This window comes from Pongo pygmaeus, chromosome 1 (assembly GCF_028885625.2).
Source record: "Pongo pygmaeus isolate AG05252 chromosome 1, NHGRI_mPonPyg2-v2.0_pri, whole genome shotgun sequence".
NCBI classification, from domain to species: domain Eukaryota; kingdom Metazoa; phylum Chordata; class Mammalia; order Primates; family Hominidae; genus Pongo; species Pongo pygmaeus.
In genome coordinates, this window is record NC_072373.2 from 136,731,520 (window position 1) to 136,803,608 (window position 72,089).

General features: G+C 38.3%; 1 protein-coding gene and 2 long non-coding RNA genes across 5 annotated transcripts; 2 read left to right on the plus strand and 1 right to left on the minus strand.

Annotated features, from left to right (window-relative positions):
* Positions 1–8,149: 8,149 nt before the first annotated feature.
* Positions 8,150–23,083, minus strand: DR1 (down-regulator of transcription 1). Its single transcript, XM_054476094.2, has 3 exons — positions 22,096–23,083; positions 14,884–15,047; positions 8,150–10,251 (listed from the first exon to the last, which is right to left on the minus strand). Exons 1-3 carry the CDS (start codon positions 22,313–22,315, stop codon positions 10,105–10,107), a joined length of 531 nt encoding a protein of 176 aa, XP_054332069.1. The 5' UTR covers positions 22,316–23,083; the 3' UTR covers positions 8,150–10,104.
* Positions 23,038–38,989, plus strand: LOC129030605 (uncharacterized). 3 transcript variants are annotated; one of them, XR_008500710.2, is made up of 6 exons: positions 23,038–23,410; positions 28,458–28,510; positions 29,290–29,320; positions 29,433–29,612; positions 29,695–31,596; positions 35,616–38,989. It is a non-coding gene; the product is annotated as an uncharacterized LOC129030605 (long non-coding RNA). The 3 variants fall into 3 exon arrangements; XR_008500709.2 differs by lacking the exon at positions 35,616–38,989 and having other exon boundaries at positions 23,038–28,143; positions 29,695–34,973; XR_008500708.1 differs by lacking the exon at positions 35,616–38,989 and having other exon boundaries at positions 29,695–34,973.
* Positions 38,990–42,355: 3,366 nt separating this feature from the next.
* On the plus strand, positions 42,356–62,148 carry LOC129030611 (uncharacterized). Its single transcript, XR_008500711.2, has 3 exons — positions 42,356–44,529; positions 50,786–50,852; positions 57,400–62,148. It is a non-coding gene; the product is annotated as an uncharacterized LOC129030611 (long non-coding RNA).
* Positions 62,149–72,089: the final 9,941 nt, after the last annotated feature.

Sequence of the window (72,089 nt, forward strand, 5' to 3'; positions counted from 1 at the left end):
ATTATCACCATCAAATATTTACCAAGTTCCTATCATGTATTGTATAGTAGTTCTAGGAACAAATGGTATGGAGTATCAGGTGAACTGAGGGCTAACCACAAGTAGATTACTTGTCATTTCAAGTGCAAAAACCTTTACTGTGTCAGTTGCTAGGATACTGAGAGGATAATTACATGGTCCCTGTCCTCTAGAAGCTCCCACTATAACAGAAATAGATTTGTCAACAAATAAATTATAATATGCTAGGAAGAATTCAAAAATAGAAATATCTACCACACATAATCAAAGAAAGGGTGATTACACATAAAAGTATCAGAGAAAAATTCATATAGGAGCTAAAATTTAAGCTGGGTCATGAGGTATGGTTTGAAGTTTGCCAGGTAAAGATGGGAAAAGGTTACTCCAGAGTTGGGAGGAAGCATGCACAAAGGTAGTTAAAGTGATAGCATTATTTAGCCCAGATTTCATTACGATTAAGAGATTATAGAAAACAAAGTTGAGGTGTGCTGTGAAACATACTTTTTATGTAATACTTAAAGAGTTTGGACTTTATACTATTATCACCAAGGAGCAGAGAAGCCTCATATTTGCTTTCGTATTTCAGAAAAATAACACTGGTGGCAATGTGCAGGATAGACTGGGACAAGGAAGGACTGGCAGCAAGGCAAGTTAGGAGGCTACTGCAAGCTTCAGAAGAGAATCAATAAAGCTACCAAGTGAGGAATTGTAGTTGCCTTACCTCCAAGGCAGCATGATTAGAATTCTGTGTAAAATAATTCCTAAAATAGTTCTTTCTCCAAGGGTTATCCTTATATATTGATAGCTGCTGACTCATCAGTACCAATGAGATTATGATCCTTAATTTCAAATTAAGAACATGATCCTCAATTTCATTTATAGTAGTTATGGCTCATTTAAATCCTAAATAATGAGCCATAGCTACTAATTTATTTATTTTGCCACGTCCATTGCTAAAGTAGCTACTAGATGTTATTTCCTATCTGTACAACAGTAAGTTTGTTACTGGGATATGGAAAACAGGGACCTTGCAATTTAAAAAAAACGCAGTTTGGCCTTGTTTTTATTTTATTTTTACTCACCACTATACTAAAGGTGGGCTTGTTTTTAAGAGAAAGTGTACTCCAAAAGATTCAAAAATTCTGCAACATTTGGATAAGGATGAAACTAAAACCTGACACCAGGGCACTTTTTCTATAAGCTTTCTTTACTATTTTGACCAAAAGAAAAGACATATATAAAACCTACACCACAAATCAACTTTATAAAATAACTTCTCATATTCTGCATAACACCGAGTGAATCATTTAGACAACAGTGGACAGAAAAAGGGAGCTGAAAATAGTAGCAGACATTACCTCTGCTTCCTTAGAATGAGTTCTACAATTACCTTGCAAAAGCACACAATTTTGCTATCCTCAGGCAGGTTTTTAATTTTCTTAAAAGATCTTCAAATAAAGGTCATTTATTTTAGTATTTGTTCCAGTATTTCCAGAGTATTTTTGGGGAAAAAAGTTCTAGTGGAAGAAAAATAGTTTTCATAATTACTTATATTGGGGTTCAAATCCTTCACTTGTTAGATGTTATTATATTACAGTCATCCCTTGGTATCCGCCAGGGATTGGTTCCAGGATAACCCAAGGATACCAAAATCCAAAATCCAAGGATGCTAATCATCTCTAGATTATAATATCTAACATAATGTAAATGATATATAAATATTGTTATATTAATTTTAAAATTTATACTAAATTTCATTGTTGGGTTATTTTTTGTTTTTTCCCCAAATGTTTTCAATCCATCAGTCCATGGTTGGTCGAATCTATAGATGTGGAACCCCCAGACACACAGGGCCAACAGTACTTAATTTCTTGGAATCTTAGTTTCCTCACTTACAACATGTTTATAATAAAGACAGACCAAATTTTATAAGGGCTACTAGTATATGTGTAAGGCAACTGCACATGAAAACCTAACCCTATTTGGCTAAGAAAACATACTGTATCCTATGTAATATACCAAATAAGTGTTTCAGAAATAAATACCATTGTTCTTCATAGCTTAACCACACTACTACACCCTACTACATGGATTCTAGTTTATTAGTGACATAAATATGAAGTTAATGGCATCTTTTATAGGCACAACAAAAGAAACAAACGTTATTAGAAGGTATTTGCATAATCAGACCATTTTGAGCCTGGTATGTTTTCCCCAGTAATTGGAGCATCCTTAGATGCCTTAACAACAAGGACAGTTTCTCCATCCTTTGCTGCATACATACTTTCTAATACTATCTCTCTCCTTCCACTCCCAATTCCTAATAAAAATCTCTGATTCACATAAAAAACTTATTCTGGCAAGTCTCTCTCTTCCACCTCTACTGCTTTCTATGTTAGTGACAAGTGCTATTCATATAAAATATACAAAGGCAAAAAACATAAAGTTAAAAGGAAACAGTATGTACTATTCTTCATACTCAATACGTCATACATAAAATATGGAGTTTCATAAGTAAAACAAAATACCGCATACTATATGTCCATTATTTTTAATGGTGTGCCTGTGTTACCAGTCTATGACTGGACTATCAATACTTACCCTCACAGAGGAAATAAACAAATGAAATAACATACGTAAAAAAACTATTACAAAAAGAGTTGATCCTCATTGTTCATATCACATACAGCAGGTCCTCAACTAATGTAATTTCTTTTTTTGTTTTTTTTTTGAGACGAAGTCTTGCTCTGTTGTCAGGCTGGAGTGCAGTGGCGCGATCTCAGCTCACTGCAACCTCCGCCTTCCGGGTTCAAGAAATCCCCTGCCTCAGCCTCCCAAGTAGCTGTGACTACAGGTGCATGCTGCCAAGCCTGGCTAATTTTTTGTATTTTAGCATAGACCAGGTTTCACCATGTTGGCCAGGATGGTCTCGATCTCCTGACCTCATGATCCGCCCGCCTCGGCCTCCCAAAATGCTGGGATTACAGGCGTAAGCCACCACACCTGGCCTGTAATTTCATTATAACATTGATGAAAAACAATTATTTACAACCAGGGCCACTGTCTGTGTGAATTTTGCATGTCCTCCACATATCTGCATGAGTTTTCTCTGGGTACTCTGGTTTCTTCTCAATTCCCAAAGATGCACGTTAGGTGAATTGGTACAGCTAAATGGTCCCAGTATGTGTGTGTGTGCTGTGTGAGTGCACCCTGAGATGAAAAGGCATCCTGTCCAGGGTTGGCTCCCACTTTGCTCCCTGAGCTGCTGGGATAGGCTCCAGCTACCCAAGACACCGAACTGAAATAAGCAGGTTGAAAAACAAATGAATACAAATTACTGTAAAATGAAAATTTGTAAAGTATATGATTATCATACAAATGCACAATAAATAATGCAGTACGAAAGCACTCAGCAAGCCCACTTTCTTTCTTATTTTTTGTTTTTGAACTGCATGGTGGTAGGAGGTGCTCCTTAAAATTTTCACTTCCCAACAGTTATTCCTTGATTTAACCCACTACCACTACAACTGCTATCACTCACTGATTCGCCAAATATTGGGTAAATAATTTTTACTTTTTTTTTTTTTTTTTGAGACAGGGTCTCATTCTGTCACCCAGGCTGGAATGCAGTGGTACCATCACGGCTCACTGCAGCACCGACTGTGGGATTGTTTAATGCAGGGTCTATCAATAACAACCCCATAAACATTTGGGGCTGGATAATATATATGTTTTTTGAGATAGGATTTTGCTCTGTTGCCCAGACTGGAGTGCAGTAGCGTGATCATGGCTCACTGCAGCCTCGACCTCCCAGGCTCAAGGGATCCTCCCACATCAGGCTCCCGAGTAGCTGGGACTACAGGCACAAGCCACTACCTCTAGCTAATTTTTGTATTTTTTTGTAGAGATGGGTTTCACCATATTACCCAGGCTGGTTCCGAACTCCTGAGGTCAAGCCATCTGCCCAACTCGACCTCCCAGTTTTGAGATTACGGGCGTAAGCCACCATGTCCAGCCAATTCTTACTTGTTTTTATCCTTTTTAAATGTATATAAAGCTCACATTAATCTCAATGTTTAATTTTAGAAGTGTTTTGGGTCTTTATTAGAAATTTGGTAGTGTTTTTGTGACCAGAAATACATGCCATAGGGACTTAACTCTTATTTATATCAATTCATCTATGGTAAAATTGATTTCATTATATGTTGTTGTTCTTAAACTCGCAGTTTCCCAGAACCTATCAACAACATTGAGGACTTACTGTATTATAAATTATCTTTATATGTATATAAAGACTTTCCCTATTTCAATTGCGAATATACAGATCTGTGCACTCAAAAATAACAAGCCTATTAGGACTCAAACAGCTATTTGTATACCCATGTTCACAGAAGCATTATTCACAATAGCCAAAAAGCAGAAGCAACCCAGTGTCCATCAATGGATGAATGGATAAATAAAATACGATATTTACATACTACGGCATATTCGGCCTTTAAGAGGTAAGAAATTCTAATACATGCTACAACATGAATGAACTTTGAAGACATTATGGTAAATGAAATAAGAATGACTCCATTTAGATATCTAGAGTAGTCAATTCATAGAGACTGAATGCTGGTTACCAGAGGCTGAGGAGAGAGGAGGTAATGGGGGGTTATTGTTTGATGAATACATAATTTCAGTTTGGGAAGATGAAGAGTTCTGTAGACGGATGGTGGTGGAGGTCGCACAATAGTATGAATATACTTAACGCCACAGAATTGAACACTTAAAACTGGTTAAAGTGGTGAATTTTACGATATGCATATTTAATCACAATAAAAAATGCTTATTAAAAAGATGTACTAGTTATGAAATAGCATACCTCATCTGTTTCAAACTGGGTGTGGCTAACAATGAGGTAGAAAAGCAGCAAGCAGGTACAGAGATTTATAATAGCTGCTCTAGGTCCTATCGGGTAAAGGGATCGGCAGATGTGAAGTCAAGAGTCTCCTGTAAGATTTGACTTTCTTGGAAACATATTTTAATCCTGGGCCTCCTCTTCCCAAATCACCTATTTCTTTTAGTCTTTTTGCAGTGATACTGTGTGTTGCTTCTAACAAAGGTTCAGTTTCACAGCCTTTCCCTCAAGTGTCTTATCCTAAAAGTAAAACCTAGATGATCTAAGGTGGTGGTTTTCAACAGGGGGCAATTTTGCCTCCTATACTCGCAACACTCAGGGACATTTAGCAATGTCTGGAGACATTTTTGTGTTGTCACAACTGGAAGTAGGGTGGGGAGTGGTGCTAATGACATCAAGTGGGTATAAGCCAATTATGCTGCTAGAAATCCTACAATGCACAGGATAGGCTCCCACAAACAAAGACTTAACCAACCCCAAATACTAACAATGCTTGGTTTGAGAAACCCTGTTCTAAGGTTTTTCTAAGTTGTTTGATTTATGGTAGAAACTGATCATAAGTTAAAAGTTTCCTCCTTTTGGATTGCTTGAGCCCAGGAGTTTGAGGCTATGGTGCATTATGATTATGCCTGTGAATAGTCACTGTAATCTAGCCACTGCAATCTATATTAAGAAACATAGGCCAGGCGCAGTGGCTCACGCCTGTAATCCCAGCACTTTGGGAGGCCAAAGCGGGTGGATCACGAGGTCAGGAGATCGAGACCATCCTGGCTAACACAGTGAAACCCTGTCTCTACTAAAAAAATACAAAAAAATTAGCCGGGCGTGCTAGCGGGCACCTGTAGTCCCAGCTACTCGGGAGGCTGAGGCAGGAGAATGGCGTGAACCCGGGAGGTGGAGCTTGCAGTGAGCCGAGATCGCACCACTGCACTCCAGCCTGGGTGACAGAGTGAGACTGTCTCAAAAAAAAAAAAGAAAAGAAAAAAGAAAAAGGAAACATAGTGAGACACTGTTTCTTTAAAAAAAAAAAAAAAAGTTTCTTCCTCTTATTCCTTACTTTCTCTTCTCATTTATTTTGAGGAAATAGGATAAGAACCAGTGGTAATACTTTAGGTGAAAGGAGGCTACTTATGTTATCATTCTCTTCACCCTGGCCTATCCTAACCATGACACTTTATATCCTGGGGGATGGTGAAAAACAGAGGAGGTGGGGTAGGACTTGTGGTCAAATTGTTGGGGATAGAGGAAAAAAAGAAAACAGCAACAAAAAAATACAAATGAAGAAAGTGGAAGGCAGTGCCTATGCCATCTGAATTGGGATAATTCTTCCTAATGGCCATTTGGATACAGATGAGTTGGACAGACATAATTTAGAAACCTATATAAGGAAATATCATGCATTTTAATGAGGCTATAACCCAAAATTTAAAATTCAATTAAAAAATTAAATCACAGATTTTCCCACAACATACTAATTCAACATACTACTTAAGATTACTTAAAATTCACATTTTTTCTAAGGAGCAATAACCTGATGAGTATGTAATACTAATGTGTCAGTTAATAAGGGCAATTACTTTTGCTCTTATTTTCCTCTTATACGAAATTAAATAACAACATACCTGCTGCAATATAACTCATTTGGTACAATTTAGGTGTTTCGAGAAATTCAACCGACTAAGATCATTAGGGTAATTCATTATTATGCTACACATTAAAATGGTGCCTTCTTACAGTCATTTTGGAAAACTGACAGTAAATACTAAAACTGAAAATACACACACCCTACAACCTGGCAATTCCATTCTTAGGTTTATACTCAATGGAAATGTATACACTCACCAAAAGACATGTATAAGAATGTTCTACACAGTACTATTCATAATAGCTCAGAACTGAAAAATTCTCAAATGACTATCAATGGGAGAATGAATAACTTTTGGATGTAATGAAAAATGGATAAACAAACGGAAGACTATACAGCAATGAGAATGAATGAACTACAAATACATGCAACAATAAGAATGGATCTCACTTTGGCAGGTTGAATAATGGCCTCCAAAGATAGCCAGCGTATGAATCCCTGGAACCTGTGAATGTCACTTATATGGCAAAAGAGATTTTGCAGATATGATTAAATTAAGGATCTTGAGATAGGGGGATTATCCCTGCTTTATGCAGGTGAGCCCTAAACTTAGAGGCAGGGAAAGATCTGACTACAGAAGAGAAGATGATATAATGACAAAAGCAAGCTTTGATCATAGAGAGGAAGGGGTCACAAGCCCATAAATACCAGCTGTCACTGGAAGCCAAAAAAGGGAAGAAAACATTCTCCCTCACAACCTTAAGAAAGAGCCAACCCTGCTGATACTTTGATTTAGGCCTAATGAAACTGATTTTTGGACTTCTGATCTCCAGGACTATAAAAGAATAAATTTGTGTTGTTTTAAGTCACTAAGTTTGTGGTAATTTGTTACAGTGGCAACAAGAAACTAAAATATTCACAAAAATGATGAATGAAAAAAAGTGTATTATGTATGATTACATTTACATAAAATAAAAAACAGGCAAAACTAATCTATGCTTTTAGAAGTCAGGATAGTAACTTTCAGCAAGAAAGAAGATAGTGTTAAGATGGGGCAAGAGGAGGGCTTCTGGGGTACACATAATGCTCTGTGTTTTGATCTGAAGACTGGTATGTGAGTTTGCTTAATTTGTGAAAACCTTTATTTGTGTACGGTTTTGTGTGTGTGTGGTATACGCAGTTTTAAAAACTGATGCCTTTTAAACACTTATTAATCTGATAATCTGCCGAAAAAGATATATAACATATATTCAAGGGGATGGAAAAATACTTACTGAACAATAACTTTATTTCTCAAGAACGCTAAAGATTTTGTTTCTCTCTTCAAAAGATTTAAAAAATTTTAACTGGCAAAACATAATAGTGACTCTTAAATGCTAAAAAAAAAAAAAAAAGAAAGAAAGAAAGAAAGAGAAAACCTAAAAATAAAATATTGCATAAGTAGCTTTGTTATGCCTTGATCTTAGGAGTGTAAATTATAAAAACACAAGTAAAACCACATTTTTTGAAATAACAGTAAACAAAAACAAAAGTTAGGTACTACATACCAAATGACCAAAATGTCTTTTGGGCCTAAGATTCTTGAAACTAGTAAAAATGGTAGTAATAGAAATCTCTCTATAGAACATTAAATATAAAAACCATTTATAAAACACATCACAATTTTATTGCTTGAAGAATACAGCATATGAAATCACAAGAATGTCAAAATGAAAAGTCACTAGGCTTCAAACGTATAATACATTATCAGATGCAGTAAAATATTAATTAACCTGAACTCTGCATCAGAAAAAAAAAAAGGTGTGGAAAATATCTAAGTTGTTTACTTAAGAAACATATATACTTAAAATAGAAAGTATAAGGATGTTACAGTACAAATTAGAAAAGCCAACACGTATTAACTTATTGTTCTAGACTAGACTACCTTTGGTACTTAAACTTTTTAAAAAACAATTTCTTCTATCTCATCCAAATGCACTTCATGGGTATGACATCCATGAAGTAACTTCAACTTAAAACATTCAGCAAAATTAACCTTTTCACTTCATGGGGGAAGTATATTTAATAAATGTATAACAATATTTCCCTTTTACTAAAACTGCAAAATATGATCATTAAGAAACCTAATAGTTATAAAACTTTACTTACTTAGCTCTCCAATTAAAATTGGAATCCTGGGAGCCACAATCTATTTTTGGGCTTGGTGAATACATAAGTTTAAAAGATTTGGCAACTGACATAGGAATTTAATTACTTGATACTATCTTAAGTGACTTTTCCTTTGTTTCCAAAATATAGACACTATGCCATTTCTTCAACATCCTGGATTCCTATAATCACTACCATACTTTATTTATTAGAACCAAATTAAAGCTTCTCTAACAAGCAGGTAGAAACTATTTATGTTCCATATACGGCTGATCAGTTATAACACAACTTACGTTTCATATAGGGCTGATCAGTTAATTCATATAGGGCTGATCAGCTGCAACATAACTTCTTAAGCAAAACTAATCTTTTTTTTTAAAGCTATCACTCAATTATGATGGAGACAATAATGTCATCTCAAAAGGTAATGTTGGACTCTAGGCCATCTAGTTGGGAAAATGTAAAAGTAATTCTAAAAACAATAAGTAAACTATAACTACAAGTTAAATTAAAAATCCCTCTCTCATAGCAAGCATGCTCATTAACTTTCATTTCTTTCCCCCAGCAAAGGTTTGAATATTCATAAACCTCAGTTAAACCAAGGGAACCAATGCAATTGTTTCAAAAGTCCCACCTATATATTTGAATAATATGAGTATGGATGGACTAGGTAAGTAATACTATCAACAATTACTGAATTGGAGTGAAAGAGTAAAAATCATGACAGACTTCCAAACTGGGTAGTCTTTGAAATGTCATAGTGGAGCTCAAAATGAATTATGCTGTAATAAAACTACAGTTTTTACCTCTACACAAAACAGAAACAAAATAAAAAAAAAACCACCAAATTTATACAACTACTATTAAACATACTCCTTCCTAGTTTTTGAATGTCTTGAAGTTTTTCTAAACAAGTATATTGATCTGAGCATATGTATTTATTGCCTATATATGTACTCATTTTAAAAGACAAATTCAGATACTACAGAACTGAACTCTTTCACCAACCCAATCCAATGTCTACTGATTCACACAGCACCCCCCCCTTAATAATTTAAAATTCACAAGTTTTAGTTTAGTTAAAAGGGCAGAGGAAATGCAAATGCAGATTTAGAGCTTTGTAGAAAGTTCACTGTATTTTTATAAACTTGAAGTTATCTGTAACACTGTTTATTGATCAAATGAAGGACTCGCTGCTATCTAAAATTTCATAAACACCATTAAAAATTCAAAATTGATATTATACTGAACCTTAAATTTTCAATAGTTCAAAGAGACAGTTTTTACATGTATAGCACAAAATAGATGAAACTTAATAGCAGACATCCCTAGAATACCAATGACAAGTCCACCAAGATGCATACAAAATTACAGATAAGCATTTCTTTCACTGTTTTTGTTGTGCAGGGAAAAACATTTATAGAAGAAATAGAAACTCAGCTGGTGAATTTCAGATATCATCATCATCTTCTTCATCCTGAGAAGATCCCGCCTGATTAGATGCACTGGCTGAGGCAGCAGCAAGCTGGGCTTGTTGGGCAGCTTGCTGCATTTGAAGCCATTCCTGTTGGGCCAATTCTGCTTGTTGCTGTCTAGCCTAAACACCCAAAACATAAAAAAAAATAACAATTTTTTACAAACCCACAATATATACACTTTGGTTAAATGTAGATTAGGCCAATTTCAGACAGTTTATTATCATACTTGGATATTGTCCAAGTACTATGTAATTGTCACACATCTGGAGAACATAAACTCTATAGGTAAATGTAATTAGAGATTGCTTTTTTCTAACCACACAGGTCTAAGAAATTTCTCAAACTTGGATCTCTTATAAATGGCCCTGTTTTATTTCACGTAATTTATGACCTTTGGTTCAACTGACGAAGTTGAAAAAGTTGACAAAAACCCACAATATTCCCTCTGGCTCTTTCCCTCTACTTCTCCTTTCATTTCACTTGACTCTTCTGTACCCTCATATTATAACTTTGATACAAACATTTTTCAATCTAAAATGTATTTATATGGTTTAAAAGTTCTCTAGTATAGTACCTCTACCTCATAGGAAAGAAGTACTGTACATGTATGCAGTAGCTAACCCGTTATTTCTTTCTGAGTTTCTATTACAATTCCCTAACCTACTACATGCCTATCTCTCTGTGTCCCTCATTCCCTCTCTGTAAGTATGCACATTTGCATATACACACATACAAATATACATATCCTTCCCGTATACACACTAGTAAAAAGATACTACTTAAAATCCATTCATCTGATATATCCTCTATTAAAAACCACCACAGGATTTAAGAAACCAGGATGCATACATATTAATTACCTATGAAACAGCTAAGGCTCCTTCACAATTTAATTTCATCTGTTTGCAGAAAAACCACACCAAGAAGGGAAAAAACGAACCTGTTCTTAAAAAGGTCTTACAATTTCCCATTAGATTCTGCCAAAACAATCCTTTTCTCCTTCTCTGTCTGTTCTTGGAATTGTTCTTTAAGTCCAACTCATACCCTCCCCTTTATGCATAGCTAATTCCTAGTCATCATTTGAAATGCAAATCAGTTAAGTCTTTCTTGACCTTTCCAGGCCATATTTTATGCTCTATTTAATATACCATAATTCCCTATGCATTCCCATATCCATCCACTTTGTTCTAGAATTATCTAAGTTTATATCCTTTTTTCCACCACACTTGAGAATAGAGATTGTTTCCATATTCTTTGTTGCATTCCTAACACAAAGGCCCTCCGTATTTTCTGAATGAACATGCTACAGGAAAAGTGATGCCCAGCATAACCAGTAACATTTAAGATTTTACCATGTACAATCCTCACTCTTCTGAATAATCTGTCATGACTTTATTATCCAAACATTTCTAGATATAAATTCTAATCAGGTCATTATTTTATTTTAAAAAAAATCATTTGTTATCAATCAAATCCAAATTTCCTAGCCTAGAGTTCAAGGTCTTCCAAATTATTGTCTACCCCAACCTCTCTATAGTCTTTTTTTGTAACATGTACTTTGTGCTTCAAAAAAGCCTAGAAGACAAAATGTTTCCCAAATATACACCATACTTCCTCATCTTTGCTACCTTTACTCATGCTGACATTCATCCTGTGTGAAATTTCCTGCCACTTACTACAATTCTACCCTTCCTTCAAGTCAAACTGAAATACTATTTTCTCCTCCTGGTGTCAGTCAGTGTATAATCAAGAGACAGAAGTCACATGAGTTACTGGAATGGAAAAAATTTAATATAAAGAATTGTTAAACAAGTATAAAGTTGTTATTCGGGAGCTGTAAAGGCAGGAAGAGAACATGAAGATGTCATGAAAGTAGCAGCTACAGGAAACAGCCACCAACCCTAAAACTGAGGGAATAAAGGAAAATGCTGGAATTTTTAAAATTTAGAAGCTTAAGAAACCACTTTATGGAACTGAAACTCAGACCTCGGAAGAATGGGCATAGATAAGCTAGTACTAATATATCTGCGCTTGGAGGAGGGCCCCAAGGGTTGGGATCCACACCGCCAGAGTAGGGGGATGGGGTGTGGGTTCAGGCTGGTGGTGTATTAGAGAAAATGCAAACTGGGTTCAGTCTCTGCTACAGGAAAACTGATGCAACCAGGGTGAAGAAGTGTTGCTGGGTTGTTCAAAGGAACTGAAAGACAAGAGAAAGTAAGAGAGAGCCCTTTCTCTTCCTCCATCCATGCAATCTCCCACGAGAGCCCCATACTGGCAACAGAGTCTAATGGAGAGTCAGCTAGCAAAGAAACATATGGCTTGCAGAATACGAGGTCCAGTCACAAAGCAGAGCATAGAAAGGTGGGTCTGGAGCTAAGATAATTGCTTACTAATTGGCATACTCCTGTACCCCCAAAATCTGATGTAATGTTTCCATACTTGGGATTTCTTTCTCTTTCCTTCTTCTCTCTTTCTTTCTATTTTTGTAGAGATAGGGTCTCACTATACTGCCCAGGTTGGTCTCAAACTCCTGGGCTCAAGTGATTCTCCCACCTGTGCCTCCTAAAGTGCTAGGATTACAGGTGTGAGCCACTATGCCCAGCCAGAATCTCTGTCTCATAAGTGGTCAGCCTCATATATTATAGTTATCTTCCTCATCCAAGTAGTCAGTCTCATAATGATATATTCTTCATTTTTTTATATCTACAGTACCACATATGTCTTGCATACAGTAGGGACATGTTAATTGAATTCTGACTTGAAATTTGTTGACTGAAGGGCAGGAGTAGGGTGGTGATGGTGTAGGTGGCAGTAGTGAAGTGGAAGAAGAAAAGCTATTACCTTGGGGGAAAGCTATCCAAGTAACCATAGTATCAGAGACTAATAAAGGAAGAGGTCTACATTAAATGTTATTTTTAAAAAACCAGATGAGTAAGAATTGAAAGGAAAAAAAATTACTGAATTTGGTGATTAAATGTCTCTGTGGTAGGACAGAAGTTAAATTTGAGGAATAAGTGATTGTACATTTTCAAAAAATGGTAGTGCTGATCATTATTTATTTATTTATTTTAGAGATGGGGTCTTGCTATGTTGTCCAGACTAAAGTGCAGTGGCTACTTACAGGCATAGTTGTTACGCACTGCAACCTTCAACTCCTAGCCTCAAGGGATTGTCCTGCCTCCATCTCCCGAGTAACTGGGACTACAGGAAGGTGCCACCTTGCTTGGTGGGTAACACAGATCATTATAGCAAAAGATGAACGGGTTTGGGGGATACAAGGAGATGCAGAAGACCCGTATATGGTTAAAGGCAAAGAGGAAGAAATAAGTAAGGAAAAGACTATAGATATTAGAAAAAACAAGGATAAGACAACTTTTACAGTAAACAAAAACTTTATTTTGCTTAGGAAATTAGAAACCAGCCATTCTCCCTAATAATGACTGTCTTCCATTTTTGTAAAGAAATAGGAAAAATAGTTGATTCTAACACACTAGCATATTTACTTTTATGGCAGGAATACCCAGAGTTCAAAACCAACTAACAGAGCTTCGCTAAAAACATTTTAAGGCCGGGCGTGGTGGCTCATGCCTGTAATCCCAGCACTGTGGGAGGCCAAGGCAGGCGGATCGCCTGAGGTTGGGAGTTTGAGACTAGCCTGGCCAGCAGGATGCAACCCTGTTTCTACTAAAAATACAAAAATTAGCCAAGCGTGGTGGTGCATGCCTGTAATCCCAGCTACTTGGGAAGCTGAGGCAGGAGAATCACTTGAATCCGGGAGGTGGAGGTTGCAATGAGCCGAGATAGCACCATTGCACTCCAGCCTGGGCAACAGAGCAAGACTCCATCTCAAAAAAAAAAAAAAAAAAAAAAAATTGTAAGAGTTCATAAGAAAATTGCAGGGCAAATCAAATATGTAAATTCAACCAACTTAAGCATACCTGTATTTTGTGGTCTAATCAACTACAAATTGGTATAATTTTGTGACATGGAAAAAATTCAAATAATTTCAAGTCTCTACAAAGGTTTTACTGCAAAGGTGCTTGATTTGGTAGTTTATTCAATGGTCTGCAAAGTTGTGTACTAGTTACATTTCAAATTTAATTGACTTTTAGGTACCATGGCCCTGTATCAGCTCTGATACTTTTCTCTGAACATAAAAGCATTTCTACACCTTTAAAACTAACTGTTGAGCTGGGCTCACTAGTGCACATCTATAGTCCCAGCTACTCATGAGGCTGAGGCAGGAGGATCCCTTGAGCCCAGGAGTTCTAGGCTGAAGTGTGCCTGATCAAGCCTGTCAATAGCCACTGTACTCCAGCCTGGGCAACATGGTGAGATCCTGTCTCTTTGGGAAAAAAAACAAAACAAAAAAAAAAAGTTGATTGATAAAATTTTATTTGTATTCATTTCCACAAATTGAACATTTTTCAGTGATATTTACTCTAATATATTTTTTTCTCTCTTGCCCCCTACTCAATCCATCCCAAGTATTTTTCTTCTAAAATTGGGGTGTGAAAGACAGGTAAGCAGGCATGTATTTCCTAATTCACTTTTCTTTTGGAGGTTTTCATTGTTTTAAGATTCTCACTCCCACATATTAAAATGACTCATTTATAATTTAAAGTTAACTTTAATCTTGATGTATTAAAGGTTCCCTCCTTCCAAATATTTGCTGCTAGCTTCATAGGAAGCAATTTCAGTTAGCAAACAGGGTAGGATTCAGAGGAAAATAATTTAAATAAATTACTTACTTTTGCAAATAATTCTTGTTGCTGTCTCAATAACTCTTCTTCAGGAATGCCAAGGTTTTCCAAACGAGAACTGGCCTTTCTTCTTTTTAATGCTACTGTTTTACACTCTTGCAAGACTTCTTTTACTTCACTGATGTAAGAGCCAAATCCCAAACTTTCTAGTGCTAGAGAAATGAAAATATTAAAATATGAAAGGGTGATAAAACACAGCTTTCACCCAACCTGTAGACCACAAAGTTTTCGTGGGCTTTTCTTTGGGGGAGGGGAATGTTTTGCTGTTTTCTAATAATTTTACCTATTTTATAGTTGTACAACAACTGTCTGGGCAGCCAAGACAAATATTTTATCAATCTGCTAAATATTAGGTGGCAAATCAGTTAAAACTTGAAGAACCTAGGCACATGCCTTCACTTTTCATTCTGACCAATTTTTAAAAGACCAAAGCATTTCCTGTAAGCAGGGAGGAAAAAGAAGCCCATTATAAGAACATATGGTTTTAGTAAGAAAAAACATTTTGTGTCATTTGACTTAGAAAAAATAGGCTGGTAACACATTCTCTACTAAGTTCTGGTAGGACAGAATAAAAGAACAGAAGTTTTTCTTTTGTCCAATATACCAACAGGAAGCTATTTTTAGCAGATACTCAAACTGCCAAGTTTAAAAAATACTGGTGGAAATAAAAGTCATGAAATTCAGCACTTATAGTCAGCCAACAGGTTTCTCTTGAAAATAAAACTTAACAGGAAAAATAAAAACATATTTAAATGATGTGGCAAAAAAACTGAGCTGAAAGACTATAAAGATACAAGAAGCACTAATAAAAATTTTTCTTCCCTTTTCATATTTAGAAAGGAAATTTTATAAGGAAAAAAAAAATGGGCTAGGCATGGTAGCTCTTGCCTGTAATTCCAGTACTTTGGGAGGCCAAGGTGGGAGGATCCCTTTAGTCCAGGAGTTCAAGACCACCACGGGCAACATGGCAAGACCTCGTCTCTACAAAAAGTAAAAAAATTAGTCGAGTGTGGTGGCTCGTGCCTATGGTTCCAGCTACTCAGGAGGCTGAGGTGAGAGGATTGCTTAAGTCCAGGAGATTGAGGATGTCACGAGCCATGACTGCATTACTGTACTCCAGCCTGGATGACAGAGCAAGACCCTGTCTCAAAAAAAAAAAAAAAAAAAAATCACACACCCTAAATACCTTCTGTAATCCAGAAAAGACAAGGCATAAAATTTCCTTTTGGGTCACAGTATTTAAAATTATATTTTATAGTTTTGGTATATTGACTAATGCCCCAAAGGCATATTTTGTATTGTGAACCAATGATGAAACATAGGTGGTAAAAAACACAGTAAATCAATTTAAGTCATCAGTTCTTGAAGTCTTTCAATCATTATGTTGAACCAGACTCCTTTTAGTATATATGCTCTCACTTCTAACTTCAGGGATTTGCTCTTCTGGGAGAATGCCAAAAACACCTTTACAAATCTACATGCCCATGCAAACTGTGGTTTTTAAGATATTTTGAATGATTTACAACTTTAATTATTTCAAATGTTAAGCTGTTTTCATCAACCTTCTTTAGAAATAATCTGATGCCAAAAAGCATAGTACTGTCCTATTATTAAGTTAACTCACTCCCCCTGACCTCCCTAAAAACTTCAGAAAGGCATTATTCTAAGTTCTGTATATCAAATTCACCAACATGGCCAGGCACGGTGGCTCACGCCTATAATCCCAGCACTTTGGGAGGCCAAGGCGGGCAGATCATGAGGTCAGGAAATCGAGACCATCCTGGCTAACAGGGTGAAACCCCGTCTCTACTAAAAATACAAAAAAATTAGCCGGCGTGGTGGCAGGCGCCTGTAGTCCCAGCTACTCAGGAGGCTGAGGCAGGAAGATCACTTGTGCCCAGGAGTTTGAGGCCACAGTAAACTATGACTGTGGCACTGCACTCCAACCTGGGTGACAGAGCAAGACCCTGCCTCTTAAAAATTAAAAATGAAGCAATAAATATATTGTTATTAGTTTTAGGGTTGTAGGAATCAACAGGTAATTAATATAAGGCATTTAACAGTGTCTAGCACCTAAGAATCACTCAACCAACTCAGACTATGTATTTCTCATCTTTATTTTTTATTTTAAATTTAAAAGAGTACCCTCATAAGTGTACAGGACCTAAATAAATGTATAGCTATATAATATCATATTTAAATTAAAGCTGGACAAGCATATTTATAAAATATTAAATTTATAAAATTAACAAATCAACATAATGGAGAGACAACCCTTCAAAATACCATAATTACTATACTAGACATTAAGGAAATCCAAGCCAGCCAGCCATGGTGGCTCATGCCTGTAATCCCAGCACTCTGGGAGGCCAAGGCTCGGGGATTACTTGAAGTCAGGAGTTAGAGACAAGCCTGGCCCACATGGCAACACATTGCCTCTACAAAAAATACAAAAATTAGCCAGGCGTGGTGACACACGTCTGTAATCCCAGCTACTCAGGAGGCTAAGGCATGAGAATTGCTTGAACCCGGGAGGCAGAGCTTGTAGTGAGCCGAGATCACACCACTGCACTCCAGCTTGACAGCATGACTCTGTCTCAAAAAAAAAAAAAAAAAAAAGAAAAAAGAAAATCCAATCCAAGCTATTTTTAACCATGGAGGGCTTGGATTAAAAATTTTTTTTAAATATCTAACTACCTTTAAAAACATTTAAGGCTGAGAACACTGCTTTCAAGAAACTGGCAAGTAGGTCCAAGGTTAACATTTAATATTATTCAAAGAGTTGCCATGTGTAAAAACTATACTCTCAATAAAATGGTTGAAAAGGAGCAGCCATAAATTTAATTTCAAAAATTTCATTGACTTTAATTTTAAACACATTTGGCTAACAGATATCAATAACTGGACATAATACCTTCTAAATAGGGAGATATTTTACATCATTTGCTATCATGTATTAGTTATCATTCCCATTTTACTCAAAGAGCATATTAAAGGATAAAGGAAATGGCTCCCAAGCAGGGCCATCATTTACATACAGTTAGGTAGGTTGTTCAGTACACAACATACTAAAGGCCATTCTTATTGTAAATACCATAAATTTGTATGTTTACTGTGATCCTTTTTCTGGCAGACAGCAGTAATGCTTTTTAAGGAAGGAGTGCCTTTTTCTAATTTGTACAAAGAGACCTTATGGACTATTGATGGCCCTATTTCTAAGGATCTCATCTTTCTAAAACAGAAAAATATTTTTTTAAAAATTTGTGAGTAAAACTAACACACATCACTATCTGTCACCCTATGCTGTGTATCTCAAAACTACAACCAGAAAAGTCCATGGTGTACATTAGGGGAAAAAATACTTAGCACATTTTTCAGCTTAAAAGACAGATGTTAACAAGACAGCTATTCAAAAAACAAAAAAAAAGTAAAAATTTCTTCGAAGCAACAATAATCTTCATATAGGCTTATCTTATTTTACAAAGTGATGTACTCCTGAAAGGTTCTGTCATAATATGAATTTACGTGAATCACTTTATACTTCATATGCATAAAACATGTTTTTCATTTTTAAAATTATGTGATATACAGTACCTTTTAAATACTACATAAATAAGCATTCTCTAATTTCTCCATTTTCTTTTGTTTGTGGGAAGGAAGCAACTAATGTATTTCACATAAAATACTTAAGAGGATGTAGGTCAAAGTGACTTCTTGGCTCATTAGCCTGGCAAAGGTTTCTGAAGACCCTTAAGAACCATGTCCTTCATGGTATCACTACTGGAAATCTTGGACAACAATAAGAGACTAATGGCAGAGAAGGAATTGAGTATCATTTATCTTAATATCCTTAGTAGTACCTAGCATGATGCCAAATAATTGGTAGTATTCAATAAGTAATTGTAGGGTGGCAGAAGGAAAACAGAAACAAAAGATATATTAATTTAAAGAAAACTATTAATAAAATCCTAACTTGAAAAGCATTTGATTATGTGATAAATTTTGCAGTGCAAATTAGATGTGTCCCTTCGGAAAAAATATCTGTATAAACGATTATTTACTACTTACGTCCACTTTCCAACAGAGACTGGTTTAGGCTTTAGAGCAGAGGTTCTCAAACTGTGGTCCACTTAGCCAAAACTGCTCCTAATGGTTAACATTAGTTAAGTATGGAAATTCAAAGCATTTAAGTATCTTCATTGCAATTTGACAAAATAATTTTATGTCTATTGAATCGAATAGTAAAAAATTGAGTGTTGGTCTTTCCCTCATCTTTTCCAGTGATCTATTTTCATGTTATCTTACAAAGGTACTAGTGTGAGAAGGAGAGGAATTTTTTAAAAACTCCTTCAACATAAGACAGCTTGGAGCAACTCAACGGCTGAAGACACAAATTCTCAGATACTCTTTCAAACTTTTACTACTTTCAGTTACAATTCTCATAAATGTGAGGGGAGATATTTCATGTAAGGTTCTCAACCCCTGACTAATTCTCAAAAATTACAAGTAATATCTGAAATCAAGTATTATTTGTACATAAATAAGAAAACGTTAGTTAAAAGATTTCCCTAAGGTTAAAGAATTCTCAGTGCAGAACTTACAACTGACTCTCAATGTCAATTCTTTCTATAAGGCAACAGAACATGTTAGAACTCATTCAAGAACACATGTTCACAAAAAACTGCAACAAAATAGGAACACCTTTTATAGCTTAGAACTCCCTCTATTCATGTATCTATGGTCTTCAATACCAAGTCTACTTTCTTAAACTCAAAATAAGCAAAACAGAAAAAAAAATTTTTTTTAAATAAGTTATTTCACAGATATCCTGGTGATAAAATTAGTTCAACTTTAACTTGCATTTTACAGAACTATCTCAGAATGCTTAATTTGCTCAGACAAGATAAAGCAAGGTGGGAAACGAACAAGTGAAATGTCCTGAAGCAAAGTCTAATTCATTAAACTTATCACTAAAAACCCAAACTTCAACATGTGAGAATCATACCACTTTAAAATGTACATTTATTCCATTTGGATATATTTTACGTTCCTAATCAATGCTGACAGAAAAGTATAAAAATGTCCTATTATGATTAGTGTATAGGAACACACTTCAAACACCTAAAACATATAAACCTTAAGAATTTCTTTAAAAATGTAATCTCTCAAAACAAAACTTCTTTGGAATAATTAAGCAATATGAGATTATAAATGTATAAAGTCTACAACCCCAACTAGGGAGAATTCTTGGGCGAAAATGTAGATTCTTATCCACTTTTAAGAATAGCATAATACAAGAAAAAAAGGTAAATTTTTAAATTTAAGGTAACACGTCAATACATGATTTTTAAAAACAAATCATCTTCATTACACAATGGAAATGCTTTTTCACTATAGCTTTCTGACTCACACATTAAACTGAATTTAGTATATTCCAAAGTTGAATTATTTAGCATACTGCTTGCTACAGCTGCACTTCTATTCCATCATGTCAATCAGAAATCTAAATATATCCTAGAAAAGAATCAACTCTCCCCAAGAAGACAGACTGTAATGTGTTATTAGGTTTTTGGAACGATCCCCACTTCTGTAGTGTAAACAAATGTTTAGGCAGACCCTGCTGAAATCTTTTGCAATTTTCATTAGAAAGGCAATGTTGATAAAGGTTCTTTTTCCTTTTTATGAGTTGTAAAAAGAAATTATAGCTATCTGTGCTGGATAATCTTGTGAAAGACTTATGACAGCAATCACACATATAATGTAAAAATAAATACACAAGGGAAAAAATAGACAACTTGGCTTTCATTTTACTTGCTAGAGTATTCAGCACACCAAACAAGTAGAAAAAAAAAAACTAGTACTAGTTTTAAGAATCGAATATGCTTTTTCCTAGGGATTTTTCTCCTTATGTACTGAAATGGCAGGATATATTTTAAAACTACTTTCAAGACGTCATAAAGGATTAAAAATGAATCATTTAATCCTTTTGTCAACATTGACAGTAAAATATTGGATATGGTCAATACAAGCAGATGTGTTCTCTACTTCAGTACAACAGGAAAGTCACATTTTAAAAAGTTAAATTATAAAAATTAAGTGATAGACAACCATCTGCCTATCAAAATGATTAAAATTAACCATTTTTCCCTGATTTCACAAGCAATCAATAATTTTAATTAGATTATTACGAAAGGCAAGTTCTCACCTCAAATTGAGTACAACTCTTTCACAAGAGTACATGTAAAAATACCGCAAAAGGTACATTCCCGAGACATTATGACTAGAAAATATGTTTCTCCTCTCTGAAACCACCAGAATACAGTCCCCCAAATCCCTATTACGGGACCAAATCCTTTCCAGGATAAAAGAAACTGTTGAAGTTTTCAGAAGTGCTGTTCCATAAAAGCCTAAGTGTATACATTCAACTAGGAATGACAGCAGGAAAGGACGGGGAAATTTTCCGTTAAAAAAAAAAAACTTGCATAAACTTTCAATCAAAGATTTTAAAACTTATCTCTACAGAATAGAACAAAGCAAACGACATAAAAGCAAACGAAAAGAAAAAAACGAAAATTTAAAGTTCACCCTTTTCTTACAGAATGGAACAGGAGTTCTTTGGTAACTCATTCATGAACGTACCATCAAACCATTTTTAGGGCAGAAAACATACACCTTTTATTCAACAACGATAAACTTGACAACGTTGAACCCATTGTATGTTAAGAATTTTTTAATTCATGTGTTCAGAAAATAAATCTTTTCCTCTACATTGGTGAAAGGTCAGGTGGGGAAGGGGTGCTCTGTCTCCACCCATGCTTGAAGTTCCTCCGTCTGAATTTTAACTTTCCAAAGGAGAACTTCTGAGTTCCTTAATTATTATCTAAGTTCAACTTCAGGCAAGCAATTCTTGTTGCTTCGGCTTACCTGGCTGTAAAGTAAGATCCACTCTTATTCTTTATGTTTTGGGGACGTTGACCTAAATGTTTGCACTCCTTACATGTATTCGCTGGATGAAAAGTACTGCAAAAATGCTACAAAGGGATTGTTTTTAAAGCACCGGCTGCCTACATGCCAGTCTGGCTTTTTCATTAAGTTACTTACCAGGGAAGAGGAAATGAAGGCTTTGACACGAAAGGGTCACGCGATTAGCAGACTGCTACCCTAGAACCTCATTCAAACCAGTTCCCACACACGACTTACCTTGTATGACATGCTCTGGTGAGATGGTCTTCTTTTCCGATTTGTTACAAATCTCATTGGCTTCAGAAGATATAAGGTGAATGAATTCAGTGCAGCAGTTCACCACCAGCTCTCGAGCATCGTTGGCCACCCGGACATTAGGAAGAGTCTCTTTGATCATTTTATTGATAGCAGCTCTGGGGATAGTGAGATCATCATCGTTGCCAGACGAGGAAGCCATAGTACCTTCCTGTTTCTCGCGCCCCGGCTTTTAAAAACTCCCCAGCTCTGGTCCACTACTCCACGGAGATTTCTCAAAAAGCCGCCCTCGGAGAGTGATCCCGGGGGGGGGCTTTGCTAAGAGGGTGCAGAAAATGAACGGAGGAGCAGCTGGCTTGAGGGCTAGGAACACTCGCGTGTGTGAGAGATTTAGGATGAGTTTGGGAAGAAAGTGGGGGCCTGAGGATTCTAGAGAGAGCACAGCCCAGGCTGAGGAGGGGAAAGCGCGGTGGTCCGGAAATTTCAGCGGCTGGGGAACCACCTCCGTGTCTCCTCAGAGGGGCGGGCGCTGTCGCCTAACTGGTCCCCAACGGCGTCGGAGCAGAGGCAAGATCCAGGGGCACTGGCCTCGCCGCGGTACCGGGCGGGTACCCAGCGGGCTCGGCTCTATAGAGCCCGAGACCCCGCTGCCGCTGCCGCCAGCAGCCGTTGCCGCCGCCTCGGCCAAACCATCCTTCAGACACCCGCGCCGCCGCCTCACAACATGTCCGCCGCTGCCGCTGCCGCTGCTGGAGCGGCGACGGCCGCCTGGGAACTAATATGGACAGAGCCAGGCACAGTGGGAGTCGCAGTGGCTGCCGCCGTGGCCGCGTAGCCCAAACGCAGATCGCGGAAGCCGAAGCGGCGGCAACGGTGGTCCCTCCAGAGGCCAGGGAAGGTTTGCAGGAAGCCGCTCCCGACACCCTTTGCGCCACCGGAAGCCTCGTTCCCTCAGATTTCCCCCTCCCTCCCGGACCGACTTCCGGGTGTGGCTGCCGCCCTTCCCCCACCCACGCCGGTTGGAGCCTCCCGTTCGCGCTGCCAGCAGCTTCCGCCTGCTGCGGTCCTGGCAAGCACCTCGGGATCTCATTCCTTCACAGGGGCCCTAGCCGGGCAAGCGCGCGCCTCACTGTACCGGAGAGCTCCAAGCACGCGCTTGGTCTGGGGTCCGGACGCTAGATCTCGGAAGGGGTGGGTGGCTGGGCAGATGAGCGAGGAAGGATCGTCTCTACCCTCTCTCAAGTAGCTGAGGCCTCCGAACCCTTCCCTAGCTGGATTTGGGGACAGAGGAGCGCTGGTATTGATAAAATAACTCTCTTTGCTATTCCTTTAGGAGCCCAAATGAGGATTGAAAGTGAGAAGAATGGGGACCTGGGCTTGGGAGTGGGAGGTGGGGAAAGCAGAACCCCGTGTGCCTGTTTCTGCGTCGTCTGGAGAAAAAGCTTTTGAAGATGTCTGATAGACCCTATTCGGTTCAAAGCTCTCTAAAGTCCTCCACCTTTTTTTTTTTTTTTTAAACTTCATGGAAAATGAAACATTTCAGAGAAGTTACTTGCCTAGAGGCAACTAAGTCGCCTAATGGCTAAGTAGGAAAGTAGAAGTCAGTTCCAACGTAGTGGAAATGGAGTGGAAATGCATGGCATACAATGAGCTATATTAGAAGGTTCCCATTTAGACAGTTTTCATGGTGTATTCCATGTTGGCTTCTACAGGGGAAAAAATGTGTTAGAGCATCTTAAGCAACTGTTTTTGCTTCTTTCCATAGTGACTAGTAATATCAACAGGTGTCAAGGTCTAAACAGAAATTGCATTAAAAAAAAAAGTGTGTCAGCCGGGCGCTATGGCTCATCATACCTGTAAACCCAACACTTTGGGAGGCTGAGGCAGGGGGATTACATGAGCCCAGGAGTTCAAGACCCGCCTGGGCAACATAGTGAGACCCGTCCCTACAAAAAAAAAAAAATATATATATATATATATTCCAACATCCCACTGTTTATAGTATAGCCTCTTCTTCTATATGACAGTATGAAACACTTACGGGTTTTTTTTTTCACCAGGCTTGGTGGCAGGCACCCGTAGTCCCGGCTACTCTGGAGGGTGAGGCGGGAGGATCAATTGAGCCGGGGGTCAAGGCTGCAGTGAGCTGCGATTGTGCCACTGCACTTCCAGCCTGGGTGACAGGGCAAGATTCTTTGTCTCAAAAAAGATAAAAAAAAAAAAAAAAAGACAAAAAACTGAGTCTGTCATACTGTCATGTGGAAGAAGAGGCTATACTATAAATAGTGGGATGTTGGAATTTCTAAAAACTAAACAAGACACCGTTGAAATCCATTTTGTCACTTTGGTTCATCAGTTTCATTACCCTTGATACATATGATGGCAACTGGCTTATTGACAATGTTTTCTTAAAACGTTCTGTCTGAGCCCTATATGCTGCTCTCAAGAAGACATTAGAGTTTATTATGCTATTTTTTCATTTAGCATTTTCTCCAGGACAACTTACTGGTTCTTTAATTTCTGAAGTGTAGACATTTGTTTTTCAGTGCTACTAAATTTAGTCAAAACAAAATTTCTTTAATTAAAAACAGTATTTTAATTAAATTTTTTTCAGACTGGGCATGGTGGCTCATGCTTGTAATACCAGCACTTTTGAGAGGCCAAGGTGGGCGGATCACTTAAGCTCAGGAGTTCGAGACCAGCCTGGCCAACATGGCGAACCCTCACCTCATCTAAAAATACAAAAATTAGCTGGGTGTGGTGGTGGGCACCTGTAATCCCAGTTACTTGGGAGGCTGAGGCAGGAGAATCGCTTGAACCCTGGAGGCAAAGGTTGTAGTGAGCCAAGATTGTACCACTACACTCCAGCCTGGGAGACAGAGCAAGACTCTATCTCAAAAAAAAAAAAAAAAAACAAACTTTATGAAGTGGTGGGTTGTTTTTTTTTTTTTTTGTCAGTTTACTGTTGATTTAAAGATTTATTATGGTGCCTAAATTTATCTTGACCTTGACAAGTTTATCAATCTGAAAAAGCTGGCTGGCAAAAAATGTCCCGAATTGTCACAGTGTCACTGACCCATATCTTGTCTCTCCTGAAAAAACTATAATAACTTTGCTTTTTCATGTAACATTTATGTTCTTTATAGACTTATGCTAAATAGATGAGTAGAGCACACATTATTTCAGTAATAGTTTATTGCTACAGGCTTCTGTGGTAGCATAAACAGAATTGAATGTGTAGTAAAGAGTTGTAGGTTCCAGTCCCAGCTTTTTTTTTACTTAGACAAGTCACTCTCCAAGCCTCATTTTCTTCAGTTCAGATATAGAAATATTATGTAACACACAGGATTCAAAATCAAATGAGAGTTGTGTGAAAGTACTTTTTATAGTATGAAGTGTTATATAATGTTAGTGTCTATTATCATCTTTATCAGGCTTGGTCAGTCTTCAACTAGTAATGAACCGTGTAACTAGTTTATTACATATGTGGCTGAGAGAAATTTAATTGGATATAAATACCAGTGTGATATGTCATAAAATATGCTAATCTGTAGCCCATATTTAAATAGTTATTTATAGTACACTATATGTATCTGTATTATAAATAGGCTTTTAAGGACAAAGAGAACATCTCCTTATTAAGCTTTAAGAGTTTCAGAGAGAAAGCATATATATGAAACATTTTTTTTTTCATGTTGTCTAGGTGTGGTGGTGCACACCTGTGATCCTAGCTACTTGGGAGGCTGAGGTGGGGGGATCACTTGAGCCCAGGAGGTTGAGGCTGCAGTGAGCCATGATCACGCTACTACACTCCAGCCTAGGTGACAGAGTGAGACCCTGTCTCAAGAAAAGGAAAAAAAAAAGTTTAGCCTCAGGGTAGGGTTAGGGGAGTGTCACTGTCAAAAACAGTGGAGTTGAAAGAGAGCTGTTTAGAGAAGATGTGCTTGCTTTTGCACATGTTTGGGCAGGCATTTATAGAAGTGGTGTCCTATAGAAAGCAGAAAGAGAAGACAGCATCTGATTTCTACATTCATTCAATAACTGTCTAGTGTCCTGACTATGATGTGGGAGAAATAAAGATGAATATAACTCCTACCTTGTTCTTGAAGACCCTATAATCTGGTGGGAGAAGCAGAATATAAACCAGATTGAAATAAATACTGTGATAAAATATACAGGCTAAGAATGCATGGGAAGAAGTGATTAACACACTAGTTGTGAAGTACAAAGGGTTTTATGGAGGACTGGATATTTTAACTGCACCTTGAAGATTGAGTACAATTTTGATAGAGAAGGAAAGAGCATGTAGCTGAAGAAAAAACACAAAAGTACATTGTATGGCTTGGAGAAATAAAGTAGTCTAGAGTGGCTCTATTAGTAAGGTTTGTAAAGAGGTGTAGTGGTATATGATGCAGGAAAAGTAGGTTAGGGCAAAAAGAAAACAGATCAGTGCCTGATATGAATTATACACTGGGCCGAAAGTTTTCATATTTGCTATTTCATTTAATTTCCATATAGCCATGCAAAATAGGTGTTTTGACATGGGGGGAAAACAGTCTCAGAGAGTTTTACTAATTTGTTCAAAGTCTCACAGATAATAAGTAATGGAGCTCAAATTTCAAACCAGGTTGTTATTTAACTCCAAAGCTGAAGCTATTTGTAATTTGGTAACTATCTCTAAATTAAAAAAAAAAAGGAAAAAAGGTTATATTCATTATAGGACTTTAAAAATATAAAGCACTTTCACATGTATTTGGTCTTTATAACTAGTCATTAATCCCAATTGATGGATGGGAAAATTGAAGCCCAGTGAGATTATTCAAGGTCACAGAGTGAATAAGTGGCAGATTGGAAATGCAACCCAAGCTTTCTGACTACAAAGTCTCAATTCTTTCCACATCCTTTTAAGAAGTCTGGAGATCCTTTTGTAAGCAGTGGAAAGAGTTAGTGAACATTTTTGAGAAGGGGGATGACATAAACAATAATGTTTAAAAAGATTAGTTTGAGTTCGCATATGAGATGGTCTGGAATGGACAGAGACAAGAACATTAATTATTAAGCTATTGTAAGAATAGTAATGATGTAGACCTGAACAAAGAAAGTTTGGTGATAATAAGATAAAAGAAACAAATTAGAGGCATTTGGAAACAGAATTTACAGGATTTAGCTTCTGCCTGCATCTACCGTGAGATAGGAGGACCATGCCTAAATAATAATGGAGGTGGGAACAATGATAGCTAAGAAGAGGTAGATTTGGATGGAGAGAAAGAAATAGCCATCCAAATGGATGTATCCCGTGAGAGTTGGACAGCGGAGATGTGGGATCATATAGTAGGGCTATGTAACAAGTCCCTCTATAGCAGGGTTTGTTTAAGCTAGACTGTAAGTACCCAGAGCCAGTGAGGGTCTGGTTTATTTCTGCATCCCCAGAGCCAGGACAGTCCTTGGCACTCAGTAAATATTTGTTAACTTTGAAACTGGATGAAGACCTTTAAGGATGGTAGAATTTTTTGAAAAATGTTCAAAGACAGAAAGCAAAAAGAAGAAAATATTTGAGGAAAGATTTGATAGAAACCAAGAAGCATTATGTAAAGGAAGTCGTGGGGAGAGAGTTGCAAGAGTGTGAGATGCCACAGAGAGGCATTGTTGGAAGGGGATCAAAGATAGTGTTACTGAAGTAAAATTCAGGAAGACAGATCGGAAGTCAACATGCAACGAACTGAAGAGGAATGAGGGGGAGAACTAGAGCCAGGCAGCAGAGAGTACTCTTTCAAAAAGTTCGGTGGTAAAGGAAAAGGGAGCAATGAGAAAACACCTTAAGGAAGAAGCAGGGTCAAGGAGGAATTGCAAAGGCACGTGTAGCTCAAGGGAAAGGAGCCAGAGAAGAGAAGTAGATTGAAAATGAAAGCAAAATGAAGCTCAAGGAAATGGAGGAGGATGAGATTGAAAAGACACAGATGGAGTGATCAGGATTAGGTATATAGATCTGAGTATGTTTCACAGAAAGGACAAGTTGAAGCCAAATTATAGGTGAGTGATTATAGACAGTGATTGCAAAGGGAGAAGAGCAGAAGACTAAGGAAATATTTAGAGAATGACCACAGGCAAGGGCAAAGGAGGGGTCAAAGAAACAGCAAGAGAAGTTGTGTAAATTCACTGTCACAAAAACAGATACACAACCAACCAAATTTGAGAAAAAGAAACAAGTAGCCCAAAGTGTCAAGCGTTGCAGAGGAGGATGAGAACTGGGAATAAATGGTATATATCCAGTATATTTGTACAAGCAGTTCATGAACAAAAACCTTAGAATTCTTTTTTTTTTTTTTTTTTTTTGGTCTTTTCAGTTAAAGCTGATACATTCCTGTGGGTCAGCTATGCAACTAACTCAGATTTTGAGGTGAATAACAAATCTCTTTATCTATAGATGATAAGTTTAAATTGTGATGCAAATGAATTTTTCTTTCAAATGGTGTGAATGTTGAATCTAATTCAGTCCTGCTAATTTTGTTTAAAAAGCATTTGAAGCAGATGGAACTAGAAAGCCTACTTCTGTAAATTCCATTTACTCATTCATGCACTGCTTTCATTCAAGAAATGTTTGTTAGTGTCTACCATATACTTTGTTGGTTACTGGGGTTATGAGGGGATATGGCAATAAACAAGAAAGACAATGTTTATTGCCTGAAGAAATAATACCAAAAGAAGAAGAAACTATGTGCTATATTGTTGCTAATAGAAAAATATTAATTTAACTTTTAAAAACAATTGAAACAATGATTAATTATAGTAAATCTATTTGAATAACTCTTATGTAGGCATGAAAATACTTATGAATATTATATATGAATATGGTAATTTTCCTCTAATATTAAAACAAAATACAACATTGTTATTAGAACAACGTGAAAATACATATGTACATGGAGAAAGGCTCAATAGAAATGCAAACGTGTGTGCTAGAATAAAGAAGTTATTGGTGGTTTTACTTTTGATTATCCCTTAAATTTTTTTAATTTTAAATTATTCTTTTTAAAAATGTCTTCTACTAATCTTAAAACATTATTAAGTAGTGAGAAATATTATTTCTACTGATTTATAAATAGATCCATTCTTCACATTCACAGTGGGATTTGTAAAAGCAATCCTTGAATTTAAAACCTTTTTTTTTTTTTTTAGCAAACAAAGCTCTCAAGTTGGTGATCCTCAGGTAAAATCTAACCCACAGATATTGCACCAGTTATTTATTGCCACAAAAATGCTGCCTAAGAAGCCACCCAAAGGGCAGTGGGTTACAACAATAACTATACCTTTTTTCTTAGGAGTCTCTGCATTAGTTGGACAGCTCTTCTGGAATTATCTTCTAAGTCAACTGTGGGTTGGGTAGGTGGCTCTGCTGATTTTTCGCTGGACTTCCACATTTGGGACCAGTTGGCTGTCATCAGCTCTAGAAAGGGTGTGGCTGTTTTACATTGGCTGTTTTCCTCACATTCCTCAAGCAGGTAAGCTTAATCGTGTTCTCATATTGAAGCAGAAACTGTTTACTCATTTATCTATTTACTTACTGAGTCTCCTGGGCACTAGGTACTGTAATAAAGAACTGGAGAAATAAAGTCAGATGGGAAGTAGCCCCTGCTGTCAAGGAGCTTGCCATCTAATGGGGGAGACAGGCAAGTAAACCAAAGACTACACAGTGCAGTATGGTAAGTGCCATGATTTTGATATGACAGGGCACAGTGGAAGACCTTCCAAATCAAAGCAAGTAAGTAGGGGTTGACAATGGTAAGTATCATAGTTGAAGTATCCTTGAACAAGGTTTCAGGAAGAAGAATAAGGGAATTTCATGCAGGGAAACAGCCAAAGCTCAGTGAGTCAAAATATCACAGCATTCTTGGTAAGCCCAATTTTTTTTTCTGTTTTGCTATTTTGGTGGAGAGAAAGGAACACATAAAGGAATAACATGAGAGAAAGCTATTTGGGGAAGTGTAGTAGTTAAGGTTCTGGTTGCAAACAACAACTCCAGCTAGTTAAGTTGACTTTAGTGGAAGGATACTGGGGTATCTCATGGAATCTTGGGAACTGTTGAATAACCAGGGAAACTCTGGGAAACTCACTGGTAGGAATCCATAAACTGTCCTCCTGGTGGGCTGTAAACAACTCACCCTCTATGTATCTCACATCAAAATTCCAGTTTCTTGGGAAAACAAGTCTGTTTGCCCAATTTGGGTCATATTTCCACCTCCATGTTACTCAGGCATGATTCATCTGCAAGTTATGTGTATAGATATTTTGCTACTGTTCCACCCTTGTGCTGTGCTGGGGAGGGAGGTGTCACTGTGAGCTGTGTGGCTGCCTTAAGAGATATCTGTTGTAGCTTATTACTTGGTTGCCTTTCCCCACATGTACAATGACAAAAATGCCTTCAACCTATTTGATCCAGCCGTTCCAGTACAACTCCTATACTTGCCATCTTTCCAAGCCCAAAGGTACATCCAGCTGATGGAAGGAGCATCTTGGTGTTAATATTCTTTTAGTCATGGTCTCTGAAAGTAAAATGTCTGTTCTTCTAATTCTGGCACAATCTTATCTAGCTATAGTTCCTCATGGTCCTGCACTCCATGGACTAAATTGTAAGTATAATTACTACCAATGTACTCTATAAATAACTTTTGGGGCCAGGGTGGCAATAGTTGCTACAGAAAAAAAAAAAAAAAAAAAGGAAGGAGAAGAAAACAGTGATAGTTCTTATTTTAAAAGGAAAAAAAGAGGCAGGAGGCTCTCTTGAGGCCAGGAGTTTAAGACCAGCTTAGGCAGCATTTCTAGACCCTGTCTCTACTAAAAAGTAAAAAAAAAATTTAGTCAGGCATGGTGGCATGCACTTGTAGTTGTAGCTACTCAGGAGACTGAGGTGGGAGGATTGATTGAGCCCAGGAGTTCGAGGCTGCAGTGAGCAATCATCATGCCATTGCGCTCCAGCCTGGGTATCAGAGCAAGACCTTGTCTTTTAGGAAAAAAAGGCAGGGAGGAGGAATAGGTAATTTTTCAGTGTTCAGACATTCCAGCAATATATGTGGACTACTCATTCTCACTACAGTTTATGAGTCCGTAGCTAGTATGTATAACTACCCATCCAAGTTTCCCTGCTTACAGTTAATATTCCAACTGATTGGGGGGCTTTGCCTAATAGAGTGATTTAAGCCTTCATTTTTAGACATCTAAGCCCTTGGTGATCATCAGCATAAAATGTGACAAATTAAACAAAAGCAAGACAGCAGATCAGAGAACAACTCTGAGGTGGAATGATTGAGAACCAATGAATAGTTGTTCAGTAAATGGTTTATATTTTACAGATGATGAAACTGAAACACAAAAAATTTAGATTAGCTCTTAGGTGACAAAGCCAGGATTGAAGCTCATGCGGTCTGGCTCCAGAACAACTCTTCTTCATAGTTACATTATACTGCCCCTGCATTGTTGGTATTGAAAGTAAGTGTAGGCCCTGGGCCTTCTATACCTAGGATTAAGTCACATATTCCTATTCCTCTTCGACTTTTACTAGCCTTGTGGGCAAGAAAAAGCTACTGAATTTTTCTAAGCTCAGTCTTTTTCATTTATAAAATAGAGATATCCTTTGTGGGCCGGTCGCCGTGGCTCACGCCTGTAATCCCAGCACTTTGGGAGGCCGAGGTGGGTGGATCAGGAGGTCAAGAGATCGAGATCATCCTGACTAACACGGTGAAACGCCGTCTCTACTAAAAATACAAAAAATTAGCCGGGTGTGGTGGTGGACGCCTATAGTCCCAGCTACTCGGGAGGCTGAGGCAGGAGAATGGCGTGAACCTGGGAGGCGGAGCTTGCAGTGAGTCGAGATCGAGCCACTGCACTCCAGCCTGGGCGACAGAGTGAGACTCCGTCTCCAAAAAAAAATTAAAAAAAGAAAAATAGAGATACCCTTTGTGGAGGCATGATGCTTATCATGTGATAAGCAGATTTCTAAAAATGGTGGTGGCTTTAAGCCTAGCACATAAAGTTGGGATTTTACAAGAAAAGTGGAGAGAATTGATCAAGAGATTTTTGTGACAGAACAGGAAGTTAGAAGAAGGCGAAATGAGAAATGATCTGTGAGAGACTTGAGGAGATGAAGAGGTAGATATTCTCAATACACTGTAGAAAGCATGATTAAGGGGAAGGAAGTGAGAAACGTTTTTTAAAAATCATCCTCAAGAGCTAATTTGGAGAACAGTCACACTTTGTAATATGAGCCAAGAGATAAAATCAAATTTGTCTCTCGGGAGGGGAAAATAAGCCTCTTTTCAAGCTAAATTCCCCTGCCACCTGGTTTGTTTTCTTCACTGTAAATGAGCGCTGGGAAAAGAACAGGCTTTAGAGATTCTGCCCAAGCAATTCGCAGACCATTTTCTTGGTAATCACATTGTAGCTCTTTTTTCAGTCAGGCTCACACAGGATTTAATGCTGTTTTTTGACAGCAAGTATTATTTTTGACGTCTATCAAATGCACCAAAATATGCCTGAAATGTCTTATTCGAACGTATATATGGGAAGAAAAGTGAGTTACATATATCTTTGAAATGACCTAATATAAAATTCTGCAGATTTACCTTTATGAGCTTGGTTATGTAACTTGACCTAAGTCGTTGTTTTGGTTAAAACCCATTTATTCCTAATGTTCCATTATTGGAATGCTAAGCTTGTGGGAGTTATTTATAGCCTATGCTCAAGGTCATCGTCTGATTTTTCACACAAAAAAATTTGCAACCTCCGGCATAAATGGGTTAAGTCCAACATTTACTACAATGAGCTGGTACATTGATTAAGTGACCAATTATAGTATTTTCAGGAACATATGAAGGCAAGTGGCATGTGGTTAAATTACAGGCAAAGTGATTGAGAAAATCACTGTTCCCAAATAAATACCAGTTTACCATGACGGCATTCACCATCAAACCTGTCATCTTTATTAAAACTAAAATTAGGGTTACTGTTTATATTTAGAACAGAAATACGTATCTTTGTGATTTTCATGTATTTGGGAGAAAGGAACAACTTAAGCACAACTTAAACCTACACAGATGCTTTTCTATGTATTGGGAGCTTTAAAGGATAACAAAATCGATTTCTATTTCTTTGGTATAATTATATTGATTATATTGGAAAAACATGAACCAATACATTTGGCTTTAAGATCTACCAGCTGGTCACATACAGGTACCCATGTATACAAAATGTGTTTGATCTTTTTTTTTTTTTTTTTTGAGATGGAGTCTTGCTCTGTCACCCAGGCTGAAGTGCAATGGTGCAATCTCAGCTCACTGCAACCTGTGCCTCCCGGGTTCAGGCAATTCTCCTGCCTCAGTCTCCTGAGTAGCTGGGATTACAGGTGCGCACCACCACGCCCGGCTAATTTTTGTATTTTTAGTAGAGATGGGTTTCACCATGTTGGTAAGGCTGGTCTCGAACTCCTGACCTCGTGATCTGCCCGTCTTGGCCTCCCAAAATGCTGGGATTACAGGTGTGAGCCACTGCGCCCGGCCTTGATCATTTTAAATTCACAAATAATACTTAGCCCCTGAGTAATTATAATAAATATATAATTAATGCATATATCACCCATAGTTAATTAGGAATATTTTATTGGCTTAATGAACAAAATATGATCATAAAATATAAGCCATCATAGCCCAGATGTATAGCAATAAAAAAGCTTAGATTATCATATCTCACAATACAAGTCTGCATTAGCAATGACACTGTTATAAAATATTTATAACACTTTCTGATTTAATTTTAAAGAGAGATTCATTCAGTACCTTTTTGGCGTTTGAAATGAAACCTTATTTTCCCTCCACACAATAGCTGATTAAAAACAGCTTTTGAAGAGGTCCCAGGCAACACACACAGAGCGAAATGGTTAGATACGTGGGGCATCTTTGTATTTTCACATTAAAATTCAATGTTATTCAGACCCAAGTAGATAATAAAAGTGGCATTCAAGTTGGGAATGGTAGCACAAGCCTGTAGTCTCAGCTACTCAGGAGGCTGAAATGGGAGGATCACTTGAGCTCAGGAGTTTGAGGTTTTAGTGCACTGTGATTGCACTTGTGAATAGCCACTGCACTTCAGCTTGAGTAACATAGCAAGACCCCATCTCTTTTTTTAAAATGTTACATTTATAATCAGTGAGGAAAATATAAAGTATACAATAAATGAAGGGGTCATTGGCCAATTGTTTGGAGGGAAAAAATACACCATGTTCTAAAATAAATTTCTAGTGATTTATTGTGACTTTCATGCATTTGGATGATTTTAAAGATTTTATATAAAAATGAAACCATAGCCTTACTAGAAGAAAATATAAAGAAAAACTTGTATAGTCTTGGGAGGGGGGATTATATTACGTGAAACATTAAGTAAAATATTTATTTTTTAAATATTAAAAAACTAAAAACTGTGCTTTAGAAGTCACCAAAAAATTAAAGGGCAGGCTGGGCATGGTGGATCACACCTGTAATCCCAGCTTTGGGAGGCTGAAATGGGAGAATCACTTGAGGCGGGGAAGTTCCAGACCAGCCTGTGCAATATAACAAGATCCCCATCGCTCCAAAAAAAAAAAAAGCCAGGCATAATGGCATGTGCCTATAGTCCTAGCCACTCAGGAGGCTGAGGTGGGATGATTGCTTGAGCCCAGGAGTTTGAGGCTGCAGTAAGCTATGATTGCACTATTGCACTCTAGCCTGGGTAACAGAGTGAGAATGAGACCCTGTCTCAGAAAAAAGAAAAAAAGAAAAAGAAAAAGGGCAAGTGCCAAATGGAAAGAGAAAAAAAAAAGGACTAACAATTAGGAAGTCTTACATATCGGTAAGGAAAAGATAAATAGCCAAACAGAAAAATGGGCAAAGGACTTGTACTGGTAAATCAGAAAAGAAGAAATGAAAAGGGTCAGCAAAGATTTTTTTTTTCATTTCCATCAATAATAAAAGATGCAAATCAAAGCAACATTAAAATACCATTTTGCCTATCTAATTGGTAAGGATTATTTTTAAAGATAATACTCAGTATTAGAGAAGGTACTACATCTTTTCTGGAGAGCTCTTTGACAAAATGTCTGGAAAGTACATACCTTTTAACTAGCAATTCCACTTCAAAATAAAGCTAAGGAAATATATGCTAAGGAAATAATTAATGATGTGTGCCACAATATGTTCATTGCAGTGTCCTTCCTCCCTCCCTCCCTTCTTTCCTCCCTCCCTCTTTCCCTTCTTTGCTCTCTCTTTCTTTTTTCTTTATCTTTTTTTGGTATATGTTTGATATTGGTGAAAAACTGAAAAATGAAAATGACCAACAAAAAGAGGACAGGTTAACTAAAGTATGGTAAATTCCTTCAACCAAACATCAACACTATTCAACCAATAAAAATGACACTATAGTTAACATATTTGAAAAGATGTTCATAATATATGAAGGTTTTTTTTGTTTTGTTTTCTTAGAGTCTTGCTCTGTAGCCAGGCTGGAGTGCAGTGACACGATCTCAGCTCACTGCAACCTCCACCTCCCAAGTTCAAGCAATTCTCCTGCCTCAGCCTCCCAAGTAGCTGGAACTACAGTCACGCACCACAACACCCAGCTAATTTTTGTATTTTCAGTAGAGACAGGGTTTCACCGTATTGGCCAGGATGGTCTCGATCTCTTGACCTCGTGATCTGCCTGCCTCAGCCCCCCAAAGTGCTGGGATTACAGACGTGAGCCACCATGCCCGGCATATATGAAGTTTTAAAAAATCAGAATACAGAACAAAATTTACTGGGAGATGAGCTTCTTTCTTTCTCTCTTCAACACCATCGCCACATCACCTCCACATACACACACACTGAACAGATACTGAAAAGACATAATAACCATGGGTAATGGAGATTACTGGATTGTTAAATGTTCTTTTTGCCTGTCTTTATTCTCTAACTTTGCTGTAATGAACAGAAATTATTTTTTGATAAGCAAAAAATATTTTAAATTTAAACATGTAAAGTAACTTAGTAGTTGTCTTTTCAAAATATGTAAGAATCATTAGTTCACTAGTTGGTTAAATATATTTTTAATCCCAACATCTTGATAATTGTCGCAAAATTGAGGGAACATTTTTTGAACTCTAAAATGCTATAGAATTGACAGATCATTTTTCAGTTCATAAGTTATTACTTATAATCAGTTTTTTTTTGTTACTGTGGTAATATTTTATACACAAGAATGGCTGAGGTTAGGAATTTGTGCCCTGAAAATCGTATCAACATATCTAATATGAAGTAAATAACAATTTCTTGCTTTAAATATAACAAAGATGTGGGAAGAAGTGGTAGGCAAGAGGCTCTATGTTACCATGGGAACGATTAAGTTTTCCATGGTGCAAACCAGCCTCATTCCAGCTTCAGGGTCAATGACTCACTAGATCAGAGGGAAATGTATAAATATTTAAGTACATACCTACTGTCTGTACAGAGTGACTCTCATTACCCAGAGAACTGCTGTAAAATATTATTTATTCACAGATTACACAAAACCAATCTAAATTAGTACTTTTATACATTCTATTTGGGGAGTACTTAAGGTGTATGAGCAAACAGATTGTTATCCAGGTCACTCCAGAACTGTTGTATACAGATTAAGAATTGATGTTGGATACTAATTAAAATCATTAAAGCAAAATCAAAAAACACTTTGGCTAGCATTTCAATTATTTTTTAAACAGGATTTCTTAAAACAATCCCCAAAGTAGTCTTGTAATTTGTTCATTTTAAGGATCTATATTACTCTGAGGCCAGTCAAGGGGGCTAATAGTCTAGTTGGGGAGCCAAGATAGCCATTCATCAATTCATTCATTCATTTAGTAAAATGTATTGAGAACCTACTATGTACCAAGCAATGTGCTGGGCACTAAGCATTAAAGAATACCTGAAACATGGCACCTGACCTCAAAAAGCTTAAAATTAGGAGACATAGACATGTAAGTAAATAACTGCTCTAGGTAAATCTCAGCAACTGCCACACCTGCTTGCTCCTTTAGCAGAACTTCTCTGACTGGCCATATTCTGCACCTAGTGGCCAACTCACCTCTTTTCCCTATCTGCTTTCCCTGCCATAGCTGAGAAAAAGCTGTGGCCCCAAAGTTTCTCCCCGAGAGGGACAGGATCAGATTGTCTCTTCAAGAGTTCCCATGTGCAGTACAGAGCTGAAGTTGAAGCTGAAAGGATTCATAGAGAAAGACCAGTATAAATCTTCAGCGTACCAAAGTTATGAGAAAGGAGAAAGCTTGCAATGCATATATAGAGGAGGTACTGAGGAGTTGGTGGTAGCAGCAGACAAGGGAGGAGAAATGGATAGAATCATGGTTCTTGTCAAGGTAGAGGATCCGTGAACTGCAACTGAAGAGGGCTAGTGACATGACCCAGTTCTTAGGGCTGTCTCTATTCCTGAATATTTACTTAATATAAGACAATTCTTATATAGCATTAGGGTAAAAAAAAAAAAAAGGATTCGAAGTTTCCGAGAGACTTCTGTTTCAGCCATAACAGAATAGTGAATTTACCTTCCCCCAATAAATAGCCATAAAATTAAATAAAGTAAATAAAACCAACTGTTTTCAGACGTTGGACAATAGAAAGCTCAGAACTCTATGATCCTTGAGAGAAGGGGAACAAAGAAGGTGTTAATCACAGAGCAATTTAATTTACATAACAAGCAAGGAATATATTAAACATCTATTTAGAAATCACTTGCATGAATGTTCAATATTCACTTTATTTCTAGAGTCATCCCTATGTAATCTGGATTACATAGAGGCTGTCACATGTTAGCCAACATTAATGTATAATGAAAGCGCATCAGTGTAATATAAGCATCGACAAGTGACCATACAGGAGAAGCAGTTAACATTGAGCTTGCTGCAATACTAAGGGAGTTACTTTTATAAAAATTAGGCTATCAAAAAAAATTAGGCTGTAGTCTCCATAATGTATTATACAACTAATTTAACTCTCTGGAAATCTACCTATAATCCTACAAAATATTTGCAGATAATCAACTGCAAGTTCAGACTTGGAAATAAACAAAAGAACTACCCACTGTTTACTTAAATCCGCTTAGGTCAGTGATATACCTGAAATTCAGTAGCTTGCTGTCAGTTAAGATGCCGTGCATTAACACTGAAGGAACTGTTGTGGAGAGGAAGCAGGGAATGCTTAGCACTGAAACCACTGCACTTTTATAGGGAAGGAAAATTTTCTTTATGCGGGTATGAATAATACTAACAAATGAAATACTGGAACATGTAGGTGGAGGATACATCATTTTGGCTGTTACGGATGATGTCAAGTCATACCTAACCTGCTCATTGTATAAAACTAATTAGTACTCCAAAGTGCCTTACTGTAACTAATAAAATATGTATTGACCCCCCTGTGCTATTAAGATAAGACTGAGATTCTGCAGCAAAGAGACATCTCATGTCAGAAGTAAGAGGTCAGAGGTCAGTGCTTCAGTCTCCAGCAGGGTTCTGTTCCATGCAATCATTCAGGGTCCTAAGGTACTTCAGTCTTTTTGTTTTGCCATTCCCTAAGGTGTTGTCCTCATTTACATGGTCTCAGTTGGGTTTGAGTTCCAATCTGTGGGAATGGAGAAAGAGAGGCCCTGAAGGGCTGGCAATTTCCTTTTAAAAAGAAACATCACAGCTGGGCATGGTGGCTCATGCCTGTAATCCCAGCACTTTGGGAGGCTGAGGCTGGAGGATCTCTTGAGGCCAGGAGTTTGACACCAGCCTGGGCAACATAGCAAGTCCCTGTCACTATGAAAAATACAAAAATTAGCTGGGGTGTGATGGCGTGTGCCTATAGTCCCAGCTACTCAGGAGGCTGGCTGGGTGTGGTGGCTCATGCCTGTAATCCCACCACTTTGGGAGGCCGAGATGGGCGGATCATGTGAGGTCAGGAGTTCAAGACCAGCCTGGCCAAAATGGTGAAACCACATCTCTACAAAAATACAAAAGAAAATAGCCAGGCGTGGTGGTGGGCCGTTGTAGTCCCAGCTACTCAGGAGGCTGAGGCAGGAGAATCACTAGAACCTGGGAGGTGGAGGTTGCAGTGAGCTGAGATTACGCCACTGCACTCCAGCCTGGGCAACAGAGTGAGACTTGGCTCAAAAAAAAAAAAAAAGTGTGCTTGAAGATTTAGTTACAAGGTTGTTCACTGCAGAATTATGTTAATAGCAGAAAAATTGAAAACTGTCTAAATATTTATCTCATTGCTTCCTGTGGAAGAGAGCCTTAAATGTGTCCGTGGATACCAAGTGACAATATCATTACAGTTACTGCTCCAAGAACCATAATCTCTGAATGCTTGTTTATAGGTGACCATTCCATGCTGTATCTACAGCCATCAGATGTTGAGTGCCTACTATGTGCCTTATCCTGTTCTAGAATTTTGACATAAATTATTTCATTTAATCAATCCTGCAAGGCAGATGTGAATATATAAATAAGCAGAAGCTCAGCGAGCTTAAGGAACTAGTTTAAGGTCAAACAGCAAATAAGTAATATGGTTAGCTTTCAACTCAGTTGTGTCCAGTTCTTCCCACTCTGCTTCCTGCATCTTTTCTCATTTGTTTTGCCTAGCAGGACTGATGAGTGGAACACATTGCTAAGGAGAAAGCAGTGTGCACATCACAGGGCGACTCTTGATAAACAACTGCCTCACCAGAGAGATTGGTGGGGACAATGCCTAGCCCTCAGGATTCATCAGGGTGTTTGTTTATCAAGAGTAGAAACCAACTTTGAACTATTTTAGGTAGAAAAGGGGAAACATAAGAAAATAGAAGCATCTCACGAAGCTAAGGCAGGAATGCAAGCAGCCAGGCGTCAAAAGAGCTGACACTGAAATGGAAATATCAGCAGGAACTCAGAGAAAGAGCTTACTTTGTTTCTCACTTCATTTTTTTCTGCAGCATCTGGCTTTCTCAGTTATTCAAGCCATATGGCAGCTGGCAGATGGCAGCCACAGCTTTCATATTTACTTTTTACAGTTCCAACCACATGGAAAGACACACTCTCTCTGCTCCCATCCCCACTTCCAGATTCCTTGGGAAGGGACTTTGCTCAGCTTGAGTCAGCAGCCTATTTCCAGTCCAGTCACTGGCCAGAGGGAGGATGGGGGACGTTGTACACAGCTCTGCCATAGCTGAGGGGACTAGTTAATGGGTTCATTGTGAGCCATCAAGATACTCCAAAAAGTGTCTAGAAGACACTTCTCCATATGACTCTGACTGACCTAGTTCTCCCCCCGACCACCATTTCTTGGTTGTAGTTCTCAAGAATAATTTTAAAATGTGCTGGGAAAGCAGTATCATTAGAGAGGAACTGCCTGAAACAGCCTGGGCCTTGTGCTGGGGCAGTCAAGGATGTGATTTTCTGCAGTTACACAGATATACTTTCTTGATGCATCTCTTGACCTTGAAACTCAGACTAAAAGGGAATTGACAGAAGTATTGTTTTTTGTTTTTGTCTGTGACAATAGTTGCTACAAAAATAAGCAATTATCTTTCTCTACAAGTGACAGTGACCAAGTTTGTCCAAAAGAATTTATTTCACCCCCTTAACATCTTGCTCAACTGATTTGGTGGTAACAAATTTAAATGCTAATAAATGGACTGATTCAAATAATCTATCACTAAAAAATATAGATGTATATTCTGATATTTGTAGTACCACTTATTGACAAGTAGCAAGGGTTTGTTTGTTTGTAGTTTTCCCCAGAAACATCTGGCCTTCTTGTAATGCACATTAGCCATAGATTGCACTGGAAGAAAGGCAGAGAAGGATGGAAAAGACTCAAGCAGGGACAAAGCTGGGATAGCATTTCCAGTATATCAAAATAAGGCCAGTTCTTTTTATTAAATCTCAAAAGTACTCTATTTGGAAAATACACAAAAATAGTTCATTTGGAAAATTACACCAACAATTAATAGCTTGTGTGGCCTAAATTAGTATGGCATAAAGTAATACAATCTTAAAACCTTGAGCTACTCTAATCTGGAAGGATACTTAATAATGTTACACAGGAAGTTATGTGGCAACTATTTTCTGTCCAATGGGGAGAAGGAGTTTTCAGCTTAGATTCTACAGACAGTCCCCGATTTAAGATGGTTTGATTGAGGAGTTTTTGAATTTACAATGTTGCAAAAGCAAAATGCAATCAGTAGAAGCCATACTTCTAGTAATCACACAATCGTTTGGTTTTTCACTTTTAGTACAAAATTAAATTACATGAGATATTCAAAACTTTATTATAAAACAGGCTTTGTGTTAGATGATTTTGCCCAAATATAGGCAATATAAGTGTTCCGAGCATGTTTAAGGTAGTCTAGGCTAAGCTATGATGTTTGGTAGGTTAGTTGTATTAAGTACACTTTCGACTTAAGGACATTTTCAAGTTATGATGGGTTTATTGGGACTTAGCCTTATCATAAGTTGAGGAGCATCTGTAACTTGTAAATTATTCTTTTATATAAAAAGATTTAAAAAATCTTTCTCCTCTTCACATTATGGGAAGAACACTTAGAAGAGAGAGAGAGAGAGAGACAAAGTCCACACCCCAGTAATGAGCAGAAAGCATTTTGCAGAAATAATTAAATTCTAGTTAGAAATGCCATTGATAAGCACTTGGCACATCAGGTAAAATTTAGGTTTCAGTTTAAATGTTCCTTCCTCCAGGAAGCCTTTTATTATCTTCTTGGACTAACTTTGAAGCTCCTGCTCTGAACTTTCGTAGAGTTTCCAGATTGTATGGGACATATTTATAGTAATTAATAGATTATACATTATTTATCTGAAATTCAAATTTAACTGAGCATCCTATATTTTATCTAACAATCCTATCTATATTTCATCTTTTCTTTTTTAAGAACCTACCAAATTTTATTGTGATTGCTTATTTAAGAGAGTAAGCTCTGTAAGGTCAGGGACTATATCTATCTGGCTGAGGTTTGTATTTCTTTTTTTTTTTTCTTTTGAGACGGAGTCTCCCTCTGTCGCCCAAGCTGGAGTGCAGTGGTGCCATCTCAGCTCACTGCAACCTCCGCCTCCCGGGTTCAAGTGATTCTCCTGCCTCAGCCTCTTGAGTAGCTGGGACTACAGGCGTGTGCCACCACGCCTGGCTAATTTTTTTTGTATTTTTAGTAGAGACCGGGTTTCACCATGTTAGCCAGGATGGTCTCGATCTCCTGACCTCGTGATCCACCCGCGCCCGGCCTGTAAGATTTTTAAAAATATATTTATACATCATGTAATTTCAAGTACTCAAACTTTGTTTATGGTCTTCTCTTTCCCTAAATAGAATTTCCTTTTCATCACTTGTAAAAGTCAACTCTCTAACTACTGCATCTCACAGCTGAACAGGTAACCATGTTCACTCGACCTGCTTTAAATACATATCCCTTAATGCTGCCCATAGCCAGACTATGTTTCCTTAGTCCATTCACTCTTCCACTACCTCTTGCCTTTTCTTTTCTCAAGCCTTCAATACCTCCTCCCTTATCCTCATTCTCAGCAGATGATCTTGTTTCCTATTTCACTGTAAAAGGAGAAGCCATGGGCTGGGCGTGGTGGCTCGTTCCTGAAATCCCAGCACTTTGGGAGGCTGAGGCGGGTGGATCACCTGAGGCCGGGCGTTTGAGACCAGCCTGACCAACATGGAGAAACCCCGTCGCTACTAAAAATACAAAATTAGCCGGGCGTGGTGGCACATGCCTGTAATCCCAGCTACTCAGGAGGCTGAGGCAGGAGAATCGCTTGAACCCAGGAGGCGGAGGTTGCGGTGAGCTGAGATCGCACCATTGCACTCGAGCCTGGGCAACAAGAGCGAAACTCCGTCTCAAAAAAAAAGGAAAAAAAAAAAAGAAGTGATAAGAAGGAAATTGGCACAAAAAGGATAGCCCATCATGTTCTTTTTGGGCCTAATTCTCTTCACCCATTTGCCCTGTTCCCCAGCTTTTACTAGACCCCAGGCCATTTTGGTACTAATCTGTTGGGCCAAAGGAAAAAAGTAATGGAGAACTAATGAAAATAATAATGTGTTTGTTGTATTTGTAATGTATTTCAAATAACTGATACCGTGCTTCCAGAAGATTTTTCTAACAGTGTTTGCAGGCTATAAAATAGTGCTTTCACTTAGAAAAGGCCAGACATGGTGGTTCATGCCTGTAATCCCTAGCACTTTGAGAGGCCAAGGTGAATGAATCACTTGAGGTCAGGAGTTTGAGACCAGCCTGGCCAACATGGCAAAACCCTGCCTCTACTAAAAATATAAAAATTAGCCAGGCATGCTGGCACATGCCTGTAATCCCAGCTACTTGGGAGGCTGAGGCAGGAGAATTGCTTGAACCTAGGAGGCGGAGGTTGCAGTGAGCCAAGATCCTGCCACTGCACTCCAGCCTGGGCAACTCCATCTCAAAAAAAAAAAAAAGAAAGAGGCAGAATTACCATTCTCATCCACCTTAATCTGTAATAGCCTCAGAGCCCTGACTAAGAGGACTCTGAGGGCAACCCAAATCCTCTCCTAGGACTACCAAATAGTCTCCTTTCTAAGATAAGATATTATATTAATGCTCATTTAGGCAGTGGCTTTCAGACTTTTGTTGTTTATTTCCCACAATAAGAAATATATTTTACATCTACATCAAGACAGTTCAAACATACACAGTCACATTTATGACTGAAATGAAAGTTCACGAGACCATAGTTATCTTTATGATACGCAATGATGAGTCAAAGCTTATAATTTAGAAAATACTACATTAAAGAATTATTAGAGGGAGCATAGGCTGGGTGCGGTGGCTCATGCCTCTAATAGACAAAATCTTTAAGATTCCACAAATAGCTAGATGAACATTAGTTTGGAAACTACTCAACTATAACTCCCCACCCTCCACATACACACAAAAAGGAGTGTCCACATGCATGATTAAGCTGCTTGGCTATGAATAAATGACTCATATGACTGTTTGTCTAAGTGGTAAAAAGCAAAGCTGATGTAGGAACAAGTAAGGTAAAATCAATTAGGGGAAGGGAACAGCTCCTCCCTATTGTTCTTTTTTGTTCTCCACCAGCATAAACACTGCTATCCAAGTAGCCTCTGAATTACAGAGGGCTGAAAATTAAGCCCTGAATTGGGGAAAGGGACTAGATGGATTCAATGGTTTCTAAGTTACTTTTAAATCCTAAAACTTTATTCTCTCAATAAACATTTACTGATTGCTTAATACGTACCAGGCACCATGCCGGGAGATAAGGATCCAACATAAGACAAACAGGGCTGATGCTTTTGGAAAGCTCATATTCAAGCTGGGGAGACAAACAACATACAAGTAAGTAAATACAATGAAATTAATGTTGTGAAGGAAGTAACAAAGTCCAATGATAGGGAATAGTAGGGGTAACCTACTACTATTCTTATCTATGATTATTATGAAGTACTATCATTACTATTATGGTAGGAGTTTGACTCTTGCTGTGTCAAATGGGCAGCCATCAAAAGGATTTAAACAAGGAAGTGACATGACATAGTTTTAAAAGAACACTATATTGTGTGGAGAATGTGTTGGGAGGTGGAAAGAATAAAAGTAGGAAAATTATTTTAGGAGTCTAGGCAAGACATGATAGGGGCTTGGATTATGGTGGTGACAAACTAAAATCCTGTTTTGTTTGCAATTAATAGACAATGAAAAAGTATTTCTGAATATTGATTTGAAAATCTTACTTATTTTGCCTCCAAAGCATACATTTTTTTTCCATCTTTGCTAAATCATTTAAATCCAAGGGTTCCAAACTTTTTTTTTTTTTTTTCTGCACACAGTATGCTAGTGGTGGTTGCTTTTAATATCCCAGAGCTCTGTAGTCAAGATCTTGAGTGTAGGAGTTGGTTGGGGTGGAAGGACTGGAATAAGTTGAAACTAGTGGAAAGAAGAAGCTGGTGACAAGTTGCTGTGCAGAACAGGGCATAGGTGCATACTATAGCTCCTTGGGAATTCTATAAAGCTTGGGACAGTGTTGAAGATTCTGTATGGACAAGGCCCACCTTAGTCAAATAGGGGAAAAGAAAGATATATAATCTACAAGTTCACTTTGGAAAGGCAGAGATATCAGAATAAGAGAGTATTATTTGCATGAGGGTCTCAAAGCTTCTTGGAAGAAATGATACAAGAATTTGGAGTGATGATTATTACCCTAGAATACCATGATTATATTTCCTAAACCAAATAAGAAGAGACTTTTTCCAGTCATTTTGGGGGAAAGTGAATGGGGCTGCCTGGGAAGGCAGGAAATTCATCTAAGGTAGCAGAAAACTAAGATTTGTGGCTAGTGTTAGGACAGCAGCTGTCTGCATGTGATGAATTATTTGCTATGATACAGATTAATGTTTCTCTGGCCTAGTCTCTGAGAAAACTTAAGTCTTTAACAAAGAACTGAAGAAAAGCTTAAAGAAAAATACTGCCTCTTGGAGGATTAAATTGAGTTAGCCTAAGGGCCAGCTTTCAGCTAAGAGAGCTGTTATAAGCACCAGAAGGAAGGAGGTAGGAATCCCTCTCCCTACCCCACCCCTATCAACTTTGAGTAGAGCCCCAGCAGGAGCAGGGGGAGAAACTGGTGCAGAGTCCTGGCTGGAGCCTTGGCAGAAGGCTGAGAAAGCTCCCAGGGCTGGGAGGCCACTCAGGACCCATGAAAATGGGAGAAACCTCACACATTGGTTGTCCTTATAAAGAAAGGACAGAGTGGGAACTTGTTATCCATGTACTCAAAATCCCCAAGTGTGGCCTCGGAAAATAAAGGTTACATTGGGTGGGTTGGTGTAACAATTGCTGTATCCCAAAACAAGCTGTAGAATCTTTGGAGATTCACAAGAATTAATTAAACCGATATTAGTCTAGAAATGGTTTACATCCAGATTCTGCTTGGATCCGAGAAAACAGTTTCCCTAAACTTCCAGCCCCCAGTTTGCGAGAGAACAGTCACAGACACACATTCGGAGTGATACTGTGTTCTTTCCTCCCACACATGTAGTTGAACAAATGCGGAAAACTCTAAAAATAAGTTCTCTAATCAAGATTCCAGATCGGGAGCAGGCTAAAAGAGGTCTGAGCAATGTTTTCATTTCTTAATGCTCTTGGTGGGTTCTTGGTGAGAGGCTTATTCTTAAAAAGCCCATTTGTAGGCTAGGAGCAAAGACGCTACAGGAATTTACCTGGTTGCTGACCAGTTACCGATGCATGCCCATGTCCATTCTGGTTCTTAAGCCACACTTGTAAACAGCATATAGGCTTTTGTAAAAAGGCAAGTCAAAAGCTTTCATGAAGATATTGACATGAATATGTATAAACATATTTGGCTCTTTGAAATGTCTCAGGAATGAATCATACATGTTGCTTTCCACTTTTGGAATACACTAAAACTGGTTCAGCATGTCCAGCAGGTTGGTCTGGCTTCCAAAAGTTGTTTGGCTATGTATTTGGCTAATGCAAAAGTAATTGCGGTTTTTGCCATTACTTTCAATGCCATTACTTTTGCACCAACCTAATATATTTGTGCATTTCTTTAAGAAAAATAATTAACCATGCTCTTACCTGTCAGAAGTAGTTCTTAGCTTAATTGCTATTTTCATCACCTTCATAAATTCACATCTAGTTCACAGCAACGTTCTAGAGGAATGGTATATGTGAGCCAATAAAAACCACCTCATTAGAAAGTGTTAAAAAAGTCATTTTAAGAAACACCATTCAAAATTTGAGTAAGAAAATTAATTTTGCAGCACAGATATACCTTGAGTAGAACTTATTGTTCAAATATAGAAAATGACCAATACATGTAAGAAAAATATACTTATTTAATTCTTAAAAAGCACATAGATTTTGCTGATAGGAAAAAGAGAAGCATGGATATAAAGGCATAAATTGCATGCTTTCAAAACACACAGGCTGTATTGATGAGAAACAGAGATGTGTGGACATGGATGCGTGAAAGGACTCACTAAGGCTATAGTGAAGGGACATGAGGAAAGAAAGCATTGACATTTGTTCTTTCCTGGGCCTTGACCCTGTGTTTTCAGGACCAGATATAGCAGATCTTACAAAGAGGATAGAAAACAAAACCAGTGGATTGAGATAATTCAATTCCAGGCCAAGAATGTAAAAAACGTGAGATTGGTGTTTTTGAAAGCCAATGCTACCTAAAGGGATAAAAATTCAAATTGTTTCTTCTATAAAATTACTTTTTAAGAAATGATAATTAGAATTGAAACAACAAAACTCTCAACTACTGGTTTTTTGCAAATACAACTTTTGAAGGAAGAGTCTAGAATAATTCATTACCCTTCTGAAAACCCTGTCCCACCTGTTTCTCGTTATCAGCCACTTTATGTCCCAAATCACAGAGAAAAGGGGGTCTTCCTTCTTTTTCCCACCCTTTTTTTTTTTTAGATGGAGTCTCGCTCTAATGCCCAGGCTGGAGTGCAGTGGTGCGATCTCAGCTCACTGCAACCTCCGCCTCCCGGGTTCAAGCGATTCTCCTGCCTCAGCCTCCTGAGTAGCTGGGATTACAGGTGTGTGCCACCACGCCTGGCTAATTTTTGTATTTTTAGTAGAGATGGAGTTTCACCATATTGGCCAGGCTGGTCTCGAACTCCTGACCTGAAGTGATCCTTCTGCCTTGGCCTCCCAAAGTGCTGAGATTACAGGCGTGAGCCACCACGCCCTGCCTTTCCCACCTTCCTTTAACCTCCTTCCAGAAGAAAGAAATAGCCAATTTAAATAAACATCTATTGTGTGTCAATTTTGTTGTCTGTGATGTTCAAAGTACTGGAGAATGAGCTGTAAATAAGACAGACAGCAATTGCGCCCCCCCCCCAGGAGATGACGTTCTAATGAGGGATGACAACCAATAAACATACAGAAAAAAATGAATAAGAACTTCAGGTGCTGATCAACATTGTGAAGCTATAATAGGGTATTGTGAGAAAAGTGACTCAGGGAGATGGGATACTACATTAGCTGTGATAGTCAGGAAAGGGCTGAGAAAGTGACATCTGAGTCACTTTGTATCACCTAAATCAGGGGTCCTCAACCCCCAGGCCACAGATCCATACAAGTCTGTGGCCTGTTAGGAACCGGGCTGCACAGCAGGAAGGTGAGCAGCATGTGAACGCGAAGTTTTAGCTGTATTTACAGCCATTCCCCACCACTCGCATTACTGCCTGAGCTCTGCATCCTATCAGATCAGCAGTGGCATTAGATTCTCATAGGAAGGCAAATCCTGTTGTGAAATGTGCATTCAAGGGATCTAGGTTGCACGATCCTTACGAGAATCTAATGCCTGATGATCTGTCACTGTCTACCATCACTCCCAGATGGGACTTTCTAGTTGCAACACGTTCAGGGTTTCCACTGATTCTACATTATGGTGGGTTGTATAATTATTTCATTATATATTACAATGCAATAATAATATACATAAAGTGCACAATAAATGTAATGTGTTTGAATCATCCCAAAACCATCCCCCACAACCCTAGTCCATGGAAAAATTGTCTTCCATGAAGCTGTTCCCTCATGCCAAAAAGGTTGGGGACCGCTGACCCAAGTGATAAAAAGAAGGAAGCACATGAGATCCAGGGGGGCTCTCCAAGCAGAATGAGCAAGAGGTGGGATGGCCTGAAACATGAACAAACTTGGTGTGTTCACGGGACAGAGTATCAGAGTGGTTAGAGCTCAATGAACAAGGAGAAGAGTGGAGAGAGATGAGGTCAGAGACACAGATGGGGCAAGATTTGGAGAGCCTCATAGACTCTGACGAGAAGTTTGTTGATTATTCTGATGCAATGGGAAATCTTTAGATAATTTTAAGCAGGGAAATTATATTCTTTGGTTTACACTTTAGAAATATGACTCTGGCTGCTATGTGGATAGAGGAAGGGCAATGAGGAATCAAGAGTGCAGCCATAGAGACCAGTGAGAAGTGATGATGGCATTGACCTAGATTGGAAGAGTAGAGATGGAAAGAAGTGGTTAGGTTCAGAATATATTTTGGAAGTTGGAGCTAATGGAACCTATTGATGAATTGGAAGTAGATACTGATGGATTGAATGTGCTGTGTGAGGAAAAGAGAAGAGACAAATAGGGCTCCTAGGTATCTGTCCTGAGCAACTGAGTGTATACTTGTGTAATTTACTAGGACCGGAAAGGCTCAGGGGAAGCAGATTTGGGGTGTGATAGAAATCCGATGGCTTGGTTTTGGCCATGTTAAATTTGAGATGCTTATTAGACATCCAAGTTATATGCTGAGTAGATAGTTGGATATACAAGTTCTGGAGCTCAGGCAAGAGCTTGGGTCTAGAGATAGACACTTGAAAGGTATCAGTATATAAAGTTCTTTGAAGCAATGGGTCTAGACGAGATCACCTAGGGAGACAATATAGAAGGGGTATCCAATCTTTTGGCTTCCCTGGGCCATGTTGGAAGAAGAAGAATTGTCTTGGGCCACACGTAAAATACACTAACACTAACAATAGCTGATGAGCTACACACACACACACACACACACATACACACACACACAATATCTCATAATGTTTTAAGAAAGTTTACGAATTTGTAAATGCATAGCATTCCTGACACTTGGATAGAAAGAGAGGAGCTGAGGACCAGAGTTCTGCATACTCCAGCATTTAGCAGTATTCTGTCTTCATGTCCAAGGCAAATCTTTTATTATATTCTCTGATCTTATCCAATTCACCTCTTCTATAGCAGATTAAAAATGACTGTAAATTCTTTGACACTCCTACCAAGAGGTGGGGTCTAATTCCCTTTCCCTTGAACCTGGGCTGAGTCAGTAAGGCCAATCAGTGACTTGACCAATGGAATTAATCAGAAGTGACATTCTGGGATCCGAGAGATGAGGTAATAAGAAGACTTATACTAATAGTTTCTGCCCAGGATATTTGGAATATCCTCTCTGGAAGCCTGAACCATCATGTAAGAAGGCCAGTCACCCTAAGAGTACCCTGGAAAGACCATCTGTAGGTGCTCTTATTGACATTCTTAGCTGAGCCCAACCTTCCAGTCACTTCTGCCAAGATATCAGACATGTGAATGAAGCAATCTTGGAATTTTGAGACTAACCCATCTACCAGCAAACCTGGCAAGTAACCACATAGGATATCGTGGGGCAGAGAAATTGCCCAGCTGAGCCCTGCCGAAATCTCTGGCCCCTCAAATCATGATGTATAATAAAATGGGTAAATTTGGGATAATTTGTTATATAGCAATAGAAAACTGAAAACACCTTCCCTCTTTCTCTGGGACCTTATTTTATAATCAATTCTCATCCCTTCTGGTTCATGCTACCTTCTCAACACACACATTATTTTATTACCAACTTTTCCTTCCTTCTTGGTTCTTTTTCCTCCACCTGCAAGCATGCTCAGTCTTTTCTACCTTGTTAAAAACTTTCTTAAACCTACTGCAAAATCTTTTTCCTTTAACACACCCCTAAAATTGATGTCACTGAGTTTACCAATATCTAATTGACAAAACCATCAGATATTTTTCTGTCCTTATATTTAACTGTATCCAGTTTCAGAAGTTCTCATCATGATACTTTAAGGATGAGGAGAGCTGATGTGGCTGGCCTGAAAAATAAGGTAAGAACCAGAACTAATCTGCACAGTCAGAGATTTCAGTTTTTTTAGGCCTGAGTTTCTTTAGCTGAGACATGAGAAGCACCTCAAAATCAGAGTTCCTGAAGACAAGGTGGATACAGGGTGAATGAACCAAGTAGAACAGAGCTGGATAGGTGAGAGGAAAATAGCATGAGAAATTCCTTGATCTAGAATTTTGGTCCAGCATTTGAGGAACAGCAGGATCAAACTTCTGAAAATAGAGTAATAGACTGTCAAAAAGAAGGGTAGGCTTAAATTAGTGTGGAGAACAGTCAGGAGAAAGCCCTTAACCAGGTTCTTAAACTTTATTTTCCTTATGAATCAATTGGAAAAGTTTTGTTAAAGATACTGATTATCCTGCCTTGCCCAAGAAATTCTGGGGTTGGATTGACAATTTTTCTTTCAAATAAACACCCCAGGTCATTCTGATACAGGTGGTGTTCAGGCCAGACTTTCAGAAACATCATCCTAAAGAAAGAGGAAGGGCTTGGGTAGGGCATTCTGGAATGGGACCATTTGGTTATTTCTTCTTTACCTAATTGGTTAACTCATTAGTTTGCTCATGATTCCACAATCTAGGCTGGGCTCAGCTGGAGCACTGGGAGGCTGAACTGAGTTTCTGTCTTTCTCCATGTAGTTTCAGGGCTTCTTCCTCTTTATATGACCTCCATATGTAGCACTTTCCATGTGGTCTCTGCAGCAGAGTAGCCAAACTTCCTACATGTGGCTCAGAGCTTCAAATAGCACAAAAACGGAAGCTGCCAGGCTTCCTTAAAGTTGAGGCCTGGAATTGGCACTGTGTCACTTTTGCTACATGCCACTTGTTGAAGCAAGTCACAGGCCTAGCCCATATTTAAGGAAAAGCACCATACAAATGTGGGAACACTGTGAGATGTGATTCACTAAGGGGCCATAATTTAACGGGTTAGCAGAGAAAATACCAGAATAAAAAAAATAAGATAAAGCTGGGTTTGTTGGGAGTAGAGATGTATAAGGTTAATATATATAATAAGCACAACCACAAGGCATGCTCAGTTTTTAAAGATGAACCACAAATTAAGCTCTGAGTTTCCTAGTAGCCAGGAAAATCAGTTAGGGTTAAATAAATTAATAAAGAATTAACAATTATTTATTATGGGTAGTTTGCAAATCTTCCCATTCTGCGGGCGATCACTTCACATTATTATTTGTCTCCTTTGCTGTGCAGAAGCTTTTTAGCTTGCTGTAATCTCAGTTGACAACTTTGCTTTGGTTCCCTGTGCTTTTGAGGCCACAAAAATCTTCCCAGACCAATATCTTGGAGCATTTCCCCAATGTTTTATTTTAGTAGTTTCATAATTTCAGGTTTCACATTTAAGTATTTAATCCATTTTGATTTTATTTTTGTATATGGTAAGAGATAGGGGTCTAGTTTCATTTTTCTGCATATGGTTATCAAGTTTTCCCAGCACCATTTATTAGAGACTGTCCTCTCCCCATTGTATGTTCTTGGTGCCTTTGTGGAAAAAGTTTGGCTGTAAATGTGTGGATTTATATTTTGGCTCTTTTTTTTTTTTTTGAGATGGAGTCTCGCTCTGTCTCCCAGGCTGGGATGCAGTGGTGCGATCTCGGCTCACTGCAACCTCCCCCTGCCGGGTTCCAGCGATTCTCCCACCTCAGCCTCTTGAGTAGCTAGGATTACAGGTGCGGGCAACCATGCCCAGCTAATTTTTTGTATTTTTAGTAGAGATGGGGTTTCACCATGTTGGCCAGGCTGATCTCGAACTCCTGACCTCAAGTGATCCACCAGCCTCAGCCTCCCAAATTGCTGGGATTACAGGTGTGGGCCACTGTGCCCAGCTCTTGGCTCTCTATTCTGTTCCATTGGTCTATGTGTCTGTTTTTATGTTAGTACTATGCTGTTTTGGTCACTATAACTTTGTAGTATATTTTGTAGTCAGGTAGTGTGATGCCTCCAGTTTTGTTCTTTTTGCTCAGGATTGCTTTGGCTATTCAGGCTCTTTTGTGGTTCCATATGAATTTTAGGATTGTTTTTTCTATTTCTGTGAAGAATGTTAATGATATTTTGGTAGAGATTACATTGAATCTGTACATTGCTTTGGGTAGTATTGTCATTTTAACAACACTAACTCTTCTAATCAATGAGCAAGGAATATCTTTCCATTTTTTGTGTCCTCTTTAATTTCTTTCATCAGTGTTTTATAAGTTTTCCTTGTATTGATCTTTCCCTTCTTTGGTTAAATTGTTTCCTAGGTATTTTATGTTCTTTGTAGCTATTGTAAATGGGATTGCTTTCTTGATTTCTTTTTCAGATTTTTTTGCTCCTGGCATATATAAACGCTACTGATTTTTGTATGTTGATTTTGTATCCTGCTACTTTACTGATTTTGTTGATCAGTTCTAAGAGTTTTTTTTGGTGAAGTCTTTCTTTAGGGTTTTCTAAGTATAAAATCATGTCATCTATGAACAAGGCTAATTTGACTTCTTCTTTTCCAGTTTGAATGTCCTTTCTTCCTCTTGTCTAATTGCTGTAGCCAGGACTTCCAGGATGATACTGAATGAAAATGGTAAAAGTGGGCATCCTTGTTTTTCCTCCAATTCTTAGGCATTCAATTTTTGCTTGTTCAATACAATGTTAGCTGTGGGTTTGTCACATATGGCCTTAATTATTTTGAGGTAGGTTTTTTTTTTTTTTTTTGAGATAGGGTCTTGCTCTGTTGCCCAGGCTGGAGTGTAGTGGCGTGATCTCGGCTCACTGCAACCTCCACCTCCCAGTTTCAAGAGATTCTCTTGCCTCAGCCTCCCAAGTAGCTGGGATTACAGATGCACACCACCATGCCTGGCTAATTTTTGTATTTTTAGTAGAGATGCGGTTTCACCATGTTGGCCGGGCTGGTCTCGAAGTCCTGACCTCAGGTGATTCACCTACCTCAGCTTCCCGATGTACTGGGTTTACAGGCATGAGCCACCGTTCCCAGCCGAGGTATGTTCTTCCTATACTCAAGTTATTGACGGTTTTTAATCATGAAGCGATGTTGAATTTTATTGAATGCTTTTTTTGGCATCTATTGAAATGATCAGAGGTTGGGTGTGGTTGCTCACGCTTGTAATCCCAGCATTTTGGGAGGCTGAAGCAGGAAGATTGCTTGAGGCCAGGAGTTCGAGATCAGCCTGGGAAACATAGTGAGACTCCATCTCTACAAAAAATGTTTAAAATAGCTAGGGGTGGTGATTTACACCTGTAGTCCTAGCTATTCAGGAGGCTAAGGCAGGAGGATCACTTGAGCCCAAGAGTTTGAGGTTATAGTGAGCTATGACCACACCACTGCACGTCAGCCTGGGCAACAGAGTAAGACCCTGTCTCAACCACTCAATCAATCGTATGGTTTTTGTTCTTGGTTCTTTTCATGTGATTTATCACGTTTATGGATTTGGGTATGTTGAACCATCATTGCATCCCTGGAATAAATACGAGTTGATCATGATGAATTATCTTCTTAATGTGTTGTGGAATTCAGTTTACTATAATACTATAATAGTTTGTTGAGGACTTTTGCATCTGTGTTGGTCAGGGTATTGGCCTGTTGTTTCCTTTTTTTGTTATGTCTTTGTCTAGTTTTGGTATCAGTGTAATGCTGGTCTTGTAGAATGAATTTGAAAGTATTTCCTCCTCTTTGGAGCTTGCAGTGAGCTGAGATTGCGCCACTGCACTCCAGCCTAAGCGACAGAGCGAGATTCCATCTAACAAAAAAAAAGGAAAGAAAAGAAAAGAAAAAAAGAAAGTATTTCCTCAGTTTTTAAAAATACTTTGAGTAGAACTGGTATTTGTTCTTCTTTAACTGTTTGGTGGAATTCAGCAGTGAATCCCTCAGCTCTTGGGCTTTTCTTCACTGGGAGACTTTATTACTGCTTTAATCTCATTACTTGTTATTGGTCTATTAAAGTTTTCTATTTCTTCATGGTACAATCCTGGTAGATTGTATCCAAGAATTTATCCCATTTTGTCTAAATTTTCCAATTTGTTAGCATATAGTTGTTCATAATAGTCTCTAATGAGTGCACTCCTGTGGTTTCAGTTCTTATGTCTCCTTTTTCATTTGTGACTTTATTTATTTGAGTCTCTTCTCTTTTTTTGTTAGTCTAGCTAAAGATTTGTCAATTTTATCCTTGTTTATTTTGAGACAGAGTCTCACACTGTTGCCCAGGCTGGAGTGCAATGGCGCGAGGCTCACTGCAACTTCTGCCTCCCGGGTTCACACGATTCTCCTGCCTCAGCCTCCTGAGGAGCTGGGATTACAGGTGCACACCACCACACCTGGCTAATTTTTTGTATTTTTAGTAGAGATGGGGTTTCACTATGTTGGCCAGACCGTTCTTGGACTCCAGACTTCATGATCTGCCCGCCTCAGCCTCCCAAAGTGCTGGGATTACAGGTGTGAGCCACCACCCCAGGCCTTATCTTTAAAAAAAAATAATTTTCATTTCATTGATCTTCTGTATTTTTTAGTCTTGATTTCATTTATTTATTCTCCAATCTTTATTATTTCTTTCCTTCTACTAATTTTGGGTTTGGTTTGTTCTTGCTTTTCTAGTCCTTTGAGGAGCATAGTTAGGTTGTTTATTTGAAGTCTTTCTATTTCTCTGATATATTTGTTTGTTGCTATAAATTTATCTCTTTGTACTGCTTTTGGTGTATCCCATAGATTTTAATATGTTGAATTTCCATTTTCATTGCTTCAAGAAATTTTTAAATTTCTTTCTTAATTTCTTCATTGACTCATTGTTTGTTCAGGAACATGTTGTTTAATTTCCATGTGTTTGTGTATTTCCAAGGTTCCTCTTGTTATTGGTTTCTAGTTTTATTCCATTGTGGTCAGAATAAATACTTGAAGGCTGGGAGCAGTGGCTCATGCGTGTAATCCTAACACTTGGGGAGACCGAGGTGGGTGGATCGCTGAGTTCAAGAGTCTGAGACCAGCTTGGACAACATAGTGAAACCCTGTTTCTACTAAAAATACAAAAAATTAGCTGGGCGTGGTAGCGCATGCCTGTAGTCCCAGCTACTCAGGAGGCTAAGGCACAGGAATCGCTTGAACCTGGGAGGCGGAGGCTGCAGTGAGCCATGATCATGCCACTGCACTCCAGCCTGGGCAACAGAGTGAGAAAATGTCTCAAAAAAAAAAAAAAGAAAAGAAAAGAAAAAAAAACTTGATGTAATTTATGCTACTTTGAATTTGTTGAGACTTGTTTTGTGGGCTATGTTCTAATCTGGAGAATGTTCCATGTGCTGATGAAAAGAATGTGTATTCTGTAGCAATTGAGTGAAATGTTTTATAAATGTTAGTTAAGCCTATTTGATCTAGTATGTAATTTAATGAAATCTGATGTTTCTTTGTTGGTTTTCTGTCTGCATGATCTGTCCATTACTGAGAATGGGGTGTTGAAGTCCCCTGTTATTATCATATTGCAGTCTCTCTCTCCCTTTAGATGTCTCTTTTTTTTTTTTTTTTTTTTTGAGACGGAGTCTTGCTCTGTCGCCCAGGCTGGAGTGCAGTGGCACAATCTCGGCTCACTGGAAGCTCCGCCTCCTGAGTTCACGCCATTCTCCTGCCTCGGCCTCCCAAGTAGCTGGGACTACAGGCTCCCGCCACTATGCCCAGCTAATTTTTGTATTTTTTTTAGTAGAGATAGGGTTTCACCGTGTTAGCCAGGATGGTCTCAATCTCCTGACCTCGTGATCCGCCCGCCTCAGCCTCCCAAAGTGCTCGGATTACAGGCGTGAGCCACTGTGCCCAGCCCCCTTTAGATCTCTTAATGTTTGCTTTATATACTTGGGAGCTCCAATGGTAGGTGCATAGATACTTATAACTGTTATATTCTCTTGCTGAATTGACCCCTTTGTCATTATATAGTGACTTTCTTTGTCTCTTTTTACAGTCTTTGATTTGTAGTCTATTTTATCTTTTAAGTATAGCTAATCCTGCTCTTTTTTGGTTTTCATTTACATGGAATATCTGTTTTCCACCTCTTCACTTTCAGTCTATGTTTGTCTTTATAGGTGAAGTTGTGTTTCTTTTAGGCAGAATATAGTTGGGGATTGTTTCTTTATCCATTCAGCCACTCTATGCCTTTTAATTGGAGAATTGAGTCCATTTACATTCAGTGTTATTATTGATAAAGACCTACTACTGACAATTTATTACTTGTTTTGTAAACTCTCTCTTCCTTTCTTATGGTTTTCCTTTGTGGGTAAATGATTTTCTCTGGTAACATGTTTTAATTTGTTGCCTTTTATTTCTCATGAATCTATTATAGGTTTTTGTCTCGTGGCTACCATGAGTCTTCTAAGAAAACATCTTATAGATACAACAAAAGTTATTTTAAAGGGATTATAATTTATCTTGTCACAAAAAATACTAATAGACAAAAAAAGAAAAACAAAACCTCAATAATTTAACTCCATGCTCCCTACATTTTAACTTTATGCATTCTCTATTTACATATTTTTATATTTTCTATCTCTTACCAGGTTGCTGTAGCTACCTTCTGCATATGGATATCCAGTTTTCCCAGCACCACTTATTAAAGAGACTGTCTTTTCTGCAGTGTATATTCTTGGCACCATTGTTGAAAATGAATTCATTGTAGGTGTGTGGGTTTGTTTCTGGGTTCTCTATTCTGTTCAACTTGTCTATGTGTCTGTTTTTATGCCAGTACCATGTCATTTTAGTTACCAGAGCTCTGCAGTATAATTTGAAACCAGGTCATGTGATTCCTCCAGTTTTGTGGTATTAGGATAGGTTTGGCTATTCTGAGTCTTTTGTGGTTCCATATAAATTTTAGAATCTTTTTTTTCTATTTCTGTGAAGAATGTCATTGGTATTTTGATAGGGATTGCATTGAATCTGTAGATTGCTTTGGGTAGTATGGACATTTTAACAATATTCATTCTTCCAATCCATGAACATGGAATACCTTTTCATTTTTTGGTGTCCATTTCAATTTCTTTCATCAGTCTTTTATAGTTTTCATTATAGAGATCTTTCACTTCTTGGATTAACTCCTACGTATTTAATTTTATTTGTAGCTATTGTAAATGGGATTACTTTTTTTTTTTGGACGGAGTTTCACCCTTGGCATCCAGGCTAGTGTGCAATGGCGCAATCTCAGCTCACTGCAACCTCCACCTCCCAGGTTCAAGCAATTCTCCTGCCTTAGCCTCCTCAGTAGCTGGAATTACAGGTGCCCGCCACCATGCCCGGCTAATTTTTGTATTTTTAGTAGAGACAGGGTTTCACCACGTTGGTCAGGCTGGTCTTGAACTCCTGACCTCAGATGATCTGCCCACCTTGGCCTCCTAAAGTGCTGGGATTACAGGCATGAGCCACCACTTCCAGCAAGGGATTACTTTTTTAATCTCTTTTTCAGATTTTTGACTGTTGGCATATAGAAATCCTACTAATTTTTGTATGTTGATTTTGTATCCTGGAACTTTACTGAATCAGTTTATAATTTGTTTATTTGTTTATAGTAGTTTTTTGGTGGACTCTTTCAGTTTTTCCAAATATAAGATCATATCATTGGCAAACAAGGACAGTTTGATTTCTTCTATTCCAATTTGGATGCCTTTATTTCTTTCTCTTGTCTGATTGCTCTAGTTTAGGACTTGCATTACTATGTTGAATAACAGTGATGAAAGTGGGCATCCTTGCCATGTTCCAGATCTTAGAGAAAAGGCTTTCAGTTTTTCACCATTCAGTTTGATACTAGCTGTGGCAGCTTCCATGAGAATCATGCAGTTTGAAGAAGCATTTCACTGAAAAATAGGGATTGCTGTTCTGGAAAGACAAAACAATTGTCCACAATCCTAAAGAAGAAGTGAACACAATAATTAAATCCATGTTATTCTGGGTCTAAAGCTTATATTCTTAATTACTATATTATCCCATCTTAAAATTTTAATTTGGAAATTACATATCTAAATATTATAATCAATAAAGTTGAACACACATGATGAAGTGTGAAAAGAAGTAAAAAACAGATGTGTGAAATGATTCCATAATTACTAATGTGCTTATGTTTCAAAGAGTTTTCACAACCCAACAAAACTTACCCTCTCTGGGGCCTTTCTAAAAACAAACAACAACAAAAAAAAAACTCATTCTCCATTCTTCCACCTGCTGTTATCTGCTCCACAAAACAAAAATGCATCTTATTCACCTTAGAATCCACAGGTACTTGGTAGAGGCTCAAAAAATGTTTATTTAGTAAAACCAAAATGTCTTCCAAAAAATAATAATAGTTCTTTTCTTTTTCTTTTGTTTTTTTTTGTTTTTGTTTTTGTTTTTGTGATACAGAAACTCACTCTGTCTCCCAGGCTGGAGTGCAATGGCACGATCTCGGCTTACTGCAACCTCTGCCTCCCGAGTTCAGGTGATTCTCCTGCCTCAGCCTCCCGAGTTGCTAGAATTACAGGTGCCCAGCACCACGCCCAGCTAATTTTTCTATTTTTAGTAGAGATGGGGTTCTGCCATGTTGACCTTGCTGGTCTCGAACTCTTGGCCTCAAGTGATCTGCCCACCTCAGCCTCCCAAATGCTGGGATTACAGGTGTGAGCCACCACGCCCAGCCAAGTAACAATATTTCTGGATATAATACCTCAAAACTCAGCACAGAAAGATATAAAGGGATAAAAAATTTATAATATAGTCATACAATGAAATAAAATGAAATATAAAGCAATAAAAAGGAACGGACAGCTGATAGATGTAACAATATGGATGAATCTCAAAAGCAATATCGAAAGATCAAAAGGGTATATATTACATGATTCCATTCTGGAAAAGGCAAAACTATAGGGACAGAAAACAAGTCAGTGATAGGCAGTGGGCCGGGGGGGAAGTGATTTATTATAAAGAGGCATGAGGAAACTTTAGGATGACATAAATGTTCTATGTCTTTGTATGGTGGTGGGTACATGACTGTATACTTTTGACAGAGGTATATCTAAAAGGGGTGAGTTTTACTGTGTATAAATTATACCTCAATGAACCTGACTAAAAAAATAAAAGAAGATGTAAAAATCTTAATATAACACTCTTTGTTAATTTACCTAAAATACACCTATTAATTTTGAAGTAAATATCAGAGAATTTCACAGAAACTATAAAAGCAATTGTCCTGCCATTAGCACAGTCAAATAATCATTTAACTATAGCATTTCAAAGATACAGTTAATTCTAAATATTTATTTGCTATTGTTTTTGTGAAGAACATTTTGAACATGAAAAGGAGGTGAGAAATGAGATATGGGCTTTAATTTGGGAGAAATACATGGAGCTAGGAAATGGAAAGGAATAAAAAAATGAGCTTTCTTCTATGAAAGGTACTTAAGGGCTGGGCGCAGTGGTTCATGCCTGTAATTCCAACGGTTTGGGAAGCCGAGGTGGGCAGATCAAATAAGCTCAGGAGTTTGAGACCAACGTAGGCAAAATGGCAAAACTCCATCTATACAGAAAATACACCAAGTGTGGTGGTGTGTGCCTGTAGTCCCATTTACTTGGGAGGCTGAGGTGGGAGGACTACTTGAGCCCAGGAAGCGGAGGTTGTAGTGAGCCAAGATTGTGCCACTGCACTCCAGCCTGGGTGACAGAATGAGACCCTGTCTCAAAAAAAAAAAAAAAAAAAAAAAAAACAAAGAAAAGAAAAGGTACTTAATATCTTCAAATATTCAAGATCTGAATGAGAAAAATGTAATTTTAGGTCAGGTGTATATAAAAAGTATCCAGCAATTTCATAGCTACTTATCTTCATGGACTGTTTCCTTGGTTGGTTATCTCTGTCACGGTTCATATCACACTGAGGGTTGTTACCTGCTGGCTTTCACATCTTCCTGTTCTTTCACTCATTCACTAGACTTTTCACTCATTTAATCATTATTTTCAAACATCTCTGTGTGCCAGACACTGGAGTAGATATGCAAGGGTGAGTAAAACACATGAGATCCCTGCCCTTTCATTACATTTAATGAGAAGAGAGACAAAAAAAAAAGTGGATACTTTCAGATTATGTTAAGTGTTATGAAGAAATAAAACAGAGTAATGGGGCTCAGAATGACTTTGCAGGTGAGAGATAGGTGGCTGGAATATTTTAGATAGAATGGTGAAGGGATCTGAGGAGACAATTTGTACTGACAGCTCTGGAAAGTGAACAAAGAGAAGGAGCCAGCCATGGGAAGAGTTCCAGCCATAGGAAACAATAAGAGCAAAAGCCCGAGACAGTAATGCATTTGACATTAAATGAGAGGGCTGTAAAGCAGGCCTATGTGGCCAGGGTGCAGTCAACAAGGGGAGAGTGGTAGGAAAGCTATGCAGGTCTTAGAGGCTTTGGAAAGAGCTTCAGTTTTTTCTAAGAGCAATGGAAAATTATCATAGGGTGTTAAGTAGGGCAGAGATGTGGTTTTGTTTTAGAAGGCTCTCTGGCTTCTCTAATAGTGGGCGGGAGGATAAACCTGGAAAATAATTACATGGCTACTGCAGTCATCCAAGCAAGACATGATGACTTGAACTAGGGTGGTAACTGTCACAGTGGTGAGAAGAGGTTTGATTCAAGTTCTTTTTTACATATGGGGCTGAAAAGACTTGCTGATGGATTGGTTTGGAGGTGGTGAGAAGAAGTACTAGGTGAGTAGGGATGCTTTATTCAAGATGTACAAAACTGGAAAAGGAGAAAATTCTGGAAAGACCAATAATTTTTCTGTCTTATGTTTGAGATGCCTTAAGAAATACAAGTGGAGATGTGAGAAGGCAATTAAATATTCAAGGAGATCAGGGGGGTTGAGTAGAGGAAGAAGTAACCAAGAAGAAACACCAGTGAAATAGGAGGAAAATTGAGAGCATATGGTTACAGAAGCCAACTACAGAATGGATTTTAAATAGGAGGAAATGGTCACCTCTGCCAAATTTAGAGTGGTCAGATTAGAGAGGACTGAGAATTGACATAATCTTTGGCAAGGTCAAAGTCACTGGTGACAGATCTGGTAAACATTATTTCAGCAGATGCAATGAACATATAATTGGAGTGGGTTGAACAGAGAAAGAGAAGTTAGAAAGTAGAGAGAGCAAGTATAGGCAACTCTTGATAAGCTTTACTGTGAAGGCATGCTGAGATAGAGGGCAGAAGCCAGCAAGGATGGAGAGTCTAGAGAGAGTTTAGTCAAGCAGGACAATACTAAGGCATGATGCAGAAAAGAGGACACATAATGGCAGGAGTGAAATCCTCAAATAGGCAGGAGGGCATGGGATCCAGAGCCCTGGAAAGGACAACCTCATTGTGAAAGGAGGGAGAACATGTATTCAGATTCGGGTAGGTTGGTAGATTCAATGGTGGGAAGATATAATTACTGCCTGAGGCTTCTGTTCTTTCAGTGAAGTGTAAATTGAGATCACCAGTTGAGAGTGAGGAAAGATGAAGTGTTGGAGGTTTGAGGAGAGAGGAGATGTGAAATAAATAACTTGGAGAGTCAGAGATAATGTCATATTCATATTTGTATCCCAGCATTCTACCACAGTGCCTGGCACGTAGGAGGCACTGAAAAACAGTTTTGAAGAATGACTGAAAGTCAGAATCAGAAAAGAAAGAACAATGATACACACTTAAAATTTACATCTTAATACAAGAATGATATATTTGTAGAATATCTTGGTTTATAAATGGTTTAGCATCTACTTGAATTTACTCAATAAATTCCAGAATACTAGAGGAAGGAGGCATACTTGCAAAAGGTGATTTAAGACAAGATGACCTCTTTATACTTTATTTACAAGACCACCTTTCTCATTAGGCTGATTTTTTCAAGAGTAAGGAGATGCTGTCTTTTCATATTAATATTCTCAGGACATGCATTAAACAGTGCCTGGCACAAAATTAAGTGCACAATAATGCTTTTTCGGTTTTTTGTTTGTTTTTGAAACAGGGGCTTGCTCTGTCACCCAGGCAGGAGTACAGTGGTGTGATCACAGTTTGCTGCAGCTTCAACCTCCTGGGCTTAAGTGATCCACCCCAGCCTCTCAAGTAGCTGGGACTATAGGCATGTGCTACCATACCCAGCTAATTTTATTTTTTGTAGAGACGGGGTCTCACTATGTTGTCCAGGCTGGTCTCAAACTCCTGGGCTCAAGCAATCCTCCTGTGTCTCCCAATGTATTAGGATTACAGGTGTGAGACACCACATGGGCCAGTAATGCTTTTTTGAATAAATAAATGACTATAATCACATGGAGCTTCTAATCTCCAAAGGATTTACAGGCTGAAATAGAAAAGCCTCCGAAAGAATTTAAATACTTCAGGGATGAAAAGCCAAAGTGGATTGATTATAAAGAAAAACAGATGCTTTAGGGACATTTTAAGGGAGTCACAATATACAACCAAACATTTCCACAAAACTTTCTTTGTAACATGGTTTCAAGAAAAAAACTAAATGATTTTGGGTTTCACTAGTGTGGCAATTTTTATATTTGTTTGAGTTTATAGGCTCTTTGACCTTTTCTCTATAGTAGTAATAGATTTTTGTCCTTTTGCCTAACACTGTGCATTACAGTGAACTACATTCCCAGATACCTTAGAACCACCCATGTTTATCCCTTTCCTCCTCTAGGAGGGCTCTGAGAGATTTCATTTCTGTCCTGCTGATGAAGTCTACGTTCATTCAGGGCCTGCTGTGGAAGACCAGCCCCAAAGGTGTGTTATACTAAGTAGGCAGATTCTATCTCCGTCTAATTCCTAAGTTAGGCTTTTCTTACTCCTAGAGTTCTGTATAGCATGGCCTTCTTATTTCTTGTAACATTGCTTTTGGGAATAAAATGTTTGAAGAAAGGAATATAAAGAAGAAAAAATGCTGGGGAATATATAAGGGAAAAAGAACAAAGGTTGAAAAACAGAAACAGAGAAAGGGGGGAAAGATAAATCTGACCACTTTAAAGTCAGTCAGTATACCTACAAACATTCAGTTGAGCAATAAAAGAATGGGATAAACTATGCAACTGAGAAAAAAAATGACAGAGGGGCAGGAAAGACTGGTCATTTTGTCCTTTAATGGAGACCACAGAAGTCATTTTTACGTCGGGTGAAATAATTGTGGCCATAGCTATCTCTGGTCTCATGTTTACACATCACTACAAATCACAAGTAAGAAATAATATCAACATATTTACTAAGGCTTTACCAAGAACAGTTGGCTTTTCAGATTTAGAAATAGCTCAAAGGGGAAGGAGGCATTACTCAGTCATTATGTGACTGGCACCCTCTAGTGGCTGTTTAGATTTCCTGCACGTGGATCCTAAATGCATTTTGAACAAAAATCCCAATACTCAAGTTATATGTCTTGACAAACGGCTTTTTTTCAGTGTGCTTTGGCAGCAAAGCTAAGTTAGAAGTGTAGAAATAGGGGAAGATAGATTATTTGTGTGTAACATAATTTAATTATTAAAAATGAGCTACATCATTGACAAAATGAAATGGCAGCGAGAGAATAGCAAGAAGTCCATTCAAGGGAAGTTTTTTCTACCCATTTGCCATTGTCTTCATTCAACTCTACAGAATTTCCACATGGGAATTTAACTCTGCAAATGAATCTATATGATGCTATTAATTGATATTTACATATTAATGAATGTACTTGGAAAAATATTATTCAACTAGAAGTCCTTTTCTTACAGTTTATACATAAAGACCATCCTTTTATTTATGCTAAGATAGCTCTTTGCAGAGCTTGATATTATTTTTTATGAATTTCCTACTTAATCCAGTGTTAAAAATCTTCACTTTTATTCTTTACCATTGTCGACCTAAAGGTAGATGCTAAGGCACAAAATATGATTTAAAGAGTTTACTTAAGCTGGGCACAGCTACCCAGGAGGCTGAGGCAGAGGATTACTTGAACCCAGAAGTTCGAGACCAGCCTGGGCAACATAGCAAGACCCCTATCTCAGGACAAAAAAAAAAAGTTTACTTGAGCCAAGATGAGGACAGTTGTTCTAAAGACTCAGACCCAGTTACCTTGGATATGAGCTCCGTCAGCCTCAGTTACAAGCAAGCTTTCAAAGGAAAAAAAGATAATTAAAAAATATCAGGAGTGGGCTGATAGAAAGTTGTTTGACAGGCCACGTGTGCTGGCTCATGCCTGTAGTCCCAGCACTTTGGGAGGACGAGGTGGAGGACTTTGAGACCAGCCTGGGAAACATAGTGAGACCCTGTCTGTACAAAAAATAAAAAAATTAGCGAGGCATGGTGGTGGGCACCTGTATTCCCAGCTACTCAGGAGGCTGAGGTGGGAGAATTGTTTGAATCCAGGAGGTCGAGGCTGCAGTGAGCTCAGATTGTGCCACTGCACTCCAGCCTGGGTGACAGAGACCCTGTCTCAAAAAATAATAATTTTAAAAAAAGTTGTTTGACAGGAATTCTCATTGGTTTACACAGATAACATTAAGTGTTTGACTGTACATTGTTGAACGATAGGATATGAGTTCTGGTGTCCAGCTGTAGCATTTCATGGCTTCTTGGTGTCAGCCTCGGACCCACGTAGCAGGTGGCATCAAGAGACAATTATTTGGCCAAGTGCAGTGGCTCACACCTATAATCCCAGCACTTTGGGAGGCCAAGCAGATGCATCATTTGAGGCCAGGAATTTGAGACTGGCCTGGCCAATATGGCAAAACTCTGCCTCTACTAAAAATATAAAAATTAGCCAGGTATGGTGGCATGCACCTGTAGTCCCAGCTACTCGAGAGGGTGAGGCACGAGAATCTCTTGAACCTGGGAGGCGGAGGTTGCAGTGAGCCGAGATCATGCCACTGTACTCCAGCCTGCGTGACAGAATGAGACTCTGTCTCAAAAAAAAAAAAAAAGAAAAGAAAAGATAAAAGAAAAAAAAAGACAATTATTTAGCTCAAGGGGAAGTGAAGTGAAATAACTGCTGTTTCATTCTAATGCCTGTTTGGGCCTGATAATTTAAAAGGGCTTACATTTCTAAGATAAAGTCTCTTTTCTTCTTTTTTTTTACATTGTTTTTAGTGATCAGTAAAGAGTAGTATGTTTGATACAGCGACAATAATCCAAACTGATCATGAGATAACTAACCATGTTGTGAGTTGTTTGCTAGCCTAAGGCATTATTCAATAGCCAAAAGCAAGCTGTGGTATTGGCAAGATTCTTTCACTGTTGCACTTCTGGTACTGTAAAGAATGGACTAGATCAGGGCAAGTAAAAAGTTAGCTGGCTGTTTTGTTAGTCCAAGGGAGAGAGGATGCAAACCTAACCTAGAGCATTGGCACATAGGATGGAAAAGATGGGTTAGACCAAAGATATTTCTGAAAGAGAATTTCAAGACTAGTAACTGAATATGAAAGGAGTGAGAGGGGGAGGAATTAAGAATAACTCCGAGATATCCGGCATGAGAAAATGGGTGGATGATGACACCATTAACTAAGAACAGGACTGTAAGATCATTTGTATTTGTACAAATACAAATGTGGAATTCAAGGTTGAGATTGGCATTTGAGAAACAGATTTGGGAATCAATAAATGAAGCTATGAGAATAGATAAGGCCATCAAGGAAGCACACTGGAGAAAAAGGAAGAGGTCCAAGGAAAGCAGTGCAACATCTAGAGGCAGCGAGAAAGCCCAAAATAAGAATTATCAGAGTGAGGGGAAAATGGCATTTGAGAAGATCACAGAGGAGAGAGCATCAAGGCATGGTAGTCTACAGTGTTAAATGGGGCAGAAAAGTCAAGTAGACTGCAGAAAAAAAAGCCAGCCATTTTGCAATGAATTCAGCAGGTTAAAATAACTACCACTTGTAGAGGAGGAAAAAAACTTTTCCCTATCCTCTTAGGTTCAGTACCTGGGGCCCTACAAATTAAACTAGCAAAAGACAGATTAACAAAAGTGAGAAGTTTATTACATGAGCATATTGGAGCTTCACAGAAAAGTTGTGAAAGCCCCCAAAGGCCAATAGACCCAGAGGCTTACATATCATTTTAACAAAGTATGGAGAAAGGGATTTTGAACTTGCGATGAGGGATAGGTTGTGTGGAAAGGAGACTTACTCAGATTTAAGTCATCTCAGGTGATGAGAGTTGTCTCCAGAGTCGGTATCCTCTTTCTGGTACCAGAGAGGAGGATACCTTTATAAATAGAAATTGCCTTTACAAAAATAGAAATTTATACTCTGTTTTTAGAGCTTTTTCTGCATCTTCTGTTCCTTAGTTGCCTTCAGCTCAAAGTAATCATTATGCCAAAGTGACATATTTTGGGGAGGCTTCCTCTGATCTCCCTCACATTTGAAAACAGACAAAGTTTCTCTCAGAAAGCAAATAAATATACAGATCAGGGTAATATAATATAGGCCAAAATGAATCCTAAAAGCTTGTCAAAATTCTTTTATTTTACTAAAGTTTAGATGTAACAAATATTGTTTGCCTGGCTCCTTTTATACACACACATACTCTGTCTCTCTCTTTTCTAGACCAGAATTTAATCTGTATTAAACAGAGTTTAAACTGCTTTTATTTCAACATGAGGAAGTGGCTTATTGAGCTATTTAAAGAAAAATGACTTGAACCAAAAGCCTTCTGTCTTCCTAACTACTCTCAACAGAGTGACTATTGTAAAATGTTGAGCCTATTAACTTCTCAAATGGATCACAATATATGAGGATATCCAAACACAATAAAGTGAATGGAATTATGGTCAGACTACAAAAATATTATTGAGAAATACATTTAAATCACTAAACACTTAGCTGATTTGGTTATCAGGTTAAAATGCTTCTACTGTTGTAGAACATTTCTCTTTAGTCCACTTAAAGATGAGAAAATTGGCATATTGTATAGGAGCCTACTGAAATGCCTGCATTGCAATAATACTATTGGCATCAAGAGAGATTTATCTCAAGTCTTAAATCTCAGTTGGGTAAATTTTGTTTTATAGGTTTTCATGCCCCACCCCAGACTTATTGAAATGAGATTTTTGAAAAATTGTTAATCTATGGTTTGTCAGTACAGGTACATAAATATTAATAAATCCAGACAATATGCAGGGTTTATTAAAAAAACTAAACTGAACAGAATAATTTTGAAGAATTGGCTAAACCCAGATGAAATAATTAGAAAAGTATTTTAAAACAAATCCTACACAAAACCACATTTTTTTTTTTTTTTGAGACAGAGTTTCGCTCTTGTTGCCCAGGCTGGAGTGCAATGGTGTGATCTCAGCTCACCACAACCTCCGCCTCCTGGGTTCAAGTGATTCTCCTGCTTCAGCCTTCCAAGTAGCTGGAATTACAGGCATATGCCACCATGCCCAGCTAATTTTGTATTTTTAGTAGAGTCGGGGTTTCTCCATGTTGATCAGGCTGGTCTTGAACCCCCGACCTCAGGTGATCCACCCGCCTCAGCCTCCCAAAGTGCTGGGATTACAGCCACCGCGCCTGGCCTCACAGAACCACATTCTATACAAATGCTTCTTTTGTATTGATGGCACACAACTATATTATATTCTTTGAACTTGGTTGACTACATATTTTAAATCTTCAGCTACCAGCACAATGTCATCAAAATAGTAAGTCCTCAATTACTGAAACCTTTGTTGACATGAATAGTAACTACGATAAGTAGAATTCTAAAGATGTCCTGCCAAGGCCAGGGCAGCAGCTCATGCCTGTAATCCCAGCACTTTGGGAGGTTGAGGTAGGAAGATCGCTTGAGCCCAGGAGTTCAAGACCAGCCTAGGCAACACAGCGAGACCCTGTCTCTACAAAAGTAAACAAAATTAGCCAGGCATAGTGGCGTATGCCTGTAGTCCCAGCTATCCCAGAGGCTTGCCTGAGCCCAGGAGTTCAAGGCTATAGTGAGCCAACTTCAGGCCACTGCACTCCAGCCTGGGCAACAGAGCAAGATCCTGTCTCAGAAAAAGATTTTAAAAAAATAAATAAAATAAATAAATAAAATAAAGATGTCCTGCCAAGATTCCTGTCCCTTGGTTATTCAATCAAACACTATTCTAAGTATTGCCATAAAGGGACTTTTCATTTGCAATTAAGGTTACTAATTAGTTCATCTTAAGAAAGGGCCCAGCCAGGTGTGGTGGCACATGCCTGTAATCCCAGTACTTTGGGAGGCTGAGGAGGGAGAATTGCTTGAGCTCAGGAGTTTGAGACCAGCCTGGGCAACATGGCGAAACCCTGTCTCTATAAAAAATAAAAAAAATTAGCCAGTTGTGGTGGTGTGCACCTGTAGTCCCAGCTACTCGGGGGGCTGAGGTGGGAGAAGGCTGCAGTGAGCCGTGATCATGCCACTGCACTCCAGCCTGGGCAACAGAGTGAGACCCTGCCTAAGAAAAAGGGCAGGGGTGGAGCTAATCTAATCATATGAGGTCTTAAAAGTAGAGAATGTTCTGTAGATGCTGCAGAATAAAAGGCAAAAGATAAAGTCACTTTGAAGCATCAGGAGGACCTGGCACTGTGTTGCTTGCTTGAAGATGGAGGGGAACACATAACAAGGAAACAGAAACCTCAGTCCTACTACCATAAGGAACTGAATTCTAACAACAACCCAAAGGAGCTTGGAAGTAAAATGAATGTCTCCTGAAGTACATGTGAAATAATTTCTTAGGGTATATATCTAGTATTAGCTATAGAGTAGGTGTATACTTACTGTACTAAGTAAGGCCAAATTATTTTCCAAAGTGCACATACATTTTCCTTTTAAAAAATTGATTTATAGTAGTTCATTGTTCTTGGTTTGTATTCTTTGGTGGTTATATCTTTTTCTTGTCTATGACATTTGTTTTCCACTGGTATCTTTTGTTGATCAGAGGTTCTTAATTTAAATGTTTGATCTTTTCCTTTATAGTTTATTCATTTTGTGTCTTGTTTAAAAATCCTTTCCTACCCTGAAATCATAAGAATATTCTCTTATAAATATCTTCTAAAGGTTTTATAATTTTGCCATTCACATTTAGATTTTTAATCCACATGTAATTGTTTAATTACCTTTTTAAAACTTTTACAAAGGAGCTCAATGTATTCATTTTAAAGTGAACTTAAATATCGTCTCATTTTTCATTTTATAAATGAGGAAACTCAGGCCTGAGTTAATCCCAGCACTTTGGAGGGCTGAAGCAGGTGGATCATGTGAGGTCAGGAGTGCGAGACCAGCCTGGCCAACGTGGCGAAAACCCGTCTCTACTAAAAACACAAAAATTAGCTGGGCGTAGTGGCAGGTGCCTGTAATCACAGCTACTTGGGAGGCTGAGGCAGGAGAATGGCTTGAGCCCAGGAGGTGGAGGTTGCAGTGAGCCGAGATCGTGCCACTGCACTCCAGCCTGGATGACAGAGTGAGACTCTGTCTCAAAAACACACACACAGACACACACACAAACTGAGATGTTTTGGTATTCTTGAGTTTTAAGAGTTCTTTATATATTAACATTACAAGTCTTCTTCAAATATGTGATTTGTCGATATTCCAGTCTATGGCTTGTTTTTTTCATTCTATTTAACAATGTCTTAGGCCGGGCCGGTGGCTCATGCCTGTAATCCCAGCACTTTGGGAGGCCGAGGCGGGCGGATTACAAGGTCAGGAGATCGAGACCATCCTGGCTAACGCGATGAAACCCCGTCTCTACTAAAAATACAAAAAAGTAGCCGGGCATGGTGGCGGGCGCCTGTAGTCCCAGCTACTCGGGAGGCTGAGGTAGGAGAATGGCGTGAACCTGGGAGGCGGAGCTTGCAGTGAGCCGAGATCGCGCCACTGCACTCCAGCCTGGGCGACAGAGCGACACTCCGTCTCAAAAAAAAAAAAAAAAAAAATGTCTTTTGAACATAAGTTCTTAACTTTGATAAAGTCGAAATTACAAACTTTTTTCTTTTATGGATCATAATTTTGGTGTTACATCAAAGAAATCTTTGCCTAATCCGAAATCACAAAGACTTTTCTCCTTTGTTTTCTTCTAGAAGTTTTAAATTTTATATTTAAAACTTGAAAGCTTTAGATTTTACATTTAGATATAGGATCCATTTTTTAGTTAATGTTTATGATGTGAGATATGGATTGAGTTTTCTTTCCGACATGGATATTGAATTGTACCAGCACAGTTTATTAAAAGATGCCTTTTTTTCTGCTGAATCACCTTTAGAACTTTCTTGAAAATCTATTGACCACATATGTGTGGGTCTATTTCTGGATACTCATCTTGAATTCAGATATTGAGTCCTCCAATTCTGTTTTTGTTTTCAAAGCTGTTTTGGCTTTCTAGGTCTTTTAAGTGTCAGCATGAATCTAAAATTCATTCGCTTATGAATTTCTACAAAAAATCCTGCTGTGATTTTGATTGGGATTTTCGTCTGCAAATAACAAGTATTATTACTTCTTTTCAAATCTGGAGGCCTTTTATCCTATTTTTTTTTTTACCTTATTGCACTGGCTAACATCTCCATTAAATGTTGAAAAGAAATGGTGAGAGTGGACATCCTTACCTTGTTTCTAATCTTTGCATGAAACCATTCAATTTTTCACCATTAAGTATGGTGTCAACTGTAGGTTCTTCATAGATGCCTTTTATCATATTAACGGAATTAGTCTTCTATTTCTAGATTGTTGGGGTGTGTGTGTGTGTGTGTGTGTGTGTGTGTATCTGTGTGTCTGTGTCTGTTGAAGATATATACAACATAATGGGAGGAAGTGGAGCAAGATGGTTGAATAGAAGCCTCCACCAATCAGCCTCTCTCCACACTAAATTTAACAATTATCCACATAAAAAGCACCATAAAAACCAAAAATCAGGTCAGCAGTCACAGTTCCTGGTTTTAACTTCATATCAGTGAAAGAGGCACTGAAGAGGGTAAGAAAAACAGTCTTGAATTGCAGATGCCACTGCTTCCATATCCCCCAGCAGTAGGTTATGTAGTGCAGAGAGAGAATCTGTGCATTTGGGGGAGTAAGAGCACAGTGATTTTGGGACTTTGCATTGGAACTCAGTACTGCCCTATCACAGTGGAAAACAACACTGGAAAGAACTCAGCTGGCACCCATCAAGGGAGCATCTAGACCAGCCTTAGCCAGAGGGGAATCACCCATCCCAGTGGTTGGAACCTGAGTTTCAGCAAGCCTCACCAACACAAGCTAAAGTGCTCTGGGGTCCTAAATAAACTTGAAAGGCAG

What these genes read in the sequence shown, in the direction of transcription:
- DR1 (XM_054476094.2), bottom strand. Translation starts at nt 22,315, where the DNA reads ATGGCTTCCTCGTCTGGCAACGATGATGATCTCACTATCCCCAGAGCT. An exon ending in ACCAGAGCATGTCATACAAG is followed by an intron (nt 15,048 to 22,095) that starts GTAAGTCGTGTG and finishes TCATTTCTCTAG; the next exon opens with CACTAGAAAGTTTGGGATTT. An exon ending in AACAAGAATTATTTGCAAAA is followed by an intron (nt 10,252 to 14,883) that starts GTAAGTAATTTA and finishes TTGGGTGTTTAG; the next exon opens with GCTAGACAGCAACAAGCAGA.